This window comes from Mytilus galloprovincialis, chromosome 9 (assembly GCF_965363235.1).
Source record: "Mytilus galloprovincialis chromosome 9, xbMytGall1.hap1.1, whole genome shotgun sequence".
Lineage (NCBI taxonomy): Eukaryota > Metazoa > Mollusca > Bivalvia > Mytilida > Mytilidae > Mytilus > Mytilus galloprovincialis.
In genome coordinates this window covers 69,349,495-69,421,583 of record NC_134846.1, presented here as the reverse complement: position 1 = coordinate 69,421,583, position 72,089 = coordinate 69,349,495, and the positions used below count along the sequence as shown (strand labels likewise).

Below are 72,089 nucleotides of genomic sequence, written 5' to 3'. Positions count from 1 at the left end.
TATGAGGTGAGAGCGAAGCTCGCATATGGAATTTACTAACCCCATCTATACTGTATTAGGTCACTAGCACACTATGTAACGAATTTATCTTACCGACTATCTTAACGTGTGAAATTTATAACTATCAAAATGAGCAAGTCTTCAATACTGTTAGCATTAAGAAACTACTTCCATTGATCCTACATAAACAGATACCAACAATAACATTTTGTTAGGTTTAAATGTGTTTTATGAATTTATTTCAATCTTAATCATCAATATCTTCGTCTGTTGAAACCTTTACGATTTTTTCTCAGTACATTTTTGTTTTTAAAAAGGGACGTAACACCACTACTAACCGTGTATTTAATAAGTCCCGCCTCCCTACTACCTTATATGGAATATAAAGGGACGTAACACCACTACTAACCGTGTATGAGATAAGCCCCGCCTCCCTACTTACCTAACATGAAATATATACGTTTTCCACGAGGGCGCTTTTAACCAATTACATTTCTAGAAATGTATAGGAGGTAAGATAATTGTAGTTCTCATGTCGAATATTCTCTCTGGGCACTCCGGCTTCCTGCACTAATACAAACTGGCCTTCATGATATATAGTATGGAGCGCTGAAAGTGGCTTTATGTCTTTAATTTATATCGAACAATTATAACCAATCAATCAATCCTATACTCCATTGAACTTAGATACTGCATGTAAAAATTCGAAGTTCTTCTTCCTATATCTGGATCCTCAGTCTGGATCTTTTCCCTGATGTTATATAAATATATGCTAAATGTGAAGATTTCAGCTACTCAAAGGTATGACCAATTCCCATTTCTCAGCCGTCCATACCCTCTATCCATTGTATGCTGTTTACATATCAGTCTCAATTAAAAGTTACGTGCGTATGTAATGCCATTATACAAACTTCACAAACAGGTGTACGCTCCTGACACAATACTGCTACAGTACCTGGTGATGAAGAAGAATTTTCTATCTCCTGTACAAATTTGTTGACCGACACGATGTGCCATTGACACAACTTAAAGCAACGTGTGTTTCCTATTTTGTTTTATTCCCTATTGTATTTTGACATAGCGTTGATTCGCGTGGCGGGTGATACATACAATGCAGGAAATCCCTCCGTTTTGAGTTCATGTTAATCCTCCAGGTTTTTTAAATTTTTAAATTCTAAAAATAATCTACAGTTGTCCCCGATCTAAATATAGTATAACAAATTAATTCTAGAACTGCATTATTGCGCTAACACGAACTAGTTCTCTCCACAATTTTAAAACATGACTTTGTACTTACAAATTGAATATCCCATCCTAAATTTACAGCGATGTTGTTTATAGAGATCGTAAGTTGAGATACGATCCATATTAACTTATTGTTCCCTTGAATAAACTCATTTGTAAAGGTTATCAGGTAAGTATTGTAGTATTAGATTTTTGATTACTTAGCAGTAATTTCGTCAGTACTACAACATTGATTTTATGTTTCGTAGTCTAATACATTGCAAAACGTATTTTGTTTTCCAGGAATAAACAATTATGGTCAGACCTACTGTTAATACTTGATGTTGGCAGTGCACATGTTCATATTTTTTTAGATCCATCAGAGGTGTGCTTATTGACATTTGATTCTGGGAAAACATGGTTTTGAACTAGAGTAGCCGGAGAACATGTACTCTTGGATCGGTCTTTGTTTTTGTTGTTATAAGTTTTGTGCTAAGTTGCCAATTTGTTGTGTCAAGATCTTTTCAACTGATTTTCAAATTATTTTGGACTTTTTGTATTAAGCTTATACGGCACGTTTATGTTTTTTTCTTATTGTTGAAGGTTGTAAGGCGACCGGCAAATTCTAAAAATAATCTACTGTTGTCCCCGATCTAAATATAGTATAACAAATTAATTCTAGAACTGCATTATTGCGCTAACACGAACTAGTTCTCTCCACAATTTTAAAACATGACTTTGTACTTACAAATTGAATATCCCATCCTAAATTTACAGCGATGTTGTTTATAGAGATCGTAAGTTTGGTGGGGTTCGTGTTGTTTATTCTTTAGTTTTCTATGTTGTGTCATGTGTACTATTGTTTTTCTGTTTGTCTTTTTCATTTTTAGCCATGGCGTTGTCAGTTTGTTTTAGATTTATGAGTTTGACTGTCCCTTTGGTATCTTTCGTCCCTCTTTTGAGATACGATCCATATTAACTTATTGTTCCCTTGAATAAACTCATTTGTAAAGGTTATCAGGTAAGTATTGTAGTATTAGATTTTTGATTACTTAGCAGTAATTTCGTCAGTACTACAACATTGATTTTATGTTTCGTAGTCTAATACATTGCAAAACGTATTTTGTTTTCCAGGAATAAACAATTATGGTCAGACCTACTGTTAATACTTGATGTTGGCAGTGCACATGTTCATATTTTTTAGATCCATCAGAGGTGTGCTTATTGACATTTGATTCTGGGAAAACATAGTTTTGAACTAGAGTAGCCGGAGAACATGTACTCTTGGATCGGTCTTTGTTTTTGTTGTTATAAGTTTTGTGCTAAGTTGCCAATTTGTTGTGTCAAGATCTTTTCAACTGATTTTCAAATTATTTTGGACTTTTTGTATTAAGCTTATACGGCACGTTTATGTTTTTTTCTTATTGTTGAAGGTTGTAAGGCGACCGGCAACTTTTCCCTTTGGGTCGTTGGATAGTTGTTGATTGGCAACAAATATGCTATATATGGATATACATTATACATTTCGCTATCTGGTTGGTGCCTTTCCTCGTTTTGCTGATCTAGCTTTTGTTACAAAAACCATAATGTATAGTAACGCGAAGATGGTACCTTCTATTAAACACATAAATTTGCCATCATTCCACCATCCAAATCTTTTATACCTTCCAATTAACGTGTTAAAACTATAGGACACGTTTTTGTATTAGATAGCATCAGTAACCTGCAATTTCTTTTTTGAAGTCTTTAGTTCAGCCTAACAACTGATTTTCCTAGGATCCTGTGAAATGTTTTTGTTGTGACTTAGTTGTCAAAATACAAAGCGACCTTTATTGTGTGTTGCATAAAATATGACCATGAACTACTGTAATACAAGACTTAATATTCAACCTTTTAATGAGTGTTTTATAAGCTTACCGATGTTTTGTTCTGTCACTGAAGAACTTTTGGTTCACTTCTCAACGATTTTTTTATTTCTATTTTTTCTAAATTATTTTAATATGGATCGCTAAAAATAATCTGTTTCATAAAAGGATAATGCTGCATTGTGAACTTGTCATATTTATTTTCATTTTGTCTTTCTGATTGTTGCAATTATATTTATACATTTCAATTATATTCTTGTCAAGCAAATATAAAAACAGTTCTATCAATGAAAAAATACATCACTTTAATGATATAAGTTATTAGCCTGTGCTTTAACATTGACATATTTCAATACGGAATTTCCTTTCATTAATCAGACACTTAACGTATTGTCTTGTGTCATATTATTCAAAGTGAAAATAGAATTGTCATCAAATATGTCAGAAATGAAAATATCGACTTGTCAGTTTTATTTCAGGCTGTCGTTGGTTTATTCCCCTGGAGTGTCGTTTCAGTAGTACGGTCTTCAAACCAGTGACGGGTTGTCTATCAACGTTTTCCGTTTATTAACCGTTTTGAGATCTGTTTCACTGACAATCAGTCAATATGTAGTCCCAGTGGAAGGATATCATTTACTTCGTGATTGACAGGGAGTGAAAATTACATGTTGTCATATTTGTCTTGTCAGTGTATTTCATTGAAGCTGATGGCTTATTTGATTAATGACAACTCCCTAAGGTACGTACTCAGCACGATACGTTCACGGAAGTTGCATTTAAATAGTAGCTCCGCAGTAAATGACAAATGTCTGTATCGACAGCTTGTTAATTGTTTGTATCAAATGAAAGTAACGCACAATAATATCAGTTATTAAATAGAGATATGGCCATGATTTATGTCATTGTAATGATGATATAACAAAATTACTTCATCAACAATGATCTTCTCTGAAGAGAAATGAGGCATAAGCATATAAATCGATCATGTTGACGTTATTACTACATTTGAAAAAGAAGAGATTCCATTTGAAGTATTATCAAGTTGGAACTTAAGCGACCCATAGAATCATTTATGAACATGAAATACATGGAATTTTTAAAATCAAAGCTAAGCTTGGTACATGTCAACGGTAACATCGTAAACAAAGGGTGCTTATCATGTCTGATACAAAAACAAAGTGCACTTTATATTATAGGTTTATATATTACAACCTTATATATGTATAGATTATTTATATATTTGATGAACATTTGTATGAATGAATACTTTATTCTCTTAAAACAATTGTTACAGAGAACATATATATATTAACAATATACAAACTTATATAGCATGTGTGAATTACATATACATATATAAAATGATACTAAGAAGTTCTAACGACCTTCTCTTGGACGTTCTTAATAAATTTACATAATTTTTCTAATACAATTACATTGTTGGAAGTAACTAGCTTTTCAAACTTATAAATGTTAACGTTTTCGTGACAAAAAGGCAATACGTTATCTTATACAAGTTGGAAAAGGTCACCATTTTCATAAGGATAGCATAAAGTTACATTATGAACTCATTTCCTGAGTACATGGAAATCAAAAATCTGTATCATGACCATGTGATCAGATACCGGTACTAAATGTAAATATATAGTTGTGCCCGCTTTTTTCTTCATTTCAACTGATTGCTACTAATATATAAGTTGATTTTATATTATTAAACATGTGTGTTGTCGGGTTTAAAGCAGAAAGAATAAACCCTAGACGCAAAAAAATCCATATTACCTCAAGAAATGGATGACAAAAATCACAGTCACATAGAAAACAGAAAATTAGGCGTCAAGCACTCAACTTAAACCTGGAGACGTAACCTCCAAGAGGACATAAGCAGTTTCATTCCACTAGTTGCAACTGAATAGAATAAAAATGACTACATTATTGATATTCATGTCAATAGTTATCAAAGGTACCAGGATTATAACACCAAAGTGCTGACTACTGGGCTGTTGCAGATGACCACGAAGTTATTTCATTGGTATCCATCACTGAAGTATTACGTGCAATCAGTAATACGACATTATTGAAGCAGGAACAGTTTACTTCTCTTGCGCACATAACTTTACTTCTTCTTTTTAGATGGATTCTAGTTGGCATTTTCGCCTCTTTTTTCATATCTAAATAGATATAAGAAGATGTGGTATGAGTGCCAATGAGACAACTCTCCATCCAAATCACAATTTGTAAAAGTAAACCTATTATGTCAAAGTACGGTCTTCAACACGGAGCCTTGGCTCACACCGAACTGCAAGCTATAAAGGGCCCCAAAATGGCTATTGTTAAACCATTCAAACGGGAAAACCAAGGGTCTATCTAATCTATATTAAAACGAGCAACATTTATGATCAATGTCAACAAACGACAACTCTTGAACATCAGATTCCTGACCTAGGACAGGTGCAAACAATTGCAGCGGGTTTAATTGTTTTTTGTACAAACCTCCACCCTTATCTGAAACAATAGTGTAACATCACAACATAGAAAGACACACTATAAAATATCATTGAAATGGCTTAACTCAATCAAAAAACATATTAAAACAATTGAACATACATTGAAGGAATAAATTTTATCTATGATACAATGAAATACAAAATATCAATAAAATAAGGGGTGAATAAATAAAACAAACAGTAGTATACCGCTGTGAGATGTTAAACAATTTAAAATAAAACAACAATAACTGTGAACAAAAATCCGCAAAATACAATACTATACACAGGTAAATGAAAATAATTTAGTTATTCAAAGTACGAAGATGTGAAAAATTAAAGTAATACCAAACATTTATCAAAGCTAGTATATAGACGAGATATAACCCTGAGTAAGTTAACATTTAATATCAAAAAGCATTACAAATAGTATCAATAGGTCAAATTAACAAGAACGTACGATTTGAGAGTACTCACAGTTACTGTCAGCTAGTTAATAGCCCAAAACAATTATTAATAAATAAAATCATGCATCAGAGTCTAAAATCAACTAAAACACATTCCTGGGTTGAGTATTTCAACGTTATGGACAGTCAAAAAAAGACATGGACTGTGCAATGTCAAAAATAGATGTATCGACAGGCAGAATAAATGTTTCTAATGAGTTAACTTCTTTTTAGAAAAAAACAAATGAACGTGGATGTGTCTTTATACATCCTGTTTAAAAGGAATACAAATTTAGTTATGTTTTAATTTCCTGATGACAAAATCGATATTTGTGCCCATGTGAACTTTATTCCAAGATCTAATTATATAACATTGGTAAGATAACTTTTAGTAATACGTTTGTATAAAGGTTCGAAGAGTTTACATGGATCACATAGTGATTTGCGCTTTTAGATTAATATTAACGTAACATTTAGAATATAAATAAAAATATATTGATAAGGTACAGTCAAATTTACTAATCAAATCTTTGTATCTATGAAAGAGTTTAATAAAAGTTTTAAGTAATTAAGGATAAATTCTATATTGTAAAGAATCACTCTGATTCAAACAAAAAATTCTCTGAAACTGACATTATCAAGATGTTTGATTTTTGATTGACAACATATTTGTTACGTTTGGAGGACATGCTTTTCAACAGACAGTCGGAATTCTAACAGGAATCAGTTGTGCCACTCTTCTTGCCGACTTGATTATTATTATGAGGCTGACTAAATACAGGTACTTCTTAGAAAGAAAGATAAGAAGTTAGCAACATCCTTTAACTTTACGTTCCGCTATATGATGATGTTCTCACAAAATAATACAACATTTGGTGACTATAATAAACGAATCTATCCCATCGAACTAGAGATAAAGGATACTATTTTAAATATATGAGTTTGACTGTCCCTCTGGTATCTTTCGTCCCTCTTTTATGGTAACGAAATTCCGAGGTTTTTTTCTACATATAAAAGCATTACTTATCCTTTTTGTTCCAAAAATCTCGCTTTCATTTTAAATTGTTTCATTCGGTCAAGATATAGAAATATCATCTTTTCCTATAATAGTTTCTGTCATTCTATTCGTCCGTTCGCTCATCTTTTGGTCTACGTTACATACTCTGTATTGCAGTTGCTTGATTTATTAATAGGAAGGCTCTATGCTGGATTTAGATTTGACTTTCGGCTTCTACCATTGAATCATAATATCAGAATTAGTTATTTTAGAAAAAAACATGTACATTCAATTAAACTCATCAGAGATACCAGGAATAAAATTTAATATTTACGCCAGACGCACGTTTCGTCTACAAAAGACTCAACAGTGACGTTCGAATCAAAAATGTTATAAAAGGACAAATAAAGTTCAAAGTTGAAGAGCCTTGATGACCAAAAATTCCTAAACGTTTTGCCAAATACAGCTATTGTAATCTATTCCTGAGGTAGAAAAAGCCATAGTTTTTTCAAACATTCAAAGTTTTGTTAACAGTTAATTTATAATTATGAACATATCAATGATAACTCAAGTCAACACAGAAGTGCTGACTGCTGGGCTGGTGATACCTTTGGGAAAATAAATCTCCATTAGCAGTGGCATCGACCCAGTGGTTGCAAATAAACTCATCATAAATACCAGAAATAAAATTTAATATTTACGCCAGACGCGAGTTGTGTCTACAAAAGACTCATCAGTGACGCTCGAATCAAAAATGTCATAAAAGGCCAAGTAAAGTTCGAAGTTGAAGAGCATTGAGGACCCAAAATTGTTAAAAGTTTTGCAAAAAACAGCTAAGGTAATCTATTCCTGAGATAGAAAAGCCTTAGTTTTTCAAAAATGTCCAAATGACAAAATTTTAAGCATAAATATATAAATTAATACATTTGTTCTTAAATGTCCTGTAACAAGCCAGGAATATGGTAGTTGTTATCGAACAGTTCGATTCTATGTATGTTGCATTTTCTTCGTTAGTTATTTTGTTGCACTTCAGTGTTCTGATGTTTCGTTGTTTTCCTCTTATAGTTGATGTGTTTCCCTCGGTTTAGTTTTTAACCCGGATTTCTTTCCTCTCAGTCGATTTCTGATTTTTGAACAGAGGTATACAGCTGTTGCCTTCATATAGATATGAAATCAAGTTTGTTTTTTAAGGATATTTGTAAAACTTCTCAATCTTTATTTTTTTTTTTTTTTTTGGCAGAATATATTTATATAATTTGTAATTCCCAGTATAACACGCATCTGGTGTACAAAATAACAAGCCTGGTATCTTTGATGAATTTTTACAATCACTTGTTTGATGCCACTATAGGTGGAAGTTTTCGTCACCGATTGTATCATCAATCCCAGTAGTCAGGAATTATTAGAAGCAATAAGGTTCTCACGTGTCATTTTTAATTCTTTAAACAAATGAATTCACATGAAAGCTTTTGTTTCAATATTATTTTTTATGATGTATGTAATTGAAGCGCAATATCTATTGAACAAGGCTGTTGAATAAAGAATTCATGTAACATAATGTCGCAAACACAAGTTTATCGTTGTTTGATGAAGCCTTTTGAATCGAGATGCGTCTATCAATTTTTACACCTGGCATTTATTGAGTTTAAAAGTTCCTTGGTCGATGCCACTGATGATGACTGTTTCGTTCCCTATTGTATACCATCGCTCAGAAAGTGTTTTGTCGTGAAATTTTATTTATATGTTCACGTTTTGTTAATATACTGTTGTAAAATGTTGAACACTTCTCAACACTAAGATTTCTCTAACTCGTTGCATATACAATAGCCTTAGACGTAATTGGCACTTTCTTTTCAGAATTTTTGTTTTTATTCACTTATTGCTCTTCAATGACGCAACAAGGTGATCTGGTGTTTTGTTGTTGGTGATGCGGTGTAAAGCAGTCGCCAATCAATCAATCAATTTCGCATTTGATTTTACCTTCCAACTGATTTGATTCAAGCGTCGTCAATTACATTTACGATTATGATTCTAATGTAAACGAAATTTACATTTAAAGCCATGCATCTTTGATAAGTTTGTATAGTGCATAACAATTTGAGATATTTTGAAACCTTGTACGTAATTGTTGATTTTTGTAATGCTTGATATTTCCTTAATTGATTGAAATGCCTGTAGAATTGTAAAATGAGTGTTATGGAAATTGTGGATCCAAATGGTGGTCTTTATAATATATGTTACAAAAAGATCATTGAAAATGTGTATCATTTTTTTTTTTTGGAATGTGATACATATGATGATCTGAGATGTAAATGTATTCGTGAAAAGGGAAAAAAGGGTTTACGACCTTAGAGTATGGTTTATAAAATAGTTCTATACCATGTATGTATGCCATAATCAGCTTCATTCTTTTTTTTATTATTGTCTATAGAATATCTTAGGTAGCACTCCACAGTTAGAAAATAAAATTAAAAATGAGCAACAAAATGTTTTATTATATCCTATTCCTGGATTTCTAATACATAAACCTAACTGTTTGTGTTGTACATGTGCATATGCTTGTAATCAGTATCTACCATAGATTTGATTTTCAAAGGTTAAAAGGGTGAAAAATAATTCCTTTTATATGTATCCATGGCAATATTCTGCATTTATTTACCATAAAATATTGCAAAAAAGGGGTGAACATGTCACATATCCCCCAAAATTTGGAATTTCGATACCTTTGAGTGATACCTTTTTAGAAACTGTTGACATACATCTTCCTAATGATCAAATAAAAAATGGGTGTCTTTCGCCTCATTTTTTCGTAAAATCTAATCAAAAAGACCGTGCGATAAACAGTTGGAAAAAAACATTACAATAATTGCCGGACCAATGTAGCAATGTATGGTACGGACATGCAAATACGGACTGTCATACAGAAAACAGCCTATATTACATACATTACATAATCTTAATGTTCATATAAACCCAATACGAAGGCTATTTTGATACTCGGCTATCCAAAAATGAATTTTATGGCAGACTAGCTCTCATATTTGAAAAATCCACTGGGGCCAAAATGCAAAACTACACACCTAACTGTGGAGTGCTACCTAAACTCTATACTTTGTGAATCAATAGTATTATTATTATGTCTTTTTATTTTAGGATAATGCTACGTCAATTGAGTTGGTTTTTTTTTAAAGATTGGAAGATTTTTGCAGTTTGTGATTCACAAAGTATTAATTTCAACATGTATTGTAATAGTCATTGTTTAGTAAAATTCTTATTTCAATCTGAAGTAATTTTCTTAATCTGACATTTTAAAATAAATAGTTTTAACTCTTATGTATTATTATAACCTACAGAAAAAAATCACTACGTGTATATATACTTAGCTGTTTAGATTTTACGTTAATACGATTTGGATCCAAAAGATATATTGAAGAAGTGTAAATAATAGTACAGTCCAACAGCATTACTTTCTTTTCCTATGTTTTTATTATTTTCAATCGCACCTATATACAAAATCAGACAAACACATTATCAGACTAATAACGTACGGTTTTCCCCAAAGTAGCTATAATGGATGGGAAATAGTTAAGAAGCATTCTAAGGGAGATAATGATTTGCTTTTTGTTAGGTGTTGTCATAACTATTTGAGTTAATTTAAATGACATATATTTCGATATCCCACTGAGTTTTAAATAGTTCTCGAGTTAAATTTTAAATTTGGCTTTTGTTTATGCATTTTACTATCGAAAATTGAGTGGCATTTGTTGTGTATTGTTCTGAAATGGACGTTAATGTTGTTTTAGTCAGATTACTTCCAATACATGTGCGAGTTTCCTTGTTCGGTTATTTATCTATATATAATAGGCCTCCGTAATAGGCTTGCTTAATTATGTACTGTCCTACACATATTTATTCATTCTATTATAGATATTTGGATGCCTTGGTCATTTTATGTATGTTTGAATTACTTTGTTAATTTATCGTACTATGGATATTTTGCTTAACGTGATCCTTATTTACAATATGGTTTTCTTGGCTGTCTTATTCATTTATTGTTCTATTGGTATTTTGTTAAACTTTATCGTTATTTACCCTATGGTTTCTTTGGTTGCCTCAGGCACGTATTGTCCTATAAATATGTGGGTTAATCTATCGTACATTTTCTTATAGATATTTGGGTTACTTGGTATTTTCATGTCCTTTGCATGTTTGGGTTGCTTTGATCATGTATTGTCCAATTGATATTTTGCTAACTTTGATCATGTATTGTCCAATTGCTATTTTGCTAACTTTGATCATTTGTTGCCCTATGCATATTTTTGTTTCTCATTTTACATATTGCCTTAATCATGTTTTGTCATATGGGTTCGTTCGATAGGCAATCATGTTATTTATTTTAACAACTGATAATTGATAATAAATGTATTGTGCTTAAGCTGCTAACAATAACCTTACTGCAATAGCTTTAATTGATGTTTTGGTTGCTTTGATCTTGGATAAAACTTTGGATATATTTGGCGTTTTTGTAATGTGTTGTGCTAATTATGTTCGGGGTTGTCTTGGTCATATATTGGCATATTGAATATAACGATTTTTCTTCGATAAATTTCGATATATAATTATTGAATTGTTTTATTGATATTTTGGATGCTTTGGTAGAATGCCATATAGAATTTGAGGAGTGAATTATCGTCTGTTAATATTTGTACTGCTTTGGTTATATAATGAATTTTGCGACATTTTGGTTGCCTAATTGAAAAGTATTTATTAAGTGTTTTAGGCCTCCTTGGTTATGAGTTTTCCCATATTTTTTTTTTTTTTTTGGGGGGGGGCGTATATTTAATCATCTATTATAATATTTATATTTTGATACCTTGGTCTTGAATTGTTCGATTGATGTTTTAGCTGTCCTGGTCGTGTACTGTCACACATATTTTGAAATCGCTTGTATGTAGTGATCTACAATGTGTTAAAAAAAAATTGAATATGAAAAGCAATGTACATGTACTCAAATTCCATAAAATATAAAATAATCAGTTGAAAACAGGCAACTGCATAGCAATAGAAGTTAATGCTGCATGTGAGATAGGATCTGCTCATCTTTCGTGTTGCTCATTCGTTTATTTTCAAAGGTGAGTTTGGCTGTTCTATTTCTTTTTGTTGTGTTACGTTATCACTAACGAATAAATAAGTATTATTACCTGTTGTATTTTACCTGAATTCCCTGTCAATAAATGCGCGCAAATGTAATCAAAAGTTGCGTGCAAACGTAATGCACCGGTCAGTTTATCATGGCCTTTTATAGCCTTTTTGTATCATCTTCACTTCTTTTGTTGAAGAGGATTCATGCAAAAATCAGATATATTAAAAAAAAATACCTTGTATGACAAAATTTATAACCCTGAATCATAGCATAAGCCTTATAACACAAAAAAAAGTACACAGCGATATATACACAGAAGTTAGTATAACATGAAATTGGAATACTGAAATTATTCGAAAATATGTGGTTGGATGTGCACATAAAACTGTTTTAACATTGGTTGCCTTGTCATTTGTTGTTCGTGTTTTTCTTGTTGCTTGTATGTATGTTTTTCGAAGGAATCTGGTGTTGGTGTTTTTTTTTAATTTTTGTATTTGCTATACTATTTTAATTCTCTTAATAACTGTGGCATGTTCTTTCAAAGGGTATACTTTTTGTGTATAAATTATTCTTTAATTATCGAGCATTTATTCTGCAATCGAAAACCGATGTATTCAAAATGTGTTAATTTTGGTTTTCATTTATAGGTTTTTGTTGAATTTTTTTGTATATTTTTGCTGTTGAATTCTTGAATTTTTATCTAATTTTATTCACATATAATCCTGCTGGCCACGTTATTACACATATAACACACATATAATCCTGCTGGCCACGTTATTACCGGTGACCTCAACATGGTTAATAACACTTCTCTACGAAATGTGTTATCGAAAGGTCCGAAATATCGTGAGCCTAAATCCATCAATTGGAAATACAACTTTAAAATTTTGATGGATTCAGTTGAGGATTATGCCAGGCAATGGGCTAAGCGCGAGAAGGAAGACGTAGACACTCTTTCCGAATGAATTAAGGCAGTGAGGTCGTTGATACAAATCAGAATTAAGAAACTGAATGGGTCTATAAATGCCCATGCTACGTCAATCTTTAAAGACCCAAATGTTGCAAAACACCTAACCTACCTCCATGACAAATATGTTGTTGGCCCCGCAGATAAAGCCCCAAACAACATCGTTTTTGTGTGTAAAACTCATTACATTAACTGCTTGATAAACGAATTAGGTATTGACAATTCACTTGGAAACTCAACATATACTCTCACGACACTTACCAAAGAGGAAATCCTGGATAATCATAGGTCTGTTCTGTGTTCCTTTGGAATTTCAACCAAAGATGAAGAACTGGATCTTCCATCACTGTATTGGATACCTAAACTACACAAGTGTCCTTACAAACAACTGTATATTGCTGGGTCTTCCAAGTGCTCCACGAAACTTCTTTCTAAATTATTAACATCTATTTTATCAGCAATCAAAGACGGGCTTCAAAGTTATTGTGAAACTGCCTATTCTAGAGGGGGCGTGAATCAGATGTGGATACTTAAAAATTCCAAAGATCTTTTAAAGTACATACAATCTAACTCTCTTTCATCTTGTAACAGTATTAAAACATTTGACTTTTCTAGTCTTTACACAAGTATTCCACATTCCAAACTAAGAGACAAATTGAAAGAGTTGGTATTGCTTTGCTTCATAAAAAAAATGGCCAACGTAGATACAAGTATCTTGTCTTAGGGAGGGATAAATCCTACTTTGTAAAGGACCACTCTGATTCAAATAAAAAAATTCTCTGAAACTGATATTATCAAGATGCTTGATTTTTTGATTGACAACATATTTGTTACGTTCGGAGGACGTATTTTTCAACAGACTGTTGGCATTCCAATGGGAACAAACTGTGCCCCTCTACTTGCCGACTTGTTTCTTTATTATTATTAGGCTGACTTCATGCAGGAACTTCTTAGGAAGAAAGATAAGAAGTTAGCAATATCCTTTAACTCTTCTTTCCGCTAAATAGATGATGTTCCTTCACTAAATAATTCAAAATTTGTTGACTATGTGGAACGCATCTATCCCATCGAGCTAGAGATAAAGGATACTACAGGTACAGTTAAGTCGGCCTCATATCTTGACTTACATCTAGAAATAGATGTGGAGAAGGATCTGCTTACCCTTCCGGAGCACCTGAGATCACCCCTAGTTTTTTGGTGGGGTTCGTGTTGTTTTATTTTTTAGTTTTCTATGGTGTGTCATGTGTGCTGTTGTTTGTTTGTCTTTTTCATTTTTAGCCATGGCGTTGTCAGTTTGTTTTAGATTTATGAGTTTGACTGTCCCTTTGGTATCTGTCGTCCCTCTTTTATTGTTTGGTTTTTTGTTTTTTTTTTGTTTTTTTTTTTTGTTTTTTGTTGTTTTTTTTGTTTTTTTTTTTGTTGTGTTGTGTTGTCTTGTTGTTGGATTTTTTATTTTAATCTAATTTTTGCTGTTTTTTTTTTTTTTTAATATTTTCAATTTTGTTTTGGGTTAGGGGCGGTCATTTTTAAAATCCTACTTACCAACATCAGATTCAAGGGTTTTTATGCAAGCAGATTAATAAATCGGAACAATTTAAAGGCTTCAATCGAAGATATTGAACTTGTTTTTTTTATTTGCATCCTGAAGACATTTTTTTACATACTTTATCCATTCACGATTTTGTTATGGGTTATCTGGTTTATGATTCACATTACCGATATTTTTACAGTTGCATTTAGCGTAATGCCATGGTGAACAATGGACAGCATATATACTGAATTGACACGGTTGTTAACCCTCAGAGTGTTAACCAGCAATAAAAAAAGAACTGCGACATCAAAAGAGAGATAACTGAAAATGTCTTAAATAGGAGAAAACGGTGGTAAGATTTTTATTGTAGTTCGGTACATCATTTGATAAGAACATCATAAGTTACTTAATTATTTTTTTTCCATTGTTCATACTTTTCCATTCTTATCATTACCTCAATTCCTTAGTGGTGTTTTAATACTCTGTATAATTTTTTTTTGAAAAATCTTATTGGGATCGTTTTGCTTTGGTATTTGTGTGTTTAAAAAAATCTTAAAGGGGCATTAGCTACGAATTCGATAAAAACAATAGCATATGATTTTATTTACCATAATATTTCGTTATTAGCAGTCAGTTTTGGTTCAATTTCAACAAAATGATTTTAAAAATGAATATCACTGTTGTATTATTATTTAAATATTCAAATTATTTAAATCCATAATTATTCAACCTTTAATCTGAACCTAAGAGGAGATGGTTTGCGCATATATTTAGCATGTAGTGGTCAATATGTTTATTCATTGTGTCGGCATTGAAAAGTGAGACAATAGGAATAACAATTTCGTTGACTAATCTTGCCCACAAAATTCATTCTAATACAGGTGAAACTATTATTTACACATTGTTTAACCTCAAACATTAATTCAACCATACATTTAAAAATCCGATTGCTCGTGCTCGCTATCTATTTGTATTAATATTGTTTATATCAGGTTATATGACCGTTGGTAGTCTTCTGATGTCATTCCAATGTATATTTAGATTGTGTCTGGTCTGAAATACATACGAAATAAGTGTTTCTTTAGGACTTTTTGTAGCTTTGATATACGTTTCAGTATATTATAAATAAAATATTATAGTTTAAGTCAAATCAGTGAACATGAATTTGACAGCTAAACGTTTTTTTTCGGGAAAGACCAAGACGAAAAAAGATGAATGGTGAAATGTATATAATCTAATGTGAACAATTCGTTATTACCGAAATGTTTTCTCTTCTTTTTAGTCAGTTGCTTTTGTCAATTACCTCAGCTATCAAATAAAGACAATATATAGTTATACTATGTATAAAATAACAAAGACGTGTGTGATTGTTCAAAAAATGAATTACACAGACATACCATCTCCGAGCTACAAAACACACTTCTAGTGTTATTTGCCTGTATAAGACGACCGGAAAGTTAAAGATATAATGAAATTCTTGTACAGTCGTAGCTTCGACGAAAAACATGATTTGGTGATGATAGTCCTAAATTAATCTGAAGAATTTCATCGTAAAATTATCTATTCTTTAGAATTATACAATAAACATTGCAAGTTTTGTTATTGATGAGTAAGTATTATCATTATTTTCAATATACACACATGATTTGCGAAGTTGTTATATACAGGCAACAATACAGCATGCATAAACCTATATTAAGTCGACGAAAAAACGCATCATTAATCTATTACGAAAAGCTATATTTGATATCTGTCAGTTGCTCGAGTGGTCCAAGGCGCTTAGCTCGGTACGGGTGGTGTAGATTTTATATCAGTAGGGATCAAATCTCGTTGATAGAAGAAAAAAAATGAGATTCGCCAAAAACAGCAAATTTAATATGTCTTAGGCTCAATGAAGTATATGAATTTCGGGTGTTTGTCATACATAACCATAGGTTATATGATAGAGAATATATGTCGTAAAGCGGTAACATAAATCAATGCATGGGTGGGCTTTTTTTGGGATAATAATCATAATAAAACTTCCATAACGATGTTGGTACACTGCAAATTAACTCATCATAGATACATCCTGGTGTTAAATTTTTCAACATAAATTATTTTTTATTGCAGTTTATAAAGTCAAGGGGTTTGATTATATACCGTATGTTAAAAAAGTTGCCAGAAATGTAACTTGCGTTGAATCTTTTCGAAAACTCCTTCTGCTTTTTTTTAAATTTTTTTACCTTAATATTATTAAAAAAACGCTATCAAAATTGCAAGTGTTTAACGATCTTTTCGGGAATATACTCCGAGAGGAACGAGATTTTACAGCTAATAATGTATAAAACCGAATAAAGGCAACAGAAGTATAACGTTGTTCAAAAGTAATAAATCGATTGAGAGAAAACAAATCCGGCTTACCAACTAAAGTTGAGGGAAACACATCAACTATAAGGGGAAAACTAAGGAACAACAGTAACACTGAAATGCAACCAAAAAAAAAACGCCAACGTACATAATAACAACTGCCTTATTCCTGACTTTGTACAGGACATTTAAAGAAAAATTGGTGGGTTGAACCTGGTTTACTTGCTAGCCAAACCTCCCACTTTATGACAATGTTAAAATAAAATATCGCTTAAATGAAAACACTCTGTGAAAGAAAAATAGCACAAACACACAAAGAATATTCACCACAGGAGACGCACGAACAAATAAAAATTGAAGCAGCTGGGCTATATGACAAAAAAGGCCTAGTCGTATACCAACAGTACTAATCTCTTGTTTTCTCGACGTATTGCTACACTTAAGAATGTTTTCCCGCTTCAATACTATGTTCCAATGCATAGTAAGATAATCCGACCCCAAAGGTTCTTTATGCACCTGTATAGATGTTACATGAATATATTTTATCAATGACAATAAATTTTTTTTTATTTTTGTCAAAAATACATTGTATCAATATTATACATATAGATACGGTAATTAGTCCATAGTAAAGTGGGGGAACTCAAGACAAACACATATAGTTGTTTCATTGAATCATTGACAAACTTATAAATAAATAATAATGGTAGTACATAGTAATGGTAAACATTCCATGCAGTCTGGATTAGGAGGATACTTTTAATATTTTAAAGTTAAGTTGCTTAATTTATTCTATGACTTGGAGCTCGTTGTAATGCTTTCTTCTTTTCAAAGATCACAAATAAATATACACTATTAGGTCAATGTCGGGAATATATAAACTTTTTTGTATGAGGCTAAGAAACTGGTGAAGGGTGAGGTTCTATCGATCCCTTCTCCAGTTTTGTGCCGAATACAATTTTACTTTTTTATATTTTCATGACATTGAACTTATATTGTTTTTATACTGCAACTTAAATTAATACATTGATAGCTTTTTAAATCGTAATACAAATGTCAAACTTATTTTCATTCATTAATGGACCCCTGATTGTGGAGAAAGTGTTCCATGATGAAATTGGCATTATAAAACATATAGCAATGTTACTATATTTAGGAAATAAACACAGCTAGTTGCATTATAAAACTATTAGTTCAATTTTTGTATGTATAAGCATCTATTACAATCTTCACATACGTCAAATACGTTTGGACAAATCCATAATGTGTTCATTGGTGTCGGTAGAGTCCATACAGAAAGAACATAATTATTGTTTTCTATAACTTCAATTTTGTAGAGATATTAATTTGTTTCAAGTATTTTATGAGTAATAATTTTTTGGGGAGAAACACTAATTTTTTGTTTTTTAATTATAAAAAATGGCATGCTTTACACTCTATTCCAGATAATATTATGCCTATTTGGGTGTGAGGACCACTATTCTTGTTATGTGATATTTGTGTTTTACAATTTATATCATTGTACGTGTCTTGACCCTTTTGTAATTTTTTTTTTCAATATTGCAAAAGTAACTGGTACAATTGGCTAATATTGCAAAAGTAACTGGTACAATTGGCTAATTAAACTTTAAAATCTAATTACATTTACTATCAAAACTTTTCATAAAAGATTAAAATGCTGAAATGACATCCTGATAAATAAATAATGTTATCAATATAATATGTTTTTTTTTTATTCTTGTCATATCATCAATTGTCCATCGTTATTAATACAGACTCCTTTTTCGGCTCATTTTTTTATTAATGGTGTTTGCTTACATTACCAACCTTGATTTGTTAATTATTCCAAATATTAGATTTGATCAATTCATATTCGTTCTTAACAGTCAATTGCATTTCATTTTTTTTCTGAATACATCAGCTCATATTTTCTTTGTATGTTGTTATGTTAACCATGCAAAAAAAACGAAAATAAACGATTAACAAATTAGTTTACAGTCAGGATTCTACTCCGTCAGAATTATCTCCCCATTACGCCAGTTCATTTTCACAATCGTAGAAATGGAAGCCATTGTAGGGATGACGCCCTACCAATTTTGCTCATGGAAACCGATAAAATTATCCACATTGCACCATTACGATCCTTATATGTCAGTTGTTTTTAAAAAGACAAATGTATCAACTTAGGTAATGAGCATCAGTTGATGATCTTGTCTGTATTGATTCAACTTAAAATTATTGTCTGATCGGTTGTCAGGTGGAATTTTCGAAAATTCATAAACATTTAAAAAAAATCTAATTAAAAATTTCGAGGAAGGGCAGACTAGATTTTTTTTAGTGTATACAGACTATAAACCCTAGTTTTCACACACAAAAAAATATAGTTTTTCAAAGATATGCATTTTCATCATCCAACTTGAAAGACTGTCGTCAAGTACTTTAGGTAAAAAAAATAGCTATTCGAACACACCTTATCTATTTTTGTGACTCATTAGATAGGAATTTTACTTGATCCATATATTTCATCTTTTAGTACTGTTATTTTTTTGTGTTATAAAGTCAATCTGTAGCTTTGATATATAAAAATAATAGAAACTGAAGCGCGACGATGTATGAAATAATCTTACTTTCTACGATATCAAGACAAAATATTCAACTCAAACACGCCCTAACATGAAAAGGTGCACTCGATTTTCTCTTTTCGATACAATTGTTACTAATAAATTGATATGTTTTCCGTCCGTGGTAATTTTTGTTCCAAAAAAATCGGATGTTATGCATTTTCTTCATCCAACTTGAAAGATACCCATGTCGTCGACTTGAAATCTAATTGTTCTGCTCAACTATGTACTAGATAAATTGAAAACTTATGCAAATGGTGTTTTAAAAATAAAACACCTCGTAATTGAGAAGAAAGTTGTAATTTTGTTTGTTTCTATTAACTTTTAAAATTTTTGTCACTATAGTAAACAATACAGTACACATTTATCGCCTTCTCTAACAAAGAGCTTCGATTCTTTTGTTCTATTTCAACCGGGTTTCCGACTGTTTAGTTATCCATTGTTTGGATTTGGTAATGTTAAAAATAATTAAGTAAGCTTTGAAATAAGTGGATCCCCATACAATTGGTCATATTTTCTTTTTCCAATCCACACTACATATTTTTCTAAATTCTTCATGTTTAAACCAGATCATTCAGTACATAATTCTAAAATACAAAAAGATACATCTGGTGAACCATCACAATTAGGTGTGGTGTCATCAGCATAATGTGATATCGAAAGTGCTGAGTCTTCAACATTAAATATTTTCGTGTTTTCTTAGTATTCCTAAAGTTTCATCACATAACAAAAATATAAGAAGATAAATGATCACCTTGTCTGAAACCTCTCTGAATGGTAAACACATCTGAAAGATAATAATTATGTGATACTATACCGTTGATTAAGTATTTGTAATTAAATTTTTTAAACAGTGTTTCATAAAATTTCCAAAGTTGAATCTATGTAAAGTATAAGATGCTTTTTTATAAAATTAAAATGGAAAATGCCTGGGATGTAACTTTCTACAGTGCAGTAAATCATATATTATTCTGATATGCTCAGCAATAAATATCATTTAGATTTGAATATACAGTCAAACCTGCCCAAGAGACCACCTGTATTAAGCAAAAGGCTGTGTTATAAGACCATTAATTTTAGATCCCTCTGTAGTGCATTTCATATAAGTTGAACCTATATTAAAAGCCCACCTATCTTAAGAAACAATTGTCTTGCTCTCCCTTAAGTGGTCTCTTAAAATATGTGTCACTGTACCAACAAAATTATGACACACTTGCGTAATTTCATTCTTCCATTATTGAAGCATTCCTGGAACATCTTCCAGAGAGTATTGATAAAAAGTAAAATCACAATAATACCGAACTCCGTGAAAAATTCAAAACGGACAAACATGAATTTGCTGTAACCAAGAGAAACGACAAATTAGAAAAAAAAATCTACTAAATAAAGCAAACATGCTTAATGATCCTTTCAAATGTGTTCTCTTTGCTGCATGTCTGCGTTCTAAATAATGAAGTTGAAATTATCCTTTCGTAAATTTTACGGACGCCATCACGAGTTGGTTGAACGTTAAGGAAGAACCGTTTCACAGATGATATCGGATATGTTTTTACATGAACTACAATCGCCTTCCTTTTTCATAAATGTGACCTACGAACTAGACTATTTACCGGGTTTGTAATAACATGAGCAACATGACGGGTGACACATATGGAGCAGGATCTGTTTACCCTTCCGGATCACCTAAGATCACCCCCATTTTTTGGTTTGTCTTTTTCATTTTTAGACATGGCGTTATCATTTTATTTTCAATTTATGAGTTTGACTCTTCCTCTGGTATCTTTCGTCCCTCTCTCTTATTAGAAAAGGAGAATAACATTAAAAACTAATGACAGAGTCAACAGAAATATATCCAAATAGCGAAAATATTATCATCACAAACAAACTGATTGAAAAAATAACTAAAAAGTATCAACCCATACAAGGTTGTTAAACCATATTACACAAATGACACTGAAAATACAAGTCAGTAAAAGAGCCACGATCATAACTATCATTTTACAATTAATTAATAACGAGAGGAACGATGACTTGGGAACAGTAAATGTAACATCGGCATACAAGAATGGCCAAACATACTTATAACCAGTTAATGCGAATGCACCCATACTTGCAATTAGGTCTCAGGGGGAAATGATGTTATTGCTCAACAACCAAAAAGTCTATCATTAGCGATAGACCCTGACATAAAGGAGATGATGAATTCATTTGCACGATCCATGTTGTGGACTGGACTCAAGACGTCATTAGAAGATATATCCGTCCGTAAGAATGTAACCATCAAAAAGATTTGATGAACTTAGAGTTGATATACGCCAGATAGAAACTTCATATAAGCCACATGCCATTAAGGCAGTAACCGAAGTTAATAAATTGAATGGTACATCGGCTAGTAAACTGGATGAATACTTATGTGGCAAACTGACAATAGATGCCCCAACAATAGAGAGGTAAAGGAAAGAAAATTTCACAAGGACAACAGATACAACAACATAAGACATCAACCACAAAAAAACAACAGAGATCAGTTTGAGTGTTGGAGATGTGGACAATTTGGGCGAAGAAAGTCATACTGCAATGTGAGGTTAGATGACAGAAAGAAGAATTTTCGCCTGGCTGTTACCAATGAAGCTGGAACAAACATCTGTTAAGCAAGACATCAAATTCCATGAAGCAAAAGAGTAAAGGCACCAGCAGGACATTTTGGACACGACCAGAAACACTTTTGCATGCTATTGGTAATACCTGATACAATGTATAGACTTAATAGATGACAAACCCTTCATTTACTTCAGCATCGAAGAAGTTATAACCCACTTTTGAAAGTTACTTGGCGTGGGAATATCAGGCCATAATTGGCGTACAACGAGGTTTGGTTAGAAAGGATGGCAACAGCCTGAGACTATGTGTTGATTACCGTCAGCTAAATAAAATCAGAAAAAAGGATACTTACAGCTTGCTGAGAATCGCAGAGCTCCTTGATTTTATTGGAGGAAAATATTTTCTTCAGTAACATGAAAATGAAGTCTGGTTATTATTAGGTAGGGATAAATGAACCACATTCACCGTTGGGCCAGCCCAGTCAACTGTTAACAGTTGATAATGAATGCTTAGCAGAGTGTAACCTTAGTGTCGTATATTCAAAGACATATGAGAAATTGTTTACACAACTTGAAGCTAGTATTACAGCGGCTACAACAAGCATATCTGAAGTTAACTCTGAGGAAGTATTCATGCTTCATAGTAAAGCAATAAGAGTTTTTTTAAACTTTAATTGTACTGAAAGAACACACACCTAAATTATATATCGATGGAATGAGGAAAGTGTGTACAATAAGAAAAGTTTGGTCGTAAAATAACATTTTTGAGGAAAAGTACTCAAAGGTCAAGCCTAAAAATATCAATAAGTCACCTACAAGGAAAAAAGAAGAAATTTTCTGATATATATTCATTAGAAATGCTACAAAAACGATTTAATCACAAGCATATGCTGCAAAGGATACTATTTATATGAAGAGCTGCATTTACAAAATGCCATTAATCTCGAACCTCCTCATTTGTTCTATTTATAACATAGCCAATGTATGGCATGGCCTTAACCTTTTTACATTCATTAACTTTCATTTGCTCATCATCTTTTACTACAGCATATAATAGAACTACTAGTCTTTCATATTTTTCAATATTTTTTCTTTCTTTGAGAAAAATCAAGCGTTGAAACAGACGTGTTTACTTTTGCATCCAAACTCAGAGCATCCAAAAGGGGGTGAATTTTTGAAAACTTAGTATCTGGTTATAGATAAATAAACATTATGTATTTGCACAGTCGTACAAATCATTATAACACAAAAAATATCAAAGTCAAACGATGCGAAGTTTATGAAAAATCATAAGTGTGGCTTGCATTGATACCGGTTGGTTTAGTGTAAAACAAAATCAGTAAATGCATGAACATTGTCTTGGATCATCCTGGTAAAATGTGTAGATTTCTTGACTCTTCACGTGTTTTGAATAAACCCGAACAGTCAGTTATCCCTGCGGAAGATGTCTTCATGACAATTGGGTCAACAAAACTACCCGCAAGATAACTTTTATGATTTTCTTCGGGCGAAATCAATTAGACATTCAATTGTATTAATACCCTTAATGTGCATTATCATATATTCTTGTTATTTTATGATTTGAGTTAAAGCAAAAGTAAATAAAGACCTATATACACAAGTCGGCACGAAACAAAACGTGGAGCCACGAAAATAAAAAGTGTAAGACTATAAACCAGGAACATATATGTTGCCAGTATAAACTCGTTGACAAAAATGTAAGCAAATAATGCTTTGTAAATAAAAAATGCATATGTGCTTTTTTAACTCGTTCGATACCTAGAAGTGGAATAAATGAGTGACCTGTTTCCTTCACTTGCGTCACCCAAGGGGTTGTTTTTGTTGAAAAGAGATATGCATTCTATTTGTCTTACTTAACCTATTAATTACAATTCATCGCGCCTTTTGAAAATGAATATTATGTTAATGTTAAGAAGGAGTGCTAACGTAAACCGTCCCGAAGTCGTCATGGGTCCGCACTTTCTAATACAATGTAATGACATGACGACCTTAAGACGCAATGTAAATAGGTAATCATACAGAAAAAATATTCAGAATTCGATATCTCTTTAGTATGAGGCCGTCAAACATTCGGAAATATGGTTATTTATCGTCTAAACTACACCGGGAAAGCCAGACGACTTCCGGACGGTCACGTCTATAAGTCGTCACATATCACGTCCATTGGTCGTCATGTAATATTAGCCCGTCTTTAGGTCGTCAACTCATTTCTTTTTTTAAAAAAAATAGTCAACACAAAATAAAATGAACTCTTCTTATTGTTCATTATTCACAAAATAAGTTTTGAAGCAAATATTTCAAAAAGTAAATACAATTTTCATGAAAAAGTCCAATCATAATTAATTATGAAGCAATTATAGAACTTCATGGGACTTGATGGGACTTGACTACTGTTCTAATTTCATCCTCACTGTTATCCTCTCCTTTAAAAGTTAGATGACACAGCTGCTGTGGCCCTGTTTTTCTTGATTTCACTTCACTCGACTCTATTGGTCTAATTACATAGCGCAACTTTGCCAGATTGAGTTTCATCACTGACGATATAACTTCAGCATATTCTTTCTTTAAGTTCCCAACCTTTCTAGAGCCATCGTAAATTGCAACTGCATTTGAGTAATATTTGTTTAACGGCTCTGCCTCCAAATGGTAATTACTACCAACCGACAGTTCCCGTCTACCGTAATGATGCATACCAACTGCCAACAATGGTCTGATTGTGAAATGATTCATTTTGGTGTCCTGGAATACAAAAATAAAATAAAAAGTCAAAAGTCAATGTATCAATAATTTGAGTAATAACAGTTGATAGCAAAATGGACACGATACAGTAGAGATATAAGTTGGTATGCAGCTTGCATGGAATACACGGCTGCTAAAACAACACATAAACGGAACATTGGATTCAGTGACGATATGTTGACACACAAAACATGGGAATACGTCACCGCATCTGTTTGATTTTTTCAACTGTTTCTCATTCTTTGCTGTTTTACTTTTAATTTGTTTAAGTTCTCTCAATCTTTTCATTTGTTCCTGTTTAGCCTTTTTTGTTTCCTCCTCAATAATTTTCCCTGCTTTTCCTTTCTCTCGAAGATCCTTTCGTTTCAACTTGTTTTTCTCGTCTTCTTTTTTCTTTTTTTCCTTTGAGTCGAGCTCTTCTTGAATCTCTTTTGTTGATAAAATCCTTTTCCGTCACCTTTCCTCCTTTTGGTTCTACCACTTACTTCTTTTGTTTTTGGCACGACCAAGACCGAAACCAGATCGTCTGGAATAAGTCCAGCTTTAACTAAAGGATGAGATGATGGTTCAGGACAGTAGGATGGCTGCACATCATGATTGAGAGATGAGGACGACATTGAATTTATACTTTCATTCGACACATTAATTGCAAAGTAAAATCGCTTGAAGAACTAGACATAGTACATGAGATCTTCAGGTTTTTCCATGTATGAAATACAACGTCACCTTTAACCATCGTATTGCTGGAAAATGCATTCTCATATTTACGCTTCTTACGAGGTGTCAAAGCGGATTCAATGGCTGATAATGCTAGTTCTGGTGGCCATATAGTTGTACTAGATGGCTCAATTTCGTTTGACGATTGTGTAGCCTCAGAGGTAGTGTGGATTATAGGAGATAAAATACCGTCGGCACCAACTTTCTAGGTCCATGACGGTTGTTACGCCCGTGTTACTTGTAGATGGCATCCTTGATACTATGTGCTCTGGTTCGTTTTCTGTATTAGATGTGGTATTGTCCTCAATAGCTGACAGTTCGGATTCGTTCGTTGGTTCGTCATTTAAAGACAAATCAAGGTCATCCGGGTTGACATCATTGCCCCCTCTGAACAGCAAAGTCTTGTCAATCGCGTTGGGATCAAAAAGATATATGCCACACTTTTTGAATCCATCCTTGTGTAATGCAGGCCATAATGAAACTTCTCTCAAATATTACCTTAAAGGTTGAGCTGACATTTTTCTTTGATACCCACAGGTCGGATTTAAGCATTTTTGCATTACTAACTTGTTTTGCGGTTTCAATTTTCATATTTTTGTATACTGCCACATCCAAAGGTTGCAAAATATGTGTTGTTTTAGAAGGTAGGCAAAGAAGAATGACGTCATTCTTAAGAGCACTATCAATAAGCATCGGGCTGATGTGAGAGGTAGCACCATCTTGCAATAGCATAATCGAACGTTCCTTTACACAGTGTTGCAAAAAGACTTTTTCAAACCACTGAAAATAGGTTTCCTTGTCCATGAAACCGCTGTCTGTTGTAGCGTACGCAGCGTTGATGGGCCCGTTTTTATGGTATGCTCCTCACGGGTATCCACCACTAAAGATAAGCATAGGTGGTAAAGAGTGTCCTTAGGCATTGACGCAGCAATGTACCGATATATGCTCACTTGTTGCCATGCTTATGGAATGAGAGTGCTTGAAACGTTTTGGCACAACGACACGTTGACCAGAGCTTTTGTTTAGACTGAGACCTTCATCATCGCAATTATATAACCGCTCAGACTTGTCCTTTAGATCATTAGTTTCAAGAGTTGATTTAAGGAGCTTAAAATAGTCTCTCATAGTTTCAACATTTCCCATTGCAGCTCGTCCACGATCTAATGGATCCGGTCTTCTAAGTGATATTTCGGGTTGTCTTTTTTTAAATCCCCTCCACCATTTCTCTGTGGGTCCAGACTCATTAAAGACTCTTGGGCGATGCACCAAGCAAATCCTATGACCTGGGATACGGACAGAGGGAATCCTCGTTTTGCCATGTATTCAATGTAATTAACGAGTGATATTTCATCTTCGGACGTCAAAATCGTAGATGCACCCATTTTAGCATTCATGGCAACTTTTCCCTTTACTCTATCGGAGAGAGTCATTCTAGGTACGTTGTACGTTTTGCTGGCCTGGGCTATTGACATCTGTCCTAACTTAGCCGCCTTATAAGCTTTGGACATATCCTCTTGGTTCCACTGACAAAGTTTTTTTGGCTTTTGTTTCTCCATTGCCTGAAATCAAAAGACATGTTTAGGCGGAGTTTGGGATCCAAAATGGGGGGGGGGGGGGGGGTGATATGCCAAAGAAAAACACAACCAAGGAAATAACACTAAAGGAAACAAGAAAAGCCCAATCATATGGACAGTTTTAGTTGGACGTAAATGACTTTAACAAAACAGTATGACAGTTCAAAGAAAATTTCCTCCGAACAAATCAATAAAGAAAACAGGTCTTACAAATATTTCTCTTCAAGACGAACAGAGGGACTATTGACTTAGGAAAAGCTTCTTAACGATAATGTGAAGTAAAAAACGTTATTTGACTGTTTTCTTGTATATGTGTGACGAATTGTTGGACATAACTATTGAACAAAATTGGCAGCCTTAAGTCGTCAGTATCGTCTAAAAGTCGTCACCTCAGTTTCAGTCTATTTTTGGCTTGTTTGATGAAATTAGAGAATTCCATTTTTGTTCTAATTCAAGACAAACTTTTTTGGATAGAATAAACTTGGAAGAATGTCGTCACGTTTCAAAATGGCATCTTACGATACCATCGCCCAAAACATGCAAAATTTCAGGAATGCGTCGCCCAGCATGCCATCAATGCCATTTTTCCCCGGCCCCAAACATCGTACAATGAAGGCTACATGAAGCTTAAGTATAATAAAGCATTAATATGGAAAAAAATAGATACTTACGGCTTCAAAATCAACCGCTTCTGAACTTTGCCTCGTGTAGTATTAAGCGAGAATAATGCGTGATTTCCGGACGACGACTTTAGGCCTGTGGCGACATAGGGACGGTGTACGTTAGACATTCCCTATAAAATGACATACGTACGTAACTTGAGGTACGAATATACCTTCAATAGCCCTCCCTTTTTTACTTGAGTAGATTCATAACAAGTCTGATGGTGGAAGATTCAAATCGTTAAATTGACAGCAGTTTAAGATACTTTTGATACCATTCCATGAAATTCTCTAGTCCTAAAAATCTTTTACAAAAATTAATCATACAACAATTTACCCTGCTTTCATCAACTCAAATGCCTGCGATTTCGCGGGTGTGTTCTTCTTCTGTTGAATAGGGGAGAAGACTCCTAGGTTAGGAATGTAAAACTTTCCGGAACTTGTGTGCTATGTACATATTTTAAAATTAATACTAGTACGTTAATAAAGGAAAAAGAAAAAGTCTGTAGTATAAGATACAAGTCCTTCCTGGTTTAAATGCAACTGACAAATGGAAGTTTTTAACGACCTTGACTGGCTATACAGCCCTTGCACGGTCGGTGGCTTAAATGAACATTACATTTTACAACAGTTCAGAGGACTTACCTTGTTTGTATTGGATACCAAAGCTTTACAAAATTCCGTACAAACAACGGTACATTGCCGGCCCATCTGTATGTTCCACTAAAGAATTGTCCATTAGATTGACTCAAATTCTGTCCGCAGCGAAAATGGGTCTTTAGAAATACTGTGAAACTGTTTAATGGAGTAGTGGTATTAACCATATGTGGATTCTTAAAAGTTCTAAAGAACTTCTGAATAATTTTAAATCTCGGTCTTTTTCTGAAATTAGTTAGGGTAAAACATGCTACACAGAAGAACAAGTGATCAGTATGCTTGAGTTTCTTATCGACAACATATTTGTTGAATTTGGAGGTAGAATTTTTCAACAAATTGTCGGCATTCCTATGGGAACATACTATGCGCCTCTCCTTGCCGACCTCTGTTTATTTTCATATGAATCGGAGTTCCTTCAGACACTTTTCAAAAACAAGAAGATCAAGGAAGCCAGATCATTTAGTTTCACTTTCAGATATATTGATGATGTTCTTTCCATTAACAATCCGAACTTTTCTGATTGGATTCCATTAATATATCCCCCAGAACTAGAAATTAAAGAAACAACAGACACGGCCTCCTCCGCCTTTTAGACTTATACCTCGAATTTGACATGCACAGTCATCTCAGTACCAGAATCTATGACAAAGAGACGATTTTGATTTTGAAATTATTAATTTCTCCCACCTTAGTAGCAATATACCAACTTCACCTGCATATGGGATATACATTTCCCAACTTATTCGATATTCAAGAGCTTGCAGCTCCTACTCAGGCTTTGTAAAACGTCACCAGTGTCTGAGCATAAAGTTGATGAACCCAGGGGTATGTCAAAGAAGTCTCGTCCTTTTTCTAAAAAAGTTTATCGGAGGGTAACAAGACATTGTGGATAAATATTCCGTGTCTTCACAAATAATACATGATGGTCTTGATGTATAGATTCTGCGTACTGACGTTGTTTGTCATCTTAATAACGTGTCATATTGTTCTTTTGTTTGTCTTTGTTCTATTATTATTACGTTTACTGCTTGGTCTGTTTTCTTTGATATCCATTTGACGTGGCTCGGTACTTATACATCCCTTCAGTGTTGTTTTTATTATCTTTCGTTTTTGCTGGTGTGTTTTGTGCGTGTGATTTTTGTGTTTCTTTGGTACATGTGACGTGGCTCTGTGCTTTTAAAGATCCCGGCATTATTTTATTGTTCTATTATAATGCCATTGTTTTATTGTTCTATTATAATTTTGAAAATACTTTGAACGACAAAATTATTTTACTCGCGTAGTGATATTAACCATTTGTGGATTAAAAAAAAAACTTCTGGTTAATTTTAAATCTCGGTCATTTTCTGAAATAAGTTCTAACAAAACTTTTGATTTTTAAATTTTGTTTACCACCACTCCCCATGTGAAATTATAATTTTGAAATACTTTGAACGACAATATTATTTTAAATTTTTCTTCCTGTCTGACGCTTACATTCTGACGTCAAACACTTGACTCTTCACTAGAGTAGATGTGAACACAGTCACAGGACTTCAAATATTTCAATCCTTTATGGGTTGATTTAAACCACATATATAAGTAAGCAACGAATGTAGTTGCTAAATTTGATAGATGCTTTTTTTGCTTTTTTGTTCTGATTGAGATCGTGACACAGTGATGGCTGTGATGTCCCTGTTTTGACAGTATTGTGTCCGGTTTTTTTCATGCATTCTTGTAGATATGGTGGAATTTGATGCGACTGTCGTGCAAGTGAGAGGTTTAGCACTGTAAGGCCAGGTTTGTTCCACCATTTTCTACATTTGAAAAAGTCTGTACCAAGTCAAGAATATGACAGTAATGTTGTTGTTCATTAGTTTGATGCATTTTATAATTTGATTTTGCCATTTGATAAGGGACTTTCCGTTTTGAATTTTCCTATTTCAGTATTTTTGAAGGCAGTGGCTATTTGACCAGCACCGGCAAAATAGCAAAATTGCTATTTGACCGGCACTGGTTAAATTTGCTATTTAGCCGGCACTGAAAAAAACTGTCATGCAAGTGATCAAAAACAAAACAAACAAAAGAAATCTGTATCATATACCCAATTGCCTGTGCTTCAAATGCCACTTTTGAAGGATTCCAGGGTGTAAGACACACTTAATGCACACAAAGAGAATTCCAGTCAGAAATAGTGTTCGGATAGAAAGAATATTTACAGAAGCCTTTTTTGGTTGTATAGCCCTAAATTTATGTTTCTCCCTAGCACATCTATCAGATTTTGTAAATAGTCCTTTGGAACCTCTACTTACTACCTAGTTCTATTAATTCTAAAACTCCAACTCTCTTCACAAATATCTTTTGATTAAAATTACTTGAAGGTCTTCAGCCTTTTAGTAGCTGATTTTTTTTTGTAGGATTATTTATTAAATGATTGCAAAAACTGCAGTGCTCCTGATAAAAATTCACAAATAGGGGTTTTTACTCACCAATTTTGATGTAACTGAGAGAAAGTTTTTTTTTCAAGTGCATTATCTATCCCTTTTCCATTAATGTCGCGTTCACTAGTACATTTATTTTGAACTGAATTTAAATCAAGTCTTTACACTGCTGATAGCTGAATATTTATTGTCCCTTTGTGGCTTTTAACACTTGTGCATGTTGTCATTTGGCGTCTCAGCAGCTTGCATTAAGACTTCATTCTTAGCAATATATATGAGACCACCGTTTAATCAATGTCATTTAGGCCATGAGTTCTTTCTTTCCTAAGAAAATAATTTCTTATCTGACACTGTTCCACTTGTGAGAGGTTTAGCTAGCTATAAAATAGGTTGTTAAGTCCATTATTTCTATATAAGGAAATGCCTATACTTCGTTAGGAATATGACAATTGTTTTCCATTCGTTTGATATGTTAGAGCTTTTGATTTTGTAAGAACTTTCTCTTTTGAATTTGCCTTGGAGTTCGGTATTTTAGTTAATTCACTTTTTTGTTAAATTGAGAACTATTTTCATCAAAGGAAAAAAAGGCCACCGTCCATGATTTGGTCTGAAATGTCTCATATATTAGGAGTTGTCAACTACTCCCTTGAGGAATTGATAATGTGACTTGAGTACTTATGTGCTTCCTCGCAGCAGTCTGTTGTCAAATAGTTCAACAGAATATACAACTTTGTTACTAGGTTGCTTTTTTCAGCATCTCGGACTCGTGGTCTACCAAATTACATTTTATAAACTGGTTCCTTATGTTTACTGGGGATAAAGCTTTGAATAACAGATAATTCCCTTCAACAGGGACCCAAATCAGATATTTGATGTCTCCATTTTTAGAAAGAGAGATTTCCTAATGTTATAAAAATAGATTTACTTGACAACAATTTAATGATTAGGATGATGGCCACAAGGGTTGAGAACTACTAGTTTAGACAAAAAAAATAATTCTTAGCATGAATTAGGGCTTTGAACGCTACCATTGTAAATTGAATTTAGTTTTTCAATTGTTTTTATTGCGTTATCATGCTAATACAAAGCTTTTCTGGAGCTCTGGTAAGAACCCTTTGAAATTTGAATCATGTTTTCTATTTGTTGATAAGTTATGTAAACTTCTCGTGGAGAATCGTCGCATTGGCAATCATACCACATCTTCTTTTTTAAAATTAAATGTATATGAGTAGATGTACAGGGATGTGTGATCTAGAGTTATGTGAGCCATATGTGCATTCAAGAAGTTATTACAAACAAAAGTGCAAAGTATTTTCATATTTATTAATTTCATTGATGTTAACCTAACACATGATGAAATCTACCATTTACACAATGGAAAATCTTGCATACAAATTTCATGATTCTTGAGGAGTTAAACTCACGCTCTTTTTTTTAACTATACATCACATATAAAAGTCATTGATATATAATTAACAATAATCAATTATAAAGTTTTTGTATGAGGAACTGAATTTGTACAATTTCACACATTTAATAGGTTATCATTTCAACCCTGCCAGAAATCTATTGCTGCCCTATTAACTTTATTAACTTTTAACAAATATCTTTTGCTTTAAAAAATGTCTTATTTTAAGAGCAACGCCAAAAATTTATATAGTATGTATTCTATTCATAGTTTTGAAATAAGCAGAATTTCATTTTTAATGATAACTATTGCACAATACAAGTTCAAGCTGTTTCTATTAAACATAAACAATAAAAAAAAATGAATCAACTGTTTCTGCTTACCTCCTGAAAAGTATACTTCACTGGCTGTCACATAGATATAAATGTCTTTGCAACAACAACTTGATAAAATGCCATGACCAGCATGCCTTCATACTCATCCACTTTATTTATAAAACATTTGTGTTTTAAAGTAAACTTCATTCAAATTCAGTCTTAGGTCTTTCATTTGGCATGAAAATAATAAAGACATATTTCTAAAAATGCCTTATAAATTTCTCAAACTTTTTTCAATTATCCCCAAAAAAAAATCAACACAAAGATGGATACTCAAATGAACGATGCATGCAATCAGGAGAATATTTTGATATATTTTTCTTGTTATGTTTATCTAAATGGATGTGCAACAAATTATCGCATTTGCATGGTTTCTTTTCCTGAGACCATCTTTTCAAAATGTCATCGGTGATACCACATACATTAAATGTAATAATCCTTATTTCATTTATACAAATCAAACTATTTCATTTGAAGTTTGTACATAAATATTTAATCAGACTATTTACACAACAATCTCACTCCTAAGTAAAGTTTTATGTTTCTCATTTTATCATTAGTGCAAGGGCCTTTCGTAAGCTATAACCATTATATCATGTGTTCTTAAAAACAAAGGATAGAAGTCCACATCTCTAAAAATGTTTTAAAATGTTTATGAAAATAAACCATTGATGTTTGATAAGAGAAAAACCTTTTTAGTTATTTTTAAGAAAAAAAAGGTGTGACAAGAAACAAAGGCACTATTGCGTCAAATTTGAATAATTATATTCATCTATATTGCAAAGAATATTTTTACTTTTCTTGTTAAAAAGTCTTCAATTCAAGTGTTTGATTAGATGTTTGAAAGACATCTGAAAATAAATGAAAGTGTTATTCTGATGGCAATAAAGTGATAACAGACATGCTGAAGGCAAACTTATGTTACTGTATTGCAAGGGCTTTGATAACTTACTGATGTTTCAGGAACTACTTTTAATATATTAGAATAGCTTTACTATTATGAAATTTAGTGTTAAAATAGAATTTTTCCCAGAACAGTCAGCACTGATTTTTGCATCTTATATTAAGCACAAATATGTACTTTAAACATAATGAAAAGCATTGGAACTAAGTATAAACTACCTCAAATTATTTTTTATGTTATACTACTTACTACAAATGAACAAGGTCATGTGTCTAAAACAGCAGAATTATGCCAGATATATATCAAAATGATAAGCATATATGTTAATTCCTTCTTGAACCAAGTAATGAAATGATTACAAAATTGATATTTACAAGAAAACAAATATTTACACAGATAAACAAACAACATAAGAAAAATTATGATACATGAATTTTTGTGACAAACCCGATTTCAACAACAAAAACAATAAACAATGTTGTTTGCACACTTCATCTCTCACATAAAAAATGCTATATTAAAACATATGACATATTGTGTGTTATTTTACATGCTAAATGTGTGATTTATGAGGAATAATTTACCATGTGTGACTTGCTAATGTTTGTGATGAATGATTAAATAAAATTCATACGACTTTCCAGATCTATCAAAATATAAAAATTTCATCAAACATCATTTTTGTGTAAAACCACCTATTAACAATATCTATCATAACTTGGATTCACCAGAAATACATGTTATCAATTCTAAAATGCATATTTCTGTCAGAAAATTAAAAAAAAACAATAAATCCTTCAGAAAAAAACTGTTTGTACTTTTACAGGAATGCCTTTGTATGGCATGTAATAAACTGCTTGTTGGTCCATTTTATGTTGATATGACACCCAGTACACAAATGTTAGCAACTCTCCAGAACTTCTATCACATGACCTATGGATTTCCCTCCTGAACTTCCAACGGCAGTCTGAAAAAGAAAAGTACACATTCTTTTACATATTTCCCATAGGCTATACTGTAAATCAATAAAACATTTTTTTCATGAAACTAAAATAACTTTTTATGAAAGATAGTCACAAAACTTGCCCTTGAAAAATCACTCTCTTCAACCAATTTTCATTTTTTTTCAACTTCTAACTATTCCAATTGTATTGGATGAAAGTGTGGATATTAAATATTCAACAGGCAATCATTTAGAGGGCAGTGGATAGATGTGTGGATATCAAATATGCTTCAGGAATCTTTATATGAAAAAAAAAGATATATGTCATGTATGTATGGATGTTAAATATTGAATATGAAATTATTAAGTGTACTGTGGACGTACAACGTTCCACAAGACTGATGAAGGAGGTTAATTGAATTATAAATATAAACTTACCGTTAGACTCATAAAGGATAAAAACTTCTTCAGTATCATTATCATATCATCAAAATTACCAGATGGTAGATGTTCCTTCACTTGATTAACAAACACCTGAAATATACAATCAAATCAGTCAAATTATGTCTCAGTATTTACTTTAAATTTTGATTAATTATAACTTTTTGTTATATTGTGTGAACATTTTTCTAATATGTAAATCATCACATGTAAAATTCCGGTTCACTGAAAATGGTAAATCTGTGAAAAATGAAAATGGAAAAACTCTCTTCTTGTCACACACATAATGATAGTGGACATACCCTTTTTCGGTAATTCAAACCAGCTAAAACAAATGCTCTACCATGGTAAATAAATTAAACTTGTACAAACGAAAGGACATGATACAGCTTTTAAATAACCTCAAGTGACATTGTTTTCAGTGATCATTTAGATGTAACAACAAAGTTGCATGAGATGTTGTACAAAATATACCCCACTCCTCATTAACCAAAAGTCATGTCTTATTGAATAGGACAAAGACCTTTCCATACATAAAGTTACTTCCAGGCATATTTGTTGACAATAACATAGTACAACAATAAAGCTATATACATACAGTTTGATCTTACTTCAAACAACCAAGTCTCTTTTTACCTGCACACAACAATAACACAGCTATGCACTAACAGTGTGATCTGGTTTAACCCAACCCAGTATTGAAGCTATGGACTTACAGTGTGATCTGGTATAGCCCTACCCAGTAATAAAGCTATGAACTCAGTCTGTGACCTGTTTTAATCCAACTCAGCATTTAAGCTATGTACTTACAATGTTATCTTGTATTACATAACCCCGTAATAAAGCTATGTACTTACAGTGTTATCTTGTATTACACAACCCAGTAATAAAGCTATGTACTTACAGTGTGATTTGGTATAGCCCTACCAAGTAATAAAGCTATTTACTTACAGTGTGATCTGGTTTAATACAACCCAGTAATAAAGCTATTTACTTACAGTGTTATCTTGTATTACACAACCCAGTAATAAAGCTATGTACTCACAGTGTTATCTTGTATTACACAACCCAGTAATAAAGCTATGTAATTACAGTGTGATTTGGTATAGCCCTACCCAGTAATAAAGCTATGTAATTACAGTGTGATTTGGTATAGCCCTACCCAGTAATAAAGCTATGTACTTACAGTGTGATCCGGTTTAACACAACCCAGTAATAAAGCTATGTACTTACAGTGTTATCTTGTATTACACAACCAAGTAATAAAGCTATGTACTTACAGTGTTATCTTGTATTACACAACCCAGTAATAAAGCTATGTACTTACACTGTTATCTTGTATTACACAACCAAGTAATAAAGCTATGTACTTACAGTGTGATCTGGTTTAACACAACCAAGTAATAAAGCTATGTACTTACAGTGTTATCTTGTATTACACAACCCAGTAATAAAGCTATGTACTTACAGTGTTATCTTGTATTACACAACCCAGTAATAAAGCTATGTACTTACAGTGTTATCTTGTATTACACAACCCAGTAATAAAGCTATGTACTTACAGTGTTATCTTGTATTACACAACCAAGTAATAAAGCTATGTACTTACAGTGTTATCTTGTATTACACAACCAAGTAATAAAGCTATGTACTTACAGTGTTATCTTGTATTACACAACCCAGTAATAAAGCTATGTATGATGCTACTATGCTGTTTTCCATATGCTTGCCAGCTTTTTGTAATGCTGCAAAAAAATCAAAAAGTCTAATTACTATTATAATTTAAAACATTATTCATAAATTAAATATTGTAGTATATAAAAAAAAAATTTAAAGGTAGATCTTTTATTCTATTTCTCTAACAACTATACCTCTTCTTAATTCTTTAAAAATAAACATGAATACACATCCAATATTTATGGCATGTCCATCAGATTTTATGAATTCTTTAAATTATCACTGCTGAAATTGTGACTATACTTTTTTTAAATGATGTTATGTCCCTTTGAAGTTGAATAAACTCATATTAAGTTAAAAATCTAAACTGATAATTACATACTTGACCAAGGATCCGGAATTTTTTTACCTAATTTTGGTCATTTAGTAATAACTTAAAAATTGGTGCCCTTTTTCAAACAACGATTGTCGAAATCACATTACAGTGTATGCTCATACAGTCATACTCGCAGCATCAACAAACTTGTTAAACTGTTGCATCGTATTTACTTCATGAATTTTCCTATCATTTTCTTAAAAATCGATCTTGAGCAATTCAGGGAAGGCAACAGTTTAGAAATGAAATAATTATAATGACTCATAACAATAAATTCCTCAAACTTCACTCACGTCTTTGGATTTTGAAGACAGAATTATAACCCGATAAGTTGTGACAATACTAAAACTCCGGCCTCATTTCCGGGATTAGTTTAGTTTGTCAAATTCACAGGAAATCGTTGGCTTTTTAATTTTTTACCTTAAATAGTGTTTGAATATTAATCATAATAGTTGGACTTGTTAATTAAGCATGAAATCATTTTGAATTTACAATTTAGTGTCTAATCTGCGGAAGAGAATTTCAAGTATGCATATTACTAGTAAACAAAGCATGTGTGTTAGTGGTGAAAAAATTTTTTTTTCTAGGTAAATTAAATCAAGTTTTAATTTAATTTTGAATCAGAATTGGCAATTGTCTAAGCTGAAAAGTGAGTAAATAATTCACAATTTTTATGGACTTTTAATTGCTTTATAATATTAGTTCTGAGCTTGTGATCAATAGACAGGTGTGGATTAAAAACACAGGCAAAGACATTAGGGATCATTGGCCAATATTTCCCTGAGCATTAATATAGTTATTAGGAGGGCCCACAGGATTATAACACTATACTGGAGTGGCAGTTTTATTACAGGAAAAGGACAACAAAACAAAAACAAGTCCAAAATGGCGATTTAGAAACTCGATCTCAACGAAATTACCAAAATTATTTCTGTAAAAAAATAAAATTTGTCCTAAATCCCAATCACTCATTCTGGACCCTTGTACTTGACATAGCTACAGAGTAAACAATCATCATGTACCTTTAGCAAACGTTTCTTCATCAGCCAAATCCTCTTCTTTGCTGCCAGGTTTTAGTCTCTCCTCTACATCACCATTTGCTTTCTGGTCACTTTTATTTTTCTTTGCTGAATTAACTATCCATTCCACTCCTGACTCTGACTCCTTCCATTCACCAGACTTGTTAGGAGACTGTTGAGGTGTTGTAGACTCCTGGGAGAAATCTTGTTCGTCCATTGTCTTTGCTGTTTCAAATCTCTTACAGAATACCTTAAAATAAAACAGAAACTTAAGAATGATATTATTATAAATAGATAAATATTTCCCTAACTGTATGGCAATTTTAACCCTTTCCAGACCCGTTGTTCAAAAATTCTAATCAAAATGAGGATTGCAGATGATCTCAGAAGATGTTAGAAGTTTAAGTGTAATAACCTTTTTCACTGGATAAATCAAAATGTGTCAGTGATAACAGATGAAAATGAAATTGACAACTTTGCAGAAGGTGGAAGGATAAAAAATGAAAATTTATTAATTTCTGGCCTTTGTTAGTCTTGTATGATTATTAATTTCAGTTTTTTTGTGTGTATATTTATGAGTTTAGTATAACGTCCATTATCACTGAACTAGTATACATATTTGTTTAAGGTCCAGCTGAAGGACTCCTCCAGGTGCAGGAGTTTCTCACTGCATTCAAAACTCATTGGTGACCCTCGGCTGTTGTCTCTTTGACACATTCCCCATTTCCATTCTCAATTTTTTACACCCCTTACACTAGCAAGGTCATAGTATAAAACAAAAAGTCTGTATTTAATTTAAAACATTAATGGTTTGTTATTTTTTTTTTAAAATCTAATTTTCTTTATAAATATATCTCATAAAAGGAAATCTTTATGCTTCTTGATGCTTTGCTCTAAACAAAAAAAAAAAGACATGTAATATAGAAAGGAAAAAGTTTTGAGATGTTGAGTTGTAATTCCAGGAATATAAGGTTCTCCTGAACATTAGCCACATCTGAGTTAACACATGTATGACAAAAACATATAAAGTAATTTGTGGAGTGTATTTAGCAACTCTTAACTCCTTAAAGAAGTCTTATTTTTGTGTAAGTTCAAATGAAAACTATTACTAAGTTTGAGATGAAAGTTTAGTCATCTACAACCCTATTTGATATAAAATATAACTTACATGTTTTAATTGTGTCTTCAAACAAATTATACATATCAATTTTTTTTTATCTATAAACACATTATAAATCATAGATTTAAATATCTACATTCATACCTCAACCAGAGCCTTTGCTGCAGGAACTGTGTTTTTATTGCCAAGACAGTCAAATTCAAAAGATCTATGTGTCTTTGAATCCAGGACTTTTCTTCTGTTTACACCACAGTGTTCCACCAAATTAATCAATAAACCCAGAGACTGAAAAAAAAATAATTTGATTACAAAAAAATAATTAGATGTAAAGTTACTTTGGATATAAAATTACATTTCTCAGTTTTTTCAAGTAACAAGGACAATAACTGTTACAAATGAGGTCAGGAATTATTCTACGCTTTTATATTTAACTTAAGCTTTAAAGGAAGAAAAGGTTTATGTAAGGCATAATATACATGTCTTCATCTTCAATAAAATCTATATTTCAATATTTTCTTTGAAAATTGTTCTCCACAGCAATGTTCTGTTTGTTTGAAGTTATCAGAAACAACTTCCATAAATAGCTGCTATCTGGAAATATAGGTAAATGTTAACAGATCCCATTTCAGATAGAATAAGGCTACTTTGTGTTTGCTGATAAAAAAAAAATGTTTGACCCTTTTTTAAAGTATTGCGTGAAACACTAAGAATAGGTAGATACGTACAAGTATAAGGATACCATATCTGAGATCTCGTGGGACATACTGTGGAGTCTGTAAGATGTAATAGGTAGATACTGACAAGTATAAGGATATCATATCTGAGATCTTGTGGGACATACTGTGGAGTCTGTAAGATGTAATAGGTAGATACTTACAAGTATAAGGATATCATATCTGAGATCTTGTGGGACATACTGTTGAGTCTAAGATGGAATAGGTAGATACTTACAAGTATAAGGATATCATATCTGAGATCTTGTGGGACATACTGTGGAGTCTGTAAGATGTAATAGCTAGATACTTACAAGTATAAGGATATCATATCTGAGATCTTGTGGGACATACTGTGGAGTCTGTAAGATGTAATAGCTAGATACTTACAAGTATAAGGATATCATATCTGAGATCTTATGGGACATACTGTGGAGTCTGTAAGATGGAATAGGTAGATACGTACAAGTATAAGGATATCATATCTGAGATCTCGTGGGACATACTGTGGAGTCTGTAAGATGTAATAGCTAGATACTTACAAGTATAAGGATATCATATCTGATATCTTGTGGGACATACTGTGGAGTCTGTAAGATGGAATAGCTAGATACTTACAAGTATAAGGATATCGTATCTGAGATCTTGTGGGACATACTGTGGAGTCTGTAAGATGTAATAGGTAGATACTTACAAGTATAAGGATATCATATCTGAGATCTTGTGGGACATACTGTGGAGTCTGTAAGATGTAATAGGTAGATACTTACAAGTATAAGGATATCATATCTGAGATCTTGTGGGACATACTGTTGAGTCTAAGATGGAATAGGTAGATACTTACAAGTATAAGGATATCATATCTGAGATCTTGTGGGACATACTGTGGAGTCTGTAAGATGTAATAGCTAGATACTTACAAGTATAAGGATATCATATCTGAGATCTTGTGGGACATACTTTGGAGTCAGTAAGATGTAATAGGTAGATACTTACAAGTATAAGGATATCATATCTGCGATCTTGTGGGACATACTGTGGAGTCAGTAAGATGTAATAGGTAGATACTTACATGTATAAGGATATCATATCTGAGATCTTGTGGGACAAACTGTGGAGTCTGTAAGATGGAATAGCTAGATACTTACAAGTATAAGGATATCGTATCTGAGATCTTGTGGGACATACTGTGGAGTCTGTAAGATGGAATAGCTAGATACTTACAAGTATAAGGATATCATATCTGATATCTTGTGGAACATACTGTGGAGTCTGTAAGATGGAATAGATAGATACTTACAAGTATAAGGATATCATATCTGAGATCTTGTGGGACATACTGTGGAGTCTGTAAGATGGCTGTTAATACTGTACTTATGAAGTCCTCTTGCTCTCCAACTTTTGTACAGGCAAATTCTGTGGTAAAAGACATACAATATAGATGGCTTTGTAACCAGTGAACTATAAAATTACAATTCATCTATTATTATTCCTCCCCCCAAAAAAACATAAAAAAATATAAAACTGTACATGACTGATATTAACTCATATTATTTACTTTTATGATCCGCTGTTGGGCAATTTATTATGACTGTACATTACAGTACATTATGGAGGGAAGTAATGCCCTTTACTGTCAGGCTTCAAATGGGCATTGTTGGCTACCGTTACCGTCAAATTGGTTAAAATTTTACCGTGATTCCTTAAATCCTTATCTTAATCTGTCAGGTCTCAAATTATTATCCTTATTTTTGGAAAAAATTAACATGATTCAAAATCAAGCAATCATAAGAAAGGGTACATTTTATCGTTATCCACCAAAAATTACTGAAAACGATAATTGGCCATCATTTTTACCATTATTCTTCATGAAGGTACCCACCTTACGACTCTGATTATAGAATTAAATGTCATATAAATGAATTTCATTGAATTGTAAACTGAAGGGACCCACTCACAAACAACTGAGGGGGAGAGCACAAAAATTCATTACCCTATCCAGATATTCCCCATTTTGTACCACAATCATAAAGCTATTTCAAATAAGAAAACTTAAAATCTTTTTGATCTAAAAAAAATTTACAAAGGAAGGTTAACAATGTTATTCAATATGAAAGCTTTTCTGACTAGCAAAAGAACCAAAAGGCAGAAGAATTGAAACAATGGACGCCATATGTTCCAGCAAGCATTCTTTTAGTGAGGAATATATTTGGTGCATCCTTTTCTTTAATTATTTAAAGTTAAGTGTTAATCTGTTCACATAAAAGATGTGAGAATGCAAATAGAAACACATTTCTTATACACATAGTCAGGACCAAATACTGAAAAAAATATTATTAATTGTAGTGTTCATGTTTCAAAATCAATCTATATGTCTGATATAAATATTATTAATTGTAATGTCCATGTATATCTGATATATATATATATATATATATATATATATATATAAGATTTACCATTTTCATGAGTTAGATTGAGTAGCACTGAGAGGATTGCTAGTATACTTTTATACACAACATATCCATAGGACTCCTTGTCTAGTTTCGGTCCATCTGGTAATGGATAAATGGGTAAAAACTTCTGACAGATTTCTAGTGCTCTGGAAAACAAAGATGTAACAATTAAGATGAAAGTATCGAAATAAAACAAAGCAACGATAAATTTAATAACCTTAGCTGCGGAACCGTAGCTCTTAAGTCCTTATCCAATTTAGGACTATTTCATAGAGCTACAGATTTGTTCGGAATTGCGACCCAGGTTCAGGTCGCACTTATTTCCCAATAATTATTGTTTATAATCCATGCAAAGCTTGTCAATATATATAGTTCGTTTTGTTAGATATTTTTCTATGATATGACATACCAATTTATGTTTGGATATTCATTTCCTTGACACTATTATCAAATTATTTCCATTTGTATACATTCTCCACTTATTTTGTTAGGCCATATTGAATCTCGTGGTGACGTCATGAAAATCAAGAAAAGATAACTCAAATATCCTCGATCTCCTATGTTGGAGGTGAGGAACGCCTACGAAAAACAAGAACAGATAACTCTTATAGAAAAACATGTGTTGGTTTGTCTACTTATTTCTAAGCGAGAATCGAGTGTTTATAAGACTTTACAATATTTATTCATACTGAATATTTAAATTGCTAGAAAGAATTATTATTTCCGTTGGTATCTAACTTTAATTAAACGTACTTTCATTCAAAAAGTCATAAAAATAGGGCCAAAATTAAAAATATGTTTGTTTCCCCTCCCCCCAACCGGGTCAAAAATAAGCCCCCGGGTCAAAAAATTATTTTCCACAAAAAAAATCGTAATTATTTTTTTCCTGAAAATAATTTGTTTCCATTTTTGGAAATTGCTTGAAAGCAGAAGGATTGATAATCTAAATAAATACACTCAAATTGAGCACAAACAACTGATAAGTGGCCTGGACTGGACAAGTCAAACCATTCATGTGACCATGCTATGACAATCACATCCAGTTAAAAAAAAAAAAAAAAAGAACCTGCCTTCCTGGTCTGTTTACAAAGGGTAGACCCGGGGGAGGGGAAACAGACATTCTTTTAAATGTGGCCTAAAATAAAAGACAACGTAAACAAACTAACACGTGCTTTCCTATAAGAGTTATCTTTTCTTGTTTTTCGTGACGTCACCATGAGGTTCAATATGGCCTAACAAAATAAATGGAGAATGTATACAAATGGAAATAATTAGATAAGGTCACACCAATTTAATTTCTTGTTCTACGGATTTTTGAACTCCAAAACATGGGGCGAGCGAGCGATTTGAAAATTTTTTTTTTAATAAAAAAATATTTAATTTGTAAATTTTTGAGGCAAAACTTGAAAAGTAAAGGCGAGCGATTATAATTTTTTTTTGTAAACATAAAATAGTAGGTTTTGACAATATTAAAACTTGATTTATCACTTGTACTTTGACATTTCTTTAATTTCTGAAGTATTTTTTCCCTGTTCACCAAGAAATAATTAAATCTGGTCTATGTATGTGTGACTGACAATGAGACAATTCTCCATCCAAGTTATAATCAGTTTGGGGGCAACCCCTTAATGTTATAAATATTCCTTTTAGATGTTTTATGAGGGATCAATACAAGTTATAATATATTTGTTTGTACAAAAGGGCTCATATTTTCTGAAAGAACTATATATCTATCTGTTATTAAATAGTCAAAACATGTCCAAGAATTTTGTAATATTCCTGGATTTTAACCATGTTAAATTAACACATTTACATTAACAGTTTAATATTATTCAAAATAAGTGGACCCCTCTTATAGAAAAAGTTGTTTAAAATATGACTAACTCTCCTCTTTTTGAGTACAAAATTCTAAGTTTTCAAAGGTTTTGTATAGAAGAACTATACAAATCCTTGGTGTTTCTATTTTCTTTTCTACATCAGTAAAATGACCCCTTGTCTGAGGGAGGGTTGTCCTCAACCTGATAATAACAAACACAGGTCAAAGTACGGCCTTTAACACAGGGCTTTGATACAGACCAAACAGCAAGCTATAAAGGACCCCAAAATTATTAGCGTATACAATTAGAATAGGAAAACCAACGATCTAATTTATAAATCCAAATGGGAAAATACCAATGAACAACATCAACAAACGATAACTGCTGAACGACAGGCCCCTGAATCAATCAGGACAGGTGCATAAACATCCAGCGGCTATGGATAGTTTTGTTTCGCCAGCATACAATATAATTGCAGTTGAAGGCAAATCCTTCAGAAGTTCTTTGTACTTTATTCTAACAACGAACATTTTTTGATAGGGAATATAAGTAAGGGGGAAAGAAACCAACTTTTGTTCTTTACAGGTATTTCTGCTGTTATAAATTTATATCGAGCACTCCCACTTTGGATAAATAGGTTTCATGCTGAAAAAAATATTCTCACAGATATTTACACAGTGTGGTGGGGTGCTTTTATGTTTAAAATCGTTATATACAGGTTAGACTGTGATTTTAAAAACAAATGTTGATATCTTTTTATAATATTTACAAAAAAAAAAAAGGAGCGGGAAATGGACATGATAACATTTCCGGATGCTGGAAGCGGGAATATAAAAAAATTAAAATATTCTGTCTTGAAAAAAATAGGTGCAGTCGGGTCCGTCGAACAAGGAATCAAATTGGTGTGGCCTAATAGTGTCAAGGAAATGAATATTCAAACATAAATAGGTACGTAATATCCATAGCTCTATGGTCTGCAAATAGTCAAAAAATAGCATAAGGACCTAAGAGCTACGGTCCGCAGCTATAATAACCTCTGTTGGATACTATTTCTTAAATCTTATTCAAGAAATTAAAACTGCAATTTTTGTTTGGTTTTAAATTTCACTAAAACCAAAATCATAGTTTAAAGAGAGGATGACTTAAGGGCATACGATACAGTTACAGGGAATGTAATGATGTTGCTAACGTAAAATGTTATTTTCGCGACGTCAAACTCTGACATATCGGGGAAAAGATGCATTTTTCGACTGATTTTTATCATTCAAACTGATTTAATTTGAAAACGAGTGCATGGACCCCTATTTTTTAAAACAGCAATTTGTTTCATTTTGCAAGGAGATTATGTGACCCAAATTTTATAAAACTGTAAATAGCGCAATTTTTTTAATTTTGATAAGCATGCAGCAAAAAATTACGTTTTTTACTCTATTCATGAACATTTGATAAATATAGAGTTATTTCGGAATAAAAAGTGCATAATTTTTAATGATACTTATAAAATACAGAAATTACCGATTATTTAACAAAAAACATTTTGTGTTTATCTTTTAAAACAAAAAAGTTATGTCTTTCTTTCGAAAAAGAAAATACGGACACAAATTTGAATTTTGAGCAAATATACAAAATTTCGAACTCATTTTACTCAAAAAGTAGCACATGAAGGTATATTTTTTATTACATATTTGATTTAATGAGGTAAAAAATAGCCTATATGCAAATTTTCATCAACTTGTAAATACAGGTTCAATACTGTATCGTATGCCCTTAAGGGTATGAATACTGGCATGTTAAACTGACAAAATGTTACTAGTTTAACAGGAAAATGTTCAAATATTTGGTGTTATAATTATAATTGTAGGACTTGTAAGTCAGTTAAAAAACTGAGTCGAATATTCAAAAATCAAAATCTGTAAACTTTTATCTGAATGCTAACCTGCAACAAGATGAACCAATAATTCCTGATTTGTATGACATTAAATATGTCTGATTCTCTGTGTTCACAAATATCACCTGAAAAACAAAAGTTTTCTGTTAAATCAAGTGCATGTTGTTTAAAAATACCACCAGACATTCATAAACAAGTGAAACTGCGAGCTACTGCTCACTGATGATACCCCCGCCGCAAGTGGATAATATTAATAGTGTAAAAATATGCAAGTGTTCGGTAAACAGGAAGTTGTCAAGTGATGAATCTGAAAACGCATCACACGGTATAGCTGGCTTATATAAATCCTGAAACCAAATTTCAGAAATCCTTGTATTGTAGTTCCTGAGAAAAATGTGACGAAAATTTTCAACTTGGCTATCATGTGTAAAATCATACAAGTGTTCGGTAAACAGGAAGTTGTCGAGTGATGAATCTGAAAACGCATCACACGGTATAGCTGACTTATATAAATCCTGAAACCAAATTTCAGAAATCCTTGTATTGTAGTTGCTGAGAAAAATGTGACGAAAATTTTCAACTTGGCTATCATGTGTAAAATCATACAAGTGTTCGGTAAACAGGAAGTTGTCAAGTGATGAATCTGAAAACGCATCACACGGTATGGCTAACATATATAAATGTTGATACCAAATTACAGAAAGGGTGGATGTGTAGTTCCTGAGAAAAATGTGACGAAAGTTTCATGGGACGGACTGACTGACGGACTGATGGACGGACTGACGGACGGACTGACAGACAGAGGTAAAACAGTATACCCCCCCTTTTTTAAAGCGGGGGAATAATTATAAATCATTTGTTAAAATTTAATAGAATGAAATTCAAAACAGTGTGGCTGTGGCCATTGATTGACACGTTAAATTCATCCATTGACTGGGACAATTAAGGTGAACGTTTGTATGTAACGACCACTGCTCACTATGTACTTTTTAAAGACACTTAAACTATGGGGTCACCAAAGGTTCTCAACACCTTAATAAAGTAATTCGAAAAATTAATCGGAAATAACTATTATCAATTATATAAATCAAAACATAAAGGTTATTCCTGATTAATTTTTCGAATTATTTTATAATTAAAGGCGTTAAGAAACCTTTGGTGACCCCACAGTTTAAATGTCTATCGCAGGTACGTCATGAACAGTGGTCGTTAAAGACAAACGTTCACTAAATTGTCCCAGTCAATGGATGAATTTAATGTGTCAATCAATGGCCACAGCCACACTGTTTTGAATTTCATTCTATTTTTTAATGTACCTAAATTAAATCACGGTTTTCAATAGATACCATATATAAGAAAACAAGAATGTGTCCCAAGTACACGGATGCCACATCCGCACTATCATTTTCTATGTTCAGTGGACCGCGAAAATGGGATAAAATCTCTAATTTGGTATTAAAATAAGAAAACTCATATTATAGGGAACATGTTTGCTAAGTTTCAAGTTGATTGGACTTAAAACTTCATCAAAAACTACCTCGAAAAAAAACTTTAACCTGAAGCAGGACAGACGAACGGACAGACAGACGAACAGACCAGAAAACATAATGCCCATAAAAATGGGGCATAAAAATAACCAATAGTTCAGTACGAGGATTTAACAACAGACATTATCAGGGCTCACTCTTCTAAATAATCGTAGTCAGAAGTGACATTTCTTTTTGTAACTGAATGTGAGAAGTGGTGACACTTGAAGAGAAGTGTGTTTGCTCCAACCATATGTTTGATTTTTACAATTTCTAATATGATATATTTGTTATAACAAATAGAATCTAATAAATTTTCTATGCACATGTATTAAATGCATATTCTTTACTGTTCAACAGCCCTAAATTAGCTGCTAGTATTTGTCTGCAAAATTTCAGTAAAGAAATAACTAATTTAAAATTGTTATCCTCAGATTTTTTGTTATCAGCTGAAATAGATAGTAGTTAACTGCTACCAATTGCTTCATCCAATTTTTCACAGATTGTTCAATATGTGATTTAGATATAACACATTTTTCAAACCTCATTGGAAATATTTCTTAACAAGAATGTGTCCAAAGTACACGGATGCCCCACTCCCACTATCATTTTCCATGTTCAATGGACCGTGAAATTGGATAAAAAATATAATTAGGCATAAAATTAGAAAGATAATATCATAGGGAACATTTGTACTAAGTTTCAAGTTGATTGGACTTCAACTTCATCAAAAACTACCTTGACCAAAAACTTTAACCTGAAACATGCACTTTCATTTTCTATGTTCAGTGGACCGTGAAATTGGGGTCAAAAGTTTAATTTGGCTTAAAAATTAGAAAGATCATATCATAAGGAACATGTGTACTAAGTTTCAAGTTGATTGGACTTGAACTTCATCAAAAACTACCTTGACCAAAAACTTTAACCTGAAGCGGGACAGACGGACGAACGAATGAACAGACGAACGAACGAACACACAGACCAGAAAACATAATGCCCCTTTACTATCGTAGGTGGGGCATAAAAATGAAGAGGAGTTGCAACCATCAAATGCAGATTTATACTGCAAATAGCATTTTCCATGGAACTTCTCTGAGGTGCTAGTAAAAACTGCATTTATGACAATCAAATGCCACTTAATGGAGACAACTCTTAAAATCCAATGCAGTCATTCCTGAATCAAACATTTTTTTTCTCAATGAACATGTGGGATTATTTTACACAATGTCATTTTTTGCAAAATAAAAGTTGTTACAAAATTTTTAAATATGTCAACTATTAAATATGACTGTAGTAAAGGATGACAAGACTAATATGGCTGTATTTTTTTTAGATTGTAAGTAGTTAGTTTTAACATTTTTAAAAGAAAGAAAGTGTTCCCTACATTTTCCAATACTCGTAAACATCTGTCTGTTTTCTTAATATTTTCTAGAGTACTATCATACAGTAAAGTTGTATCATCTCCTATGGCCTGAATACAGGAACAAACTGGAAAATAAAACAACAAGTAATACATAATGTCTCGTCCATAAAAAAAAATCAAACCATTTCACTGAAAGATTTCACGTATCAACTATTGTTGTGTGAAGAAGGCTGCTCAGATTTTGCAATATGATATCTTGACAACATTACTCCTTCAAAGTCTTTCTCAAGTCTATTTAAGGTTTCAAGCTTACATATCAAATTAACCCTGCCACATTCTTTATGTGCATGTTCTAAGTCATAAACCTTAAATTCACTAGTTTTCTTTTTTGCTGTCTGTCATATTTGTTTTTTGTCATAAATTGGGTCTTTTGTTTTTATCTTAAATTGTTTTACATATTGTCCTGTGAATGCATTTGATACCTGAGTAGATTGTATATATTTTGCTCATTGTTGACAGCTGTATGGTGACCTATTGTTTTGACTCTGGTGGATAGTTGTAATTCATACATCTCCCTTTTTATAATTAATATAAATTGAGTGTCCATAGGACACAAATAATTACCTCTCTATCATTTAACATTATAAAGGGCCATAACTGCCCTTAATTATATTTACCTGTATCTACAATATGATCTAAAGCACCAAGTGTTCTTAATTCTTCCTTAAACCATTCTCCAGCTCCCCGTGATGTCAGACTTAGTAATGACTCCATTGCAAGGTTACCAGTCTGAAAAAATAAACAGAGCTTCATCTTCCTGTTTTTAAGCAATTTTTAAGCCTCAGACTTACACAGTTCTAATTCCCTCCTCTTCTCAATTGAAACCTATTGAGTGATCAAACTTAATTTTAGATTGTATTAGATTTCTGGTCAACTTTTAACTAAATCTTATAAAAAGTATACCTTGATAAAAAAAAAAATCTTTCTCTTTTTAACTTATAAATACAATAGGAATCTATAGTTTATTTAGAGGAGTAGCTTTTTAGTTCTAGATCCTTTCCATAATATGACTCATCAAAAAGACACTCACTATATATATCCATGGCTACATGCATTTAATTTATACAAGTGAAACTCAAAAAACTCTTTTAGATCATTGTTTTTCTATGTGTTTTTTTTTTAAACAATTGAGGGCTGTTCAATAAAAATAAACATAAGAACGAGGGAGCGCACTTTGATATCCAATCTATGGATGCATGTTTTGGAACAGTAAAAGAGTAAGAAAATAATAATATAGCCTCTATAGATGTTTATCTAAACTTCAAAGTCCCTCCCTTAAATACAATGTATGTTTTGATTTAACAATCTTTTTGAAGATCTGTCCCATTTTGATTTCAGAAATGCTCCATTGAAAATTAATATTTCCTTCTTTCATTTGACTTACAGAAACACTTTCAAGATCAGTTTGGTTTTCTTTCCCTTCTTCCTTCTGTAACTGGAAATAAACTTCCTTAGCACGTTCAATATTTCTGTTTAGGGCTCGTTTCCCTGCAGCGGTCATTCCTCCATCATTGTTCTGGTTATCGACCTCCATAAGTCTTAACATCAAATTTAGACTAGACTTGTCTAGATCCATGTTTAATCTGTCTCGACTCAACATAAACATCATCAAAGCTGTACATAAGGCTAAACTCTGTAAAATTTTGAGGGAAAATATAATATTCTTCATCAAAAAATGTGCCCTGATCATAATTTAAATATATGTTTTGTTTACTTCAGACTTTAAATTGTTAACAATATAAAAGCATAATCCAGTGGCGGATCCAGAAATTTTCAAAAGTGAAGGCCCACTGACTACCTAAGAGGGGGCCCGTTTCCTTCATGATTCCCTATATAATCAACCAAATTTTTTTCTCAAAAGGGGGGGCCCCTGACCCCCTGAAAAACCCAAAATCAAAATAGGTAAATTTCAATAAAATACTGCTGAAAATATCAAATGTGGAAAATAGGTAAAATTTTAAAAAATATTCTCAAAATATGAAAAATTCAATAAGTTTTCCATTTGTAACAATAACAATAGTGACACCACCAAATTTCGAACATATTTGTAATATGTGATAAAAAGCATTGCGTATTAGTTTCATAACATTTGGTTGAGGCAAACTTCAGTTAGAGAACGGAAATGAAAAATTCATCAATTTTTCCATTTGTAAAGTGGCGAAACTCTAGAATGGTTATAGTGATGCCACCAAAATTGAAACTTGATTTGTGTGTTTTGTTTAAAGCAGTCTGTAAAAGTTTTATAACATTTGGTTGAGGCAAACTAAAGTTAGAAAAGGAAATGCCAAAAATTCAGCAATTTTTATGTTTATAAAGGGGCATAACTTAAGAACGGTAAAAGTAACACCATCCATATTCAAACTAGATCTGCATTATGTGGTATTCTGACAGCAATGTGTGTAAGTTTCATAAAACTTAGTTGAGGTAAACTTAAGTTCGAGAACAGAAATGATAATTTCAGCAATTTTTCCATTTGTAAAGAGCATAACTCTAGAAATGTTATATTGCACCACCATAATTCTAACTTGATCTGTGTTTTATAGTAATAAGCAATGTGTATACCTTCCATAACATTTCGTTGAGGCAAACTTAAGTTAGAGAACAGAAACCAACTTTGGGACGTATTGACGGACAACATTAAAACTTAGTGCCCCCCCCCCCCCCCTAAAAATCAGGTGGACATCTTAATGTCTGTTTAAGCATTCTAGAGATGGAGTATGAATGTTAAGTTGCTTAGATCTTAACCTAAATAAAACAGAACTGAGGGACAATTTCTTTTGTTTGATCACTTGCTGATTTTTAATCATTTATGCTACATCATGTCCTAGCTAGCCCAAAATAGAGGGACAACTAGCCCTACTCTGCCCTTTCTGTGCACCCTATACCCCTTTAGTCCTGGCCTACACATTTTTATTTTCTAGAGAAAAATTAATATTTTTCAGAGCAAAAGAATAATTTTAACTCCTGGAAAAAGCTTTTTACAACCCAAATATACTTAAAACCACCATAATATAACAATTTATCTTTTTTTTTTACCATCATGATCAATTAGTTAGTCTAAAGACTATTATATCCCCTAATAAAATCTTAACACTGTGCCTCTCTGCCCTTAATTCCAAACAAGAACATTGCCCTAGACTGGTATCTTACTTACAGGGTCAGAACCAGCATCCTGTAGACTACCAAATATAACAGTCACAGTACCATGGGCCCTCAGATGCATTCTAAATGATGCAGATATACACTTCTGTGCTAGTCCAATACAGCTGAAAATATAAAAATCATCTCAGTGAAAAAGAGCATCTCAATTCAGGAGAGATATATGTTCTTTATACAATCATACTTTTAATAGAGTTTTTTTCTTGTTCTAATAATAATTCTGAATATGAGACAGTATGTAACTTTAAGTTTAAACAGGACTGATATTGTTGAAAATAAAAATTGATATATTTAGGGTGTCCAAAGCCCTTCTTATCTCCATCAGGAAAACTCAAACCACAAAATTGAAAGCTAAGGATGTATACATACTTCAATACTATGCTATATGATCAAAAGGACTTTAAAATAATATTTAAATCTACAAAAGTTAAATCTGCATGAGGAAGATGGAACCTTAGCTTCTTGTCATTTCTAAATTAATCAACAGGATTTTTTTATGAAAAGTATAAAGGCAAATAGGACAAACTCATTGAACTTGGTGTCATAGGAGAAAAGATATAAAGCTGCAGGGTGTTTTCCACTAACCTTAGACATCTTGTAGACATAGGTTCTCCTTCTTTTAAACCTGCTAACAAATATTCAATATCATCAGCAAACTCCTGTGTTTCTCCATGTTCCTGCACTTCATGAGCTTCTTTTACATTCTTTACGACAGTATAAAGCTGTAATCAATAGTTAAAATATGTTAATTAAAGAAAAACTAATCAATTGGACGTCTAATGATTTGAATTTATTTGGTGGTGGATTTATGGCCCAATACTTTTATTAATTTTTTTTGTAACAAACATTTTTATAAAGCAAGTTTTATAAAGCTTGAGGGAAATTTTGTGCCTGTTCCAAGTCAGGAGCCTTTGGCCTTTGTTAGTCTTGTATGATTTTTAATTTTAGTTCATTTATATGTTTTGGAGTTAAATAACTTAATTATGACGTCCATTATCACTGAACTAGTACAAATTTTTGTTCAGGTGAAGCACACCACTGGTTGTAGTTCTTTTCTTTTTGAAGACCCATGGTGGCCTTTGGCTGTTTTCTATATTTGATCAGGTTGTTCTCTTAGAAACATTCCCCATTTCCACTCTCAATTTTACATATTTCTCCAAATTTTTTTCTGATCTTTTTTTAGAAATATTGTCCAATAAAAGCCAAAAAGTGAGCATACTATATAACAATATCATGTGCTTCTACATTCTGAAGGTGGCTCGTGGGTACAAAAATTTCAGTAAAAAATTGAACCTTTATTTTTTCATTACAAATTTTATTTATTACACTATTAGTTATTACTTTATGATATGGAAAAAAATCGATTCGGTTTGGCCCCAGATGACTTTTAAAATGTTTATATCATTGAAAAAGCTCCAAATTATCTCCCTTTGGTGCAAAAATGCCATTTTTTGGCATTAAATTTGAAATATCTCTTTTAACTCAACAGTGACCTATATTTTTTATTATTGTTTTCATATAAGCTGTACATAAACTAAATAATTGTAAAATTTAAGTGATTTCTGTATTTAGGTTATTTTTTTATTTCGATATTACCTCTATTTCTCCTATTAGTTCAACAGAATAAGGACATTAACAAAAATGTACGCTTCTTCCGGAGGCAGATTGTGAGCTTAAATGAACGGTGACCCCATTTTTTTATTTCATTTTTCTTTTAAGTATATGATAAAGTTCATTTATAAAAAAATATAGCGAAATCCTATATTAGAAAAATAAATTGATTTATACCCAGGAGCCCCCTTAATACAAAATAAATCTTTGTTTCAATTGAACTACTTACATAACATGATGATACAAATAGTTTATTTTTGTGTTTCTTATGTACATAAACAGGGAAATAATTAAAACATGTGTGCAAATCTTTGTGTTTCTTATGTAATTGAACACAAAAATAGTTGTAACCATATGTGTACCTCTTTGAGTTCTTTATGTACATGAACAGAGAAATAATTATAAGTGTACCTCTGTGTTCTTTATGTACATGAACAGAGAAATAATTATAGGTGTACCTCTTTGTGTTCTTTATGTATATGAACAAAGAAATAATTATAGGTGTACCTCTTTTTGTTCTTTATGTACATGAACAGAGAAATAATTATAGGTGTACCTCTTTTTGTTCTTTATGTACATGAACAGAGAAATAATTATAAGTGTACCTCTTTTTGTTCTTTATGTACATGAACAGAGAAATAATTATAAGTGTACCTCTTTTTGTTCTTTATGTACATGAACAGAGAAATAATTATAAGTGTACCTCTTTGTGTTCTTTATGTACATGAACAGAGAAATAATTATAAGTGTACCTCTTTGTGTTCTTTATGTACATGAACAGAGAAATAATTATAAGTGTACCTCTTTTTGTTCTTTATGTACATGAACAGAGAAATAATTATAAGTGTACCTCTTTGTGTTCTTTATGTACATGAACAGAGAAATAATTATAAGTGTACCTCTTTGTGTTCTTTATGTACATGAACAGAGAAATAATTATAAGTGTACCTCTTTGTGTTCTTTATGTACATGAACAGAGAAATAATTATAAGTGAACCTCTCTGTGTTCTTTATGTACATGAACAGAGAAATAATTATAAGTGTACTGCTTTGCGTTCTTTATGTACATGAACAGAGAAATAATTATAAGTGTACCTCTTTGTGTTCTTTATGTACATGAACAGAGAAATAATTATAAGTGTACCTCTTTGTGTTTTTTATGTACATGAACAGAGAAATAATTATAAGTGTACCTCTTTTTGTTCTTTATGTACATGAACAGAGAAATAATTATAAGTTTACCTCTTTGTGTTCTTTATGTACATGAACAGAGAAATAATTATAAGTGTACCTCTTTGTGTTCTTTATGTACATGAACAGAGGTGTAAGCATCATCACCATCTCTGTTGCCCCAGTGTACAGCTCTGACTAGGTGTGGCATCTCTGCAGGGGAACCCTCTCTTGATGATGTTGGCTTCTTAGCTGTTTTACTTGGGGGTGCTGGTGTAAGCTTTGGTGGTCCGTCAGCCTCACGCTTTTTCTGCAAATACAAAAATACTGTTATAAAATTTGGTTTCAGTATTTCAGGTACAATGATGCATGACTTTCAATATAAATAAACATATAAAGATTCAGGTAAGTGATACATAGTTGAGATAGTATATGAAGAAGGCTGAGTATTATATATATATTGTATATGTTTATATTGATCAAAAGAAAATATCACAATTCCAGAGAAGTAACTGATCAGTCTTTGGAAGAATAAATACATGAAAAAGTGAAAATTTCATAGAATATTTAAATCAAGAATAAGAATGTTAAAATATATTCAACAAGTGTCCAAACACATTTATTCATGAATGCACATAGCACGCAAATGAATTTTCAGTTTTATTAAGCACTGAGTTGCATATTTCTAATATATAAATCCATGTATTAATTTTTACTTCTTACAATGACTTATAATGCATATAAGATTAAGATAATATCTTTTCCTATACATCTCACAATCAGTAAAAAAAAATGTGAACATTTTTAGTATTTATCAAATTACTTTAAATTTTCTGAAGAATGAAATTTAACTACATAGATGTTTTTATTTTGGATAAACCTTTGTCAGTTTTTGTGTACTCATTTTATCCTTCAAAATTTAACTTCATGGTAACAACCTGTAAATAAAACTGACTATTACTTGAATTCAGTCTTATGATTTTGAAGAGATATACCTTTTAGAAAACTTGAAAATTCACTGATTTTAATTTTCTATTGATTGATCACTATGTTTAATCTGATCTGTTTATAGGATCTTGCAATCTTTTCTCAAGATTGATAAATAAAGTTTAATAAAGATACAGGTATGTTGGGCCAACATTAAAAATATCTTTGTTTCCCCTCACCCGACTGAGGTTGTTAGGGTATGGGTAGGTAGGTAGGCAAATCATTTTATTTTATTCCTTGATATGGTTTTCTATATTGAATTTGTATAAAATTCAACAGGTAAGGCTCAAGTCAAGAAAAGTGGGGTATTCCCTGTATTCTAATTCAGTGTACACCCCAGTTTTCTGGTGTTAAAACAAAACATTATACAGGAACCTCCTTTTCTCCTATTCATTTAATGTAATGAAATCTACAAAAGCGCATATTCTACTTGTGATAACAATGCTTAATGATAGCAAGTGTTTTTTTAGTTAAAAAATCAAGTTTATTTCAAGTCAAATTTGATGCATAACTCACAACAAAACAATTCCTTTGTTCACCAATTCATACCTTAATCATCAATTATGAGATGACAAAAAGATACATGTATGTTAATCACTTGGGAATTAAAATTCAATGAATACAAATTTTCAATAGAAGTGAACACATTAAGGTAGCACAATACAAAGATTTTGTTACTCCCAATCAGACAACTTTAAACTGATGTAATTCATTTCATTGATTGGGGATGAAAAATCTTTGTATTGTGCTACCTTAATTTAGTTATGTTCAGTTACACCTGGATCATGCAGCTTGGTCAATTGATTCCTAAACAAAGATTTGTATGTTTTTTTCGAGTTCTAGAAGAAACACGGCTTCACTTTATATTCATGTTTTGTATTTCCTAAAATACTTTTAATAAGTATTTCAAATTCTACGGATGCAGTTATAACGTTAAAACGTGCCCTTTTGTAATGTTCATGCCATAAATTGAATAAGGAAATCCCATTTAAACTGTTTTTTTTTTTACACCAGAAAACAGGGACGTTCCCTGAAAGCAGGGAATACATGTATCCCACATTTCCTGACTTGTGCCCAACCTGTTCAAAGACAAAGTAAGTAGATAGATTTTAAAGCACGATTCAGGAACAGAGGTTAGATACAAAACAAATTAAGATGCACTCAGCGGGTTGAAAGATGCTTCAGACTTTTTTATATTTTCAAAAAATATCACCCTTGCACACAAATCGTGTGGCTTTGTTTCCTTGATTCCGAATCATGTAGACGCTTCCTTGCAAAAATGCCTTGATTTGAAACGCTCGTTGACTACAGCATCATAAAGGTATCACAAAAAACCAACGATCGTTGACTACAGCATCGGAAAGATAACACCAATAACCAACATAACAAAAAAAAAAAAATGGACAAGAATGGCCAATAAAATTTTTCGGGTCGTGGTGATTTTACCGGGTCGGTCGTGTGAGGGGAAACAAACAATATTTTATTTTTGGCCCTGTTATGTTCAAAATGCTAATGTATTCAACATGATTTTTTTTTTATTGGAGTTATGTTTTCTGATAGATTTTTTTTATCACTTAAATGGAAAAGAAAATGTCATTAAACAAATTTGAAAAACATGGAACAGCATATAAAACATGACAGAAATGCATACATATAAGCAATCATTAGGAATACTTTATAGTCATTAGTAAAATGCTGTACATGTGTAGTTTTACATAAATGGTACATATATAACTTGTAAAAATGTGAAAGTCTAAAATGGACAGAAAAAAGTTCAAACAATGCAGCTTAATACTAATCTCAGAGAGCAAGGCAATCACAAATGTCTACTAATTTCAAGAAATAAAGAATAAAAGCTTATGCAAAAATTAATGTTCTTGTGTTAGCAGAGAAATAAACCACAACATTAAATTTTCTAAATACTTTTTCTAAATCAATGTAATTGGAAATACATAAACAGGTAAAAGAAAATAATTGTTATATATTATATCCATGCATGATATAAACATTTAAAATCATCATGCAACTTTACAAAAAACTCTTATTTGTTGGCTCATAAAAAGTTAATCTAGAAGCAATCAACTTCAAACTATGGCCTAAAACTACATATTTTATATAATTTGGTGTTAAAAGATACATCATTTTAACTAAAATATTGAGCTGAAGGGAAGAAAATCAAGTAAATCTTGATGGAAAAAGGGCAAGTATCAAATGGTAAGAGAAGCCCTTGCTTTAAAAAAAAAACATATATTGCAAAAAACATTAGATCCCTTATATTGATCACTTTTAACATACCGGTAATTCCTGAGTTATTTCTATAATAAAACTACTTTTCATTATATCTTCATATTAAAACAATTATACAATAGTGTCCAGAATAACCTTTTCAGAAAGATGAAATCCATTTAACTTATGTACATGTAATTTCATGCACTGAACAAGATGTGGCTGTGCTAGAGGATAACCATTTGTTTAAGTAATAAACATGATAAAAAACAAAATATAGAATACAGCTTTACATTTATCACCCTCCCCTGGTCTAATTTCCATAATATTTTATTTTTCTATTCTGAACACCACTGATAACACTAAAAAGCCAAGCAAAGCAGTATGCACATTTTTTTGTGTTGTTACCCGCTCCTCTTCATCTATATCTGCCTGCCATGTGGACCTCACATTATACACTGCCTTCGACGGGGACTGAAATATACAGTAGAATATCAGTTCTATAAGACTGAAATACATGTACAGAGTAAAATCTAATGTTATAGACAGTCTTCAACAAACTGAAATTTAGAGTAAGATCTCATGTTATAGACAGAATTCAACATGGACTGAAACAAAGAGGAAAATTTCATGTATGTATTTCATTTTATGTCTCAACACTAGCAGGGTTTCCCCTGGGTCAATTATTTTTTTCGCCACCTCTTTCGCCAAAACAATATATTTTTCGCCACTTTATTATTTTTTTCGCCATATGACACAAATATATCTTTCTTTTGAATTCCCCTCCTTCAAACCTAAATAAGATTACTTTGCCCCATTGCTTTCTAAGATTACTTTCTAAACCTATTCTTACGGTCTGTATTGTAATAAATAAAAATACTAAACATTTACCTTATAAAAAAAAAAAGAACTGTATAGGGAAAATTGATTATATTTTGAACAACTTTAAAAGAAGGGGACCACTTATTTTTGAAATTAAAGAAGATATAAATCCTGGAATATAATCTTGGTTACATGAAAATGTCACAGTTCTTTGGGAAAGTTTTAAAAAAAATAATAACATGTGTCCTTTTGTACTATGAAGTGTTTTTTTACAACAAAACAAAAGACTGAAAAGTTTTTTTATCACTTGACATTGATCCCTCATGTAAGGTGTAGTCATAACATTGAAGGGTTATTTTTATTCGAGGGGTTGTTCCCAACCTTTTGAATAAATTTCTTTATAGAGACAGTTTTCTTTTCTATACCATCGCCAATACATGTGTAAGTACAACTATGCTTGAAACATGTGTGTCACTGAAACGACTTGAAAGTAAATGTACCCACTCCAATCAATTATCAATATCAAAGTTAAATGATAAAGTTTTAAATTAGAGACCTTTCTTGCTTTTGAACATTATCCTTCATAGGCAAGTTTTCTTTTCTGGACTATCATTAAAAGAAGGAGAAGAGTCGTCAAAATTTTGCTTCAAACACGTGCGTCGCAAAGTCACGTTAATAGATCCTTTAAGTGACATGTAACGAACGCCATTCTACCATATCATTTTCTCATTACAATCAAAACCTTTATTAATTAGTCCTTTGATTATTGATTTTCTGTCAAAATCTTAACGAGTTCAAGGTGAATTCCGATTATTGTCTGACCAGGTAAAGACCGAGAAATCCGAAAAAAGTAAACAAACAAGATGGTTGAAAATAAATCGTTTTATATATTTCTTTCGCCAAATTCTTTCGCCAATGACGAATTTTAATCGCCACAATTATTATTTTTTCGCAAATTGCGAAAATGGCGACCGCCAGCGGAAACCCTGAACACTAGAATATTTCAACATGCCATCTTATAACTTTTAGATAGAAATATGAACAGTAATATAAAAGATCACCAAAGCCTGATGCAACCAAATATTGTAATATTTATGAATAATATTTTGTCATCTAACAAAATTGGTTTTAAATTTCCCTTTCCCTATACATATACCTTGCTTAAGAGACCAATGTTTGTTATATACATATTTATTTATATATTTACAGTGATTAAAATGTTGTCAGTATTACCTTCTGAAGTGTTGGCTTTTTCTGAAGTTCTGCCACTCTTGCATTCTTGGATCGGAATATTTTCTTCACCTTGACTGGTTCCTTGGATTTAGCTGAGTCTTGTGAACTATCTAAAGATCCCTGACTACTGGACATGATATCTTGTGAACTACTCAGGTCTTCCATTGGACTGTCACAAGTTTCTTGGGACTCCTGAGAACTCTGTATTGGGGTAGGTTCCTGTGAAATTTCCATACTTTCAGCTTGTTGTCCTACAATATCAGGCATTTCAGACTCTTCACCATCATCAAAACCAAATGAATTCTCAGCAGGATTTTGCTGTATGTTTTCAATTTCTGCTATAACTTCGTTCTGTAACGGTGGAGGTGGTGTCTCTTCTTTAACTGGTGAATCTTCACGCTTGATTTCTTCTTCAGGAAGGTTTCTATTTTTACTTTTAAATATTCTATTGACTCTAACAGCTGAACCCCCTGAACCTGAAGATGATTTTGTCTTCCTGCTGAAGGACCTAGGAGGAACAGGGTCGGCTGAAGTAAAGTTATCAGAATTTTCTTCTGTCAAGTCAAACGCTGAGTTAGTATTTTTATTCAGGGTCTGTATCTCTTGTTTTGCCAAAATTGCTGCCTCAGCTAAGTTTGATACCTGATTGAAGCTGGACACAGGATCTTCCTGACTGGCTTTTGGACCTCTAGGCTTTTCTTTCAGATAACTTTTCAGTCCTGGAACAGGAGGAACCTTTGGGGAACAAACCACAATGACTGTGGAACCCTTGCCATGTTTGATCTCTGATTTTTGTAGAACTTTACTGTTATTGAGTCTTCCTACAGGGTCATCATTATTTGGGGTGTACTTGAACTGACTATAAACAGCAGGATCCATGTAATGACTTCTGAAGTTTAGAACAGTTAACCCTTCTTCACTGTCTTCTTCTGAATGTAAAACATGAGTTTTACTAGTGATCATTCTGGGAACATTACCTTCTTTACGCCTTGTGTATGTTCGTGTAGTTTTCTTTTTACTATTTTGGTCTGCAAACGGGTCCTCTATTTCTCTTTCAGGAGAATCAGAAAACACATCCCTTCTCTGTGGCCTTCCTTGAACTGTATTTTCTTCTTTGGTAACTGCCACAGACTGATCACCTGATTCTTGGTCATCATCGCCCCCTTTTTTCCTACGTGAATATGTACGTACAGGTCGTCTAGAAAAATTAGACAAAGGAATTTCATCTTCCTCCTCTTCTGTTCTTTCCTCTATATTCTCAGAATTATCAACAATTTGCTCTTGTCCTTTATGTGATACCTTTAGATTAGGGATAGCAGGACGTCCTAATCCACTCCCTGAGTTTGAAGTTGGAGGGGGTGGTAAAACAGGGGCCTGAACAACTTCTTTTTTCACTGTCTCACCATCTTCAAAATCAAAAGAGAAAGGATCTGCAGATTCTGTCTCTATTTTGACTTTTTTACATGTGACTTCAAATGGATCATCTTCTCTTAAACGACTGAATGAAGTCTTGCCCCACTTAGTCTGTGATGTTGACCTGTTCGCTGCTGAATTTGGTTTAAGAGCATCATCAAATGCTTTACTCTGAGCAGCTTCTCTGTTGGCCTTACCATAGGTTTTAACAGCAGATTTGGTAGCCATGTTGTATCTAAAATATAAGTATATAAAAACATGAATATTGAATTTCAAAGTTCATTCAAGCCTGGAAAATTAATCATTAAAAATCAAATTCAGATTGAAACTAATTATTGTTTTTTTTAGTTTTTCAGTAAAATATTCAGAAGTTTACTTTTTTGCATAACAGATTCAGTTCTTCATTATCCACTATAATCCCTAAGTTCAAGTATGTATGAAGTTAATAAAAATACCAAACATTTCCACAGAACACACACAAAACATGTGAAATACGACTTTTCACACACAATAAGGATAGACTTCATGAGCATTTGCTGCCACATTCATGTCCACACGTTTCTTTGAAATTATCAAGTTGAAAAATAACGTACATGTACTGAAAAGAATTTGGCATAATTAAAAAGTAACACAGGAAACAAACAATTATCTGATTGGGGAAAATCCTCATAAATGGGTACCACCTTATTTTGGGGTAAAAATTGTATTCATTTATTATACTTTACATATATTTAATTTATACATACAATTCTAGTGGGTAACATGTTATCACGTGACATGGAATAATTCAGCTAATTTTCATTTAATTGCAAGGAAGGACGAATAAGCCTAAAAATTCATAACAGCTGAGAATAACCCTATTAATCACTGGCAAGTATTTATTACATAAGTTATCTCCCATGAAAGAGATGTCACAGACGTAATTAAATAAAAGGGCAAAGTTTACTGGAAGCCCATCGATCAAGAGAATAAGAAATAAGAATTTGGCAGATCATCTTGTGCCGATGATATCTCTCATAAATGGTCCTTTGCCGTGTTTATACTGTACAAATCATTGGTTGTACAAACAAGAATTCTAAGACACTAATGTATTTTTGAACATAAACTTTGTATGTCTACTGACTAAAGTAAGTAAGTGCTCTTAGTGATTCAAAATCCCCTTCCACTGTTAGTTTGGTATAATAAAACAATTGTGGCCCCTTAGAAGCGATGAATGTCAAAATTGTCAAACCTTCAAAATTATTATACTTAAACTTCTTGTGTTAACAGTTTTAGATGTTCACCTTGTCTATGGATCATTACTGAAAATTATACCCAACAATTGAAAATAGAGTATCATTTTACAATGAGAAAAAAATTAACAGCAAAAATATCTTGAAATCAAAAGTTACATCACCGAAAATTAATATATGTTCAGGGGAGTATCAGGTTCGTTTGCGCCCAATACACTTTCGCACCCTACACGTTCACACCTTGCATGTTCACACCCAAGGTCTGTTCGCATACAATTCCAGTTGAATAATTAGAAAATCAAGTTTGTTGTTTTTAATTGATTTGATGTAAATACTGCCATGACTGCATGTATTTAGCTTGGTATGAGTAAACAAATTGAGGATTTTAAATGAAAAACACTAAAAGATTTTAACTGCTTGGCTCCTTTGATCTGAAACAATGAAACAAAAAAAATCATAGTAATGCACTAACCAAAACATGCTTAAAATTTATTCAACACAAAAAAATACCTTGTTATAGTCTCAATTTATTTTTAAACAATGAAATAAAAGTTAGCAATACACTTAAGTTAACCAAAAAAAGATTAAGATTTATTCAACACAAAAAACATGTTGTCTTAATTTAATTTAGGACAATGACAACAAATATACTTCAGGGCTCAAGCTACCAGGCGACTTGGGCGAAGTCGCTGCTTCCCTGACCGTCACTTCGCTTTCCCCGACCCCCAATGCGAAAACAAGTCGCCCTGTGCTCTGAAGCTTCCGTCATCGGACATTTTCAGTTTTTACAAAGTTGATGAAACATCAATTTTTTTATTGATAATTACAGAAATTTAGACATAAACGATTCATTATTCTAAGAAAAGAGGTTGGAGCATTGTCTTTGCAGTGTGTAGCAGGTTATTTGATAAAAATACAACTTTTTATCACTTCGTGCATTTCCGCAAGTTCCAGTGCTTGTTATTTGAAAACGTACATCAACCTAAATTTCGGCAGCAATATAAGTTTGTTACTTCATTTAAACATGATAAAAGTTGCCTCCAGTAAATGTTCAATCCATTTATTGCATTAAAAACGTCATGTTCCTTTCCAAATGACTTGTCAAACATCGTTTATTTTTGTAAATTTTCTTTTCGTCCGCCATTGACAGATTTCTAAACTACGGATCTGAACCGGACTGGCTATGACCGAAAAACCGTACTTTTACAATAATTACTATGGACGCACGGATGGAACAGCTGACAGAAGAATATTGATCCCAAAGGGGAAAATTACGTATTCCACACGCATTAACAGACTTTTGGTTACATCTAATTGATAGGTCATATAATTCCCTATATTTTTATGGATTGTTTCAAAGTTGCTTAACTCTGAGACTATTAATTATATTATGGCCCAGCTTAATAACTTTTATATTTTTTTATGAGAAACACTGAATTTCATACACGAGATAGATTTGAATTAAATTGTAATTGATATATTATATTTTCTTAACATTTTTTAAAATAAAAAAAAAATTTTTTAGTGCTAGATATTAAATATTTAGTTGGTAGTTTCTCACAAGAACCTTAGTAAAACTTAAACAACTTTTAATTTGAAATGCTACTTTAATTGTATACTCAGATATGAATTGAATAATATAAAAAGAACATTATTTACATATGACCCTTTATACTATAGTAAAATCCAAACATTGTAGCGCACCGCGCGAATGAGCACTTCTCTTTCAAATCTCACCACTTCTCCCTATCAGTTTCAAAAAGAGAAGTCACTTCTCCCTTTAATTCTGAAGTAGTGTGAGCCCTGATACTTATAGGAATACACTGACTTGCCAAAACTTGATTACAAAGTTTTAAACACAAAACCAATAAAAATTGGATGCGAACGTGTAAGGTGTGAAAGTGAAAGGGGGCGAACGGACCCGGATTCGTTTAGGGGTATAATACCAATACACCTTATTGCTATTTAGAAATCTGTCCTGCTTGACCAGAGAATCGGACCCTTCTAAACTATTGACGTCCTTCCACAATCACTTTTCCATTGTGGGCGTCAGATAATTTGTATTTATTATATCAAAATTTTAATGGAACCTTTGAGATGTACAGTTTTGGCAAACAAATAGGTATTTGCAATACATAATTTGTTTCCCAATCCACTATAAATATGTTTAAAGCTAAGTGGTGATAATATCCAACTTGAATATTAACAGCTGTAGACTAGTCCACATTCATCTTGACAAAATACCTAAATAGTTGTTGTAGTAAAGGTAAAAGATTTTTTTAATGTATGAATTATGCACAAACAACATGCCAGGCCATATGCCATGATCTGGATTTGAAAAATATAAATTATAATTTATACGCAATACAACAAGATCTTAGTTGATCCTGATGTAGCTGCGAGGAACTATATAATCGTCAATTATTTGTTTTTTACAGAAAGTAGTTTAATATCTCAAAAAAATAACTCTAAACTAGACATAAATCAATGGGCATCTCTATCAGAAAAGGCGAAAAAAGATTGATCATTTTGAGGAGGTAAGATAACTCGTACAAGAGAAAGATTGCGTTCATTCGTCCATCTGAGAACGTGTCGCGCCAAATTCTTTGAGTAAAATGTTGCGTAAATGCATAATATTGTAATGAAAAACTCCCATTTTCAATTCACCTGTTAAAAACAAATCTGCATGATATACAAACACAATCGGCAGCTATCGCCTGTACAGCGCCATTTTGAAAATTCTAACAATAACAGTTGTACGCAGGCGCACTCTCATCGCACTTGTCTTTCAGGACAGATTTTACAGGCATTGTTTCGTAAATCAAAGGGGAAATAACTTTAAAAATAGTTCAACTAATCTGTAAGTGTTATTTCCCTTTGACCCATTTTTTTTTCCAATTACCTGCACATTATTAAATAATGATTAAAAGCACTACTGTAAATAATTAAAGCAACATTTAGAACAACATACTCATGAATTGGTAATATATTAAATTTTATCCATGGAATGGAAATCATTTTTTTTTTAGATATTTGTCCTTTAAAAGAAAGAGTCACATGTAAAATATGTTATCTGTAAATATTCGTTGACATTATTTGACATAAAATGTTTTTTGGAACATTGTTTTTTGGTGATGAACAAAATCTGTACCATTAGTTAGTTGACATTATGATGTAATAACACATACAGCTTGGTCTATTGTTTCGGCTTAAATTTTTGGTAATTCCTGCTATCCTTTTAGTGTAACTTAGTTTTAAGATCTACCAAGTCATGGCAAGTGCGGCTAAATATTTTATCTACATGTATAAATTACTTTTAAATGTCAATCATGACCAATAAGCAACACCTCAGGCGGGCACAAGAAAAGATCGAAATATGTTTTATAAGGCAAAAAAAATCAAAGCAGGTCATGTTATACGTATGATAGGATATAATCAAGAAAAAAGGGGTAATCCATTTTCCCCCCGTTAAACTGGCCTGAACAAATCAGACTTCCTTGCCAGTCTCCACTGGCTGCTAGCTCCAGTTCATAATTTTACTTACTTTGCACTAAAAATGGGGGACCGAAGAAACCGAAAAAGAGAGTGTTGAAAGCTACCTCTTGAATTCGACAGACTGGGCCTAGGAGGAAGCTTACCTTATGTTACTGGTAAAGAGTTGCAAGTGGTCGATCATCACTGCTCTTAAAAAATGTGGTGCTTGAAGCCATTGCTCTTGGTTGAGTAATATCGGCATGCACTTCTTGGTATGGTGATGCAACAACAGGTAGAACGATATACGAACATCTCAGTCTTTTTCACCTGCCCTTTTTGATACTGAGGGCCATCTATTGCACAGTAGGCTAAGTTGGATATGACCAATGCAAACTTGAAAAAATGAAAACAACACATTAAAGATAACCAGGAATGTCATAAGCCCAATATTTGGAAGCCAATGACATAAAAGAAGCGAAATAGTCGAAGAGCTACATAACCAACAAACATACGCGGTTGCCTTTGTTTCTTTATGGGATGTTCTTTAGTTGCTTATTTTAAATCTAAATATTCTGTTTACCTTTTTTTGTTACTCTATCGATGTATTGTTTCAGGTCACATTCGATGTCAACTTCAAGGTTTTTGCTGCATCTAGATATTTTTCCATCACCTATCCTTTAGGCGTGTATGGTTGTTGTTGTGTGAAAGTCCATACCCCGCCAAGTTTTCTCCCATTCTGCACTAGTAAAAGTAAGTTGTACATAGCAAATGAACCTCCTTGTCTTGAAACATCTTGAGTCTCGAGACAAATTTTCAAGACGCGTTTTGAGACGAACTTAAAGATGCATCTAATAGACACCGTGACTTAAAGACACGTCTTTTAAAAAGTCTTACTAATATTTTATAATTGAGCATCATTTTAAGAAATTGTCTAAAATGCAGGTTGCGGGTTGCAGGTTGCGCGTTGCAGGTTGCAGGTTGCAGGTTGCGGGTTGCGGATTGCCACAAGGGGATAAGCATGGAATGGTGTAATTTACATAATTTTACTTGTTTCACTTGTTAAACAATTTTATGATCAATGTTAAAGGCATGATATTTAATTACAATACACATCATTCTTGTGTAAATAATCTTACACCTAAAAATAGAAATCTATCAATTTACATTAATTACAATATTTTGTTGGGTTTATGTAATATTATACACACATTTTCGTATGAAAAAAGAAAGCTTAACAAACTTTTGGGTAAAACCTTCAACAAACGCATAGATTCTCACCACTAACTAATACATGCATATTAAGCATCAAGACCTGACACGGTTTTAATTTTAAGTGGTAAATTAAAGACTTTTTGCTTTTAAACTAGATATATATATGTATATCATTGTATATATTTTTGATTAACAGTGTTTCTGGATTCTTTAGCTAAGTTCTATTGCATTCTTAGCAAGGGTCCTTCTCAAAAGTCTACCTATTCAAAAGTCTTGTTTTCGCTTGATGCTCTTTTAAATTTTTACTGGCTTATAAATACGCTATGAAAGGCATTTTTTTAGTAACGTGTTGCAGGGGAAATAGAAATACTGAGCGTCTGTTAGTCCTTTCTTCGCCGGTCTATCCGGCTTTTGTTATCTTTCCCACGTGTATAACTTTTGCAATTTTTTTTTATAAAACTATTCTATAAATAGGTTATAATAGGTTAATATCAGCAACATCTAGGACAAGTTCTAAAAAGGTTGACGTATTTAAAAGAGTTATGCCCCTAAGAAGTATTATTTTTTTTTAGAAAATGTCCTGTGAGCTGAACATATACATGTATCTCTGGGTATTTTTGTGGTTGTCCTTGAGTAAAGTTTCAAAGAAACAAAGTTTCAGTTTGACTTGAGAGTTGAGAAACTATGATAATTGCAAAAGACAAGCAAAAATTCTAAATCACTGAATATAGACCATCAAACAGAGCTGCCCCTTCTGCCAAAACAAATCTCAATTTTTCGGAAAACATTTGAAATACTCTGTAGAGCCTCCAGGATTACTTGAACATGTCTTCCCATTTGAAAATTTCTGTATTCGGTCCTGTCTTTCATGTATTGTCAAAATATTAATTTACATGTATATATATAAGAATTGCACTTCCAATTTTCATCAGGACGCAAAAATGTGCCAACTTGAAGGTTCTGTGTTCAAGGCCGTATTGTAAAATAATACTGCTTACTTTAACTTCATTGTCTTGGATGGAGAGTTGTCTCATTGGCACTCGTACCACATCTTCTTATTTGTGTACTAGTGTTGTACTCATGTTGTTTTTGTATCAGGATTATATGTTCTAACCTCTAGTTTTCAGTAAGTGTTTATTTCTGCCAATTTAAAGCACAAGAGTGCACACGCTAAAATGTATCGCCTTCTTTACTAGTCATTGATATTATGTTGATAGTCCTAAATATATATCTTTATTACAACTGTCACATAAATTTAACATTTACCAAGAATACTAAACATTGACCAATGAACCATGCCAGACAGACAGACATGTACAGCTTACAATTCTTCCGTACAACAAATATAGTTGACCTATTACTTATAAATTATGAAAAACAGACAAAACACAAAAACCTAACACTGAGCAATGAACCGTGAAAATACATATAATATTTATGGATGACCTGCAACCTGCAAACTTCAACTTTAATGGAGGTGCTTCCGATGTCATAAACGTATGTGTAATATTCCATAGTAATTTAGTAATCATCGAGTCATCGTTAGATGTTTCGTGAACCAGTGTATGAACATGCAGTTTGTAATTACATTTGATTGAAATTTTTCTTCTTTTTCGTGACTGTAAGGAAGCTTTGTATTTTTTGTTTTTTTTGCGAATTTTTCCATTTCTATGTATCCTTTTATTCCGGCATCGACAGCTTTAATATGAAGTATACCTCCCAGTTGATGCGAGATTCCAAAGCATGCATTTCATATCCTTGGTAGAGGGTTGGTGTATACAAATGAGTTATTAAACCAAGAGTTCCAAGTGATGAGTTATTTTTTCGAGAGAAAAAATACGGACACCATCAGGAGTTAGTTGACCAATTCACAGATGACGACAAATATGTTACCTTACGAATTAGACTTGTCACTGGGTTTGTGCTAACATGAGGAATACCACGGGTGTCATATGTGGATCAGGATATATTTTAATTTCTATGTTGTGTTTTGTAGACTGCTGTTTGTCTTTTGGTTGTTTTTTTTTGTTTTGTGCAATGTTAACAAATTATGACTATCCCTTTTGAATATTTCGCCTTTATTTCACTCTGCCTGATGTTTCACCTGATATTTTTAACATGAACATAATTTTGGCCTTTAATCTGCTGGTATTTTTATCTGATCTTTCTTGAATGGCAGTTCAAGTTATATAAGCCAAGTTGCAATGTTAATTGTATTACAAGATATGAATTTGGTCGGGCATCAAAACAATACCAACCAAGTTTGTGACATTTCCCCAAAACTCAATTTTCACACATTTGTTCTGTCTTTTAGTTGTTGCTGTGGCCTTGACCCTTTGACATAGTGTCCTAAAAATCAAATTGGATCTTTTGCAACTCATGCGTCAATATCAAACCTTTGTTTAAATCTTTTATAAATCAAATGATATTGTCCAGAAATAGCTTCTCCCGAACTTTCAACATATTCATTAGTTAACAAAACTATCTTTGACATTTTGACCCTAAAATCATTTCAATATAGGTAAAACCAAATTTTCTTTAAATTCAGTCCATCAATTCCCGCCATAATCTAGCCCTTTACTTTTAAACGAGCGACCTCTATATCAAACAGGTCTGCCTGTGGCATTATCAAATCTACTTTTGTTAGGATGTGATGGGTGGCTGAAAAAAACACATTTCCCAATTTCAATTTTATTTTTATGAACTATGACCTTGCCCTTTGACCAAGTGACCTCTAAATAAATACATGTCTTCTTCACCTTCTGGGCTATTATTGAACAAAGAAGTAACTTTTGATATATTTACCTCTAAATCAATAAGGTCGGGGGAAACAGCATGGATGCTTATCCAAATGTATACCAAATATCAATGCTCTATCCTTAGTAGTGGGGCCTTGTTGGCGAAAGTTGTTTACCTAATCAAACTACTGTATACCTGTGGTTGTGAGTTCCAATCCCGTGCAGATGCGCTTGACTCCAATCCTATTTGACAAGGATTGTACCGAAGGTCAGTGGTACTATTCTGGCACTCAGGCTTCCTCCAACATTAAAAAGAAACAAGAGTGCACACGCTGAAATGTCTCGCCTTCTATACTAATCATTGATATTATGTTGATAGTCCTAAGTATAAAGCTAAGCTTTATTACAACTGTCACATAAACTTAACATTAACCAAGATAACTAAACAAAGACCAATGAACCTTGAAAATGAGGTCAAGGTCAGATGAACCATGCCAGGCAGACATGTACAGCTAACAATGCTTCTATACAACATATATAGTTGACCCATTACTTATAGTTTAAGAAAAATAGACCAAAACACAAAAACTTAACACTTTGCAATGAACCATGAAAATGAGATCACGGTCAAATAAAACCTGCGCGACTGACATAAAGATCATAAAATATTTCCATACACCAAATATAGTTGACCTATGGCATATAGTATTAGATAAAATGACCAAAACTCAAAAACTTAACTTTGATGACTGAACCATGAAAATTAGGTCTAGGTCACATGACATCTGCCCGCTACTAGACATGTACACCTTACAATCATTCCATACAACAAATATAGTAGACCTATTGCATATATTATGAGAAAAACAGACCAAAACACAAAAATTTAACTATAACCACTGAACCATGAAAATGAGGTCAAGGTCAGATGACACCTGCCAGTTGGACATGTACACCTTACAGTCCTTCCATACACCGAATATACAAGCCTTATTGCTTATAGTATCTGAGATATGGACTTGACCTCCAAAACTTAACCTTGTTCACTGATCCATGAAATGAGGTCAAGGTCAAGTGAAAACTGTCTGACAGACATGAGGACCTTGCAAGGTACGCACATATCAAATATAGTTATCCTCTTACGTACTTATAATATAGTAGTCGCCAACTGTCATGATGTTTGATTATTTTTCATTGACCAAATGTATGTTATGTTAGATTGACATTTTTTCAACTGAGACCAATTGCATGCAATCGCAACATGTTGAGCATTGCACTGTTTTGTCCAGGAGTGAAAACATGTACAAGAATTTGTTCGGTCTTTATTGCGCATGCGCTAGTAATTGTCCATATACAGCGATTACTTTTGCTAAGATTTGTATGGGCAAATAGTTTTTATACCCGTATTACTTTATGTTAACATTTGAATTTCTTCTTCGCGTGGTTAAATATAGTTTCTTTTTAGGTTTGAACTGTTTAATGATGTAAATTTTATGAAAATAAGATATTTTAAACATCCATCACTTTTGATTTAAAATTTGCTACCATAAATAGCAAAGTAGCCTTTTTAATGTATACAGAGAAGGCATTGTTTTGCAAACACCTGACATCTGTTTGCGTCAATAACAAATAGTATTCGTTATTTTTTTATTTTCGCGTGGATATTTCAATTATCTCCATAGACAGGGAAATAAAATGGTCTTTTTGT

The 72,089-nt window shown here is 32.4% G+C and overlaps 1 protein-coding gene across 2 annotated transcripts; it reads right to left on the bottom strand.

Moving 5' to 3' along the window:
• Positions 1-32,320: 32,320 nt before the first annotated feature.
• Positions 32,321-65,742, bottom strand: LOC143045780 (wings apart-like protein homolog). Of its 2 annotated transcripts, none has more exons than XM_076218530.1 (17): positions 65,625-65,742; positions 60,313-61,960; positions 58,648-58,731; positions 55,166-55,354; positions 52,849-52,985; positions 52,259-52,370; positions 50,489-50,737; positions 49,722-49,833; positions 49,066-49,169; positions 46,204-46,280; positions 42,454-42,596; positions 41,295-41,410; positions 39,426-39,566; positions 38,165-38,411; positions 36,746-36,834; positions 35,087-35,182; positions 32,321-34,672 (listed from the first exon to the last, which is right to left on the bottom strand). In XM_076218530.1, the coding sequence occupies exons 2-17, from the start codon at positions 61,951-61,953 to the stop codon at positions 34,607-34,609; spliced, it is 3,603 nt and encodes a 1,200-aa protein (XP_076074645.1). In that variant the 5' UTR covers positions 61,954-61,960; positions 65,625-65,742; the 3' UTR covers positions 32,321-34,606. The 2 variants fall into 2 exon arrangements, with proteins under 2 accessions (XP_076074645.1, XP_076074646.1); XM_076218531.1 differs by having other exon boundaries at positions 58,666-58,731.
• Positions 65,743-72,089: the final 6,347 nt, after the last annotated feature.

What these genes read in the sequence shown, in the direction of transcription:
- LOC143045780 (XM_076218530.1), bottom strand. Translation starts at nt 61,953, where the DNA reads ATGGCTACCAAATCTGCTGTTAAAACCTATGGTAAGGCCAACAGAGAA. An exon ending in GATATGATATCCTTATACTT is followed by an intron (nt 39,567 to 41,294) that starts GTAAGTATCTAT and finishes TTTTTTTTTCAG; the next exon opens with TCTCTGGGTTTATTGATTAA. An exon ending in CAGCAAAGGCTCTGGTTGAG is followed by an intron (nt 38,412 to 39,425) that starts GTATGAATGTAG and finishes TTTTATTTTAAG; the next exon opens with GTATTCTGTAAGAGATTTGA.